At 39.6% G+C, this 72,089-nt stretch overlaps 1 long non-coding RNA gene across 1 annotated transcript; it reads left to right on the top strand.

The window, feature by feature from the left end:
- Positions 1 to 60,806: 60,806 nt before the first annotated feature.
- LOC117068255 lies at positions 60,807 to 66,043 on the top strand. Its single transcript, XR_004431049.1, has 4 exons — positions 60,807 to 60,886; positions 61,593 to 61,668; positions 62,241 to 62,309; positions 65,704 to 66,043. It is a non-coding gene; the product is annotated as an uncharacterized LOC117068255 (long non-coding RNA).
- Positions 66,044 to 72,089: the final 6,046 nt, after the last annotated feature.

Here is a 72,089-nt window from a genome sequence, read left to right as displayed (position 1 = left end):
TCTATGATTTGATATAAAATTAATCATTGTTGCAAATATTTCACTTTCCTGCTCTTTCTCCACCCCCTTATTTATTTATTTATTTATTTATTTAAATAAACTAAGGCAGTCCTATGACAGGCCATGCTAATATCTTTTATTCCAAACAGAATGGGCTAGGAGTCAGTGATTTCATGCATGTTGAGCTAAAAGTGTTTGCTTTTCCCTGATGTCTCCCTTCTCACCCCTCCTGACTCTGAGCTCTCAGGATCCTTTCCTCAGCTCTTAAGAATGCTAGGCAGGCTAGCTGTCATCCTCAATCAAATAACATGATCAGTAAACACTATAAAATTATACCTTTCTGCTTTGCAGTAGTGGAGAAGGTACTAATGATGCAATGAAAAGGCTAATTAAAAACTCATAAATCTCATAGTCTTTTGAGTTTGGCTAAAAAGAAAGGGTAGATTCCACAGCCTGCTTACTAAGAACTCAATGGTCCTTATTAGGAAGTAGCTCTCACTGTCTGCTTTTCTTTACTGAGACTTGTAAGGTTGTTGAAAGAACCTCCACATGGCTCAGCTTTGAACAGGGCCATGCTTACTAGGTTTCTCAGTTTTCAGTCTTGTATTTGCTATAACTCACTGTCAGCTGTCAGAGCCAGTTGTCTATGAGTATGATGCTAATGATGTTGGAGACTTCACCCCAGGCATGTGTGTAGGATTCCATACAAGAAGACAGTTTATTCTCTAACCTAAGACTGCACTGCTCATGTTGGCCTAATTTCCTTGAATATAAAGAGGTTCAGGAGAGAGAGCAGACGGCTGGCTTGATGGACCCTGAAACCTCTGCGGGGAAGAAAGAAGACCCATGCCCTGGGAAACATGGGTCAGTTACCTCATCTTAGTTTATAAAGGTAGCCCACAGCAGTAGATGAAGGGAAATAGGGAGATGGTGTGTTCTTCAAGGGATGGCTGAGGGAGACATGTAGGTTTAGGGCAAGCCATAGGATTGAATAATAGAGATGACTGGGGATAATAGGACCCCAAACCTGAGTATGAATAGTAGTATCTTCACTTCCTGGCTATTGTTTCGGGAGGGCAATTACTAACTTTATCTGGTCTGAAGTCCCACCTGACCAATATATAGATCTTAAAGCACCATCTGAGGACTTCTAGACTCTGTGGGCCCTACGCATATGACTGTTGGTGAGTGATAAAAATGTAGGAAGTCAGTAAATCTGACTGTAGAGGCCCCATTGACTTCATAGAAACGATGATTAGCAACCAGCAGAGTGAATGTGGAAGATTGCAAAAATGGTCCAAATTCTTCACCCTTCCTGTTTGTTCTCCTGTCTCTTGAATCTGAGCTGGCCTTACGAGGTGCTTTGGCCAATGATGTCTAGTGAAAGTGACAGTGTGACATGTCTGAGCCAAGGATACAAGAAGCCTTGAACACTTCCACTTGTTCTCTGGGACTCCCGTGACCATCATGTAAACTTCCTGCAGGAAGATGAATCATGGAGCATAGCCATCCCAGTTAAGTCCATCATAGACTACCCAGGCACCAGTAGGTCTATCCTGCAATGGGGCAGATACGTGAGCAAGCCCTGTGAATATCAGTTCAGCCCATCCAAGAGCAGAGGAACCCATATATTTGTGAATGAAATAAATTCTTGCTTTTTCTTTCAACATTTCTTAATAAGAAATTTCAAACATACAGAAAAATTAAAAGAATTGTCGAGTGAACAACCATATACCTAATATTTTACTGTTTTTTTTTAAAATCACATATCCATCCATCCACCACCCATCCTTCTATTCATCCATCAATCCATTTCCTTTTTTCATGGTGATTATTGTTTTAAGCTACTAAATTTGGGGATGATTTGTTATGCAAGAATTATTTTTGGTAGTAGGTAACTGACACCAAGCACCAAGAATGTAATATAAAAGAAAGTTTACTTCGGGAAATAAGTGAAGATTCCAAGAATGAAGTGGCTGATTTGGGCTTCTTTGCACAAAGGTGTTTTCTTACTAAAGGATCAGATCTATTCTTCTGGGGAGAAGAATTTTGACCAGAAGTTGTGAAATGACTCAGGGTTTATCTGCAAGCAGAGGATCCTTACAAGACTATATTACTTCCCCATGCTTTGTGACTCCCCAGCAGGTAGGACTGATCATGACTTTTTGACTGGAAGAGTAGATACTTAGAAAGCAGCTGTCCATGGGGATGAGGGGAAGAAATGTCCCTTACGTATGAACTCACTTCCATGGCTTCTAAGTGCTTCACACAGGTATATGCTCATTTTTACATCAGTCTCATGAGGAAAGTGTCTTATAGATTTGGAAATCAAATCTCAGAGAGGTTTTTCATCTGCCCAACGGCAGTTTAAGGTCGATCTAAGACTCAAACCCAGACTTGTACATTTTACGTTTCAATGCTCTTTCCATACTAGCTCAACTCTCCTTTTTCATTGTTATACACACACACACACACACACACACACACACACACACAGAAGTATGGCAAGTGAAATTCGGAATAAGAAGAAAAAAGAGAAAAGAGGCATTGGGGATACATGACATGTGATCAATTTATTCTAAACTTGTTCCTATCAAGAAATATTTATCTCAGCTCTTTCCAACTATCTGGCACTGTGGTAGGTTTGTTGACTGGCACGAGTTGTGGAAACCAGCCTTTGTCCTGAGAAACTTGCTGTCTAAGTTGATGTGAAAAGACACAGGGCAAATGACTCTGGTATTGGCATCACAGACTCACAGCTCACCTCCGATTTCAGCCCACATGAGGGGGACAGTTCCATGAACTAAAGGCTCAACTCCAAATGTCAGCTTCTCATTTCAAGGGTATGCTATGTGGCTTTCTCTTTTCTGTCCCAGGGCTTTCTGCCAAACCATGGGAACTTGAGCTCGTTTGGCTTATAAGTGCCACTCAGAAGACCTGTGCAATCAATACCCCTAGAAGTGATGCTCAACCAGTGAGGGATGAGATCCGGTGAGTAGATGCTCCAGCTGCCTACCTTTTACTCCGACAATTCTGGCAGATATTTGCCTGCTTCTTAGTGTACCTCATAGAACTGAGCCTTGGTGTCTACAGTAGCAACCTTGATAATGTTTCTTGTGTTAGCTTTTCCTCCCTCCCTATCTCATTCTCTCTGTTCTCTGACTCCTGGTTCCAAGGCCTTTTCCCCAAAAAGCCAAGTAAGTACACATCTTGTTTCAGGTTCTGCTTTCCCACAGCTAAGACAAAAAAGACAAAACATATACTTACAGATAAAATCATGAATAATATGGTAATATAATATTATGAGACAGTATGACATGAAAGACAGATACATATGTATACACACCATATATAACAGATAATACAGGGATTTAAGAAACAAGAAAACGCTAAAAACATTGGGGTCGCTGGAGTCAAGACTTTAAGTGAGAATACGATTTCAATACATTGTTAAATGGAATTCTGGGCATGGGAATCTGTGGGAGGGAATTTTTCTGGGATTCTTACAAACCTCTTTTTTTTTATGCTTTACTAAATGTCAGCCATTAACAGTGCTGAAGTATCTAGCGGAAACTTTAATTACCGAGTGCCCACCAAGAAATAATGACTTGTTGACTGCTAATGCTATGTGAAACCCAAGTTGTTTTCATGTTTTTCTATCTTTGATTGTGGCATAATCTTATTAGGGTTGACCCCTTATACTTTAGGGCTGATCATATAGCTCCATTCCCTGGTAGGATATTTATGAGCACATTCAATGCCAAAATTACTAAATTATATAAAGTCCTATGGACAAGTGGGATGGGAAAGCCAGGGCTGGGTTGTGATCGAACTTGTCACTCAAAGAAAAGTGCAAATGCCATGTGGTTTTAGAATCAAAACCAGATGGCAAACAGTATTTGGTGGGTCTTGATTCTTCTCCAGTTGTCTGATGCTCAGAAGTCTGAAGAAAAGTGGGGATATTTTTGCCACAGTGAAATTCTGGCATTTGTAGCCAGTTGCCTTGATTTCCATCATGAAGGGCTCATTTTGAAGCATGACTCACAGAGGAGGCCATAAGGAAAAGCTCGAATGAGAGGGTGGTCCCCTTGGGTCAGCGATTAGGCTAGAGAAAGGGCAGGGTGGGGCGATTTGGGCTGCAGCTTCCTATATGGTGCTGTATCTTGTTTTAAGCAGACAGCCTTATTTTGTAGGACTAATTTCTCTCTTGCTCTTCATCAGCTCAGTGCTTGAAAGGCAAGGAAGTCACAGAGGAAAAGAAAGAGGAAATTCAAAAGGGAAAGAAAATATCTGCATATCACAGACAGCATAAACAAAACGTAAACCTTTAATAATAGGCACCCATAGGCAGATGAAAGCAGATGAAGTGAAATCTACTCCACCACCTCCCAAGTTACCACATCTGCACAACTATCTGTTGAAAACACTTTAAAAGCTCCAAACATTAACTATTTTGTTCTTTTCAAAGTTTATAACCTTTTCGCTTTTTGCTCAGCTGTGTTCTAATGACTTTTTTTTTCTGTTAAAGAGCATTGGTTTATGAGAACAGGATGTTTGTATTAAATATTATATCGTCAAGGCTTCCTTTGGCTGAAGGTCCCAGCTTGGCTTCAATTTTGATTGAAATAGACAAACCTATGCTCCTACAGAACTACAGAGAGTACAAAGAGTTTGTCAAATCTTGATAGTGGAACCCGGCATTGGGCCAAGAACAGAATAATTGGTTAAAGTCTGCACAGTTCTTTGAAGATGCAAAGTACTGTGTAATTCTAAGTAGTATTGAAAGTTGAGCCAGCTCTTGAGGGCCTGATTCTAGGGGACAGCAGACTATATACCTCCCCGATGGTCTTTTGAGGAGTAAAGTTATTGTCTTGTATAGATGAACTGGACTCTTCATGGGAGCCATCTGGGTTCTAGAAGTTGGCCTCCAGCTCTGGGGTATCTACTCTCACTCCGTCTTCTTGAAGGCTGAATTACACGCTCAGTGTCATCTTTCGCTTTCAGGGCTCTGCAGTGTCCTGGAAGGTACCCTATATTTCACATGGAAACATGTACCTCTTACATTGGGTGTAAGAGGTACAACTCTGAGAAAACAGTCAAATATTGTACATCTTAGGACTTTCCACCTAGTCTCTGATAAAACAAACTTTAAACCAACAAAGATCAAAAAAAGACAAAGAAAAGCATTACATAATGGTAAAAGGATCAATGCAACAAGAAGAGCTAACTATCCTAAATGTATATGCACCCAATACAGGAGCACCCAGATTCATAAAGCAAGTTCTTAGAGACCTACAAAGAGACTTAGACTCTCACACAATAAGAGTGGTACACTTTAAGACAACACTGTCAATATTAGACAGATCAGTGAGACAGATAATTAGCGAGGATATTCAGGACTTGAACTCAACTCTGGACCAAGTGGACCTAGTAGACATCTACAGAACTCTCCACCCCAAATCAACAGAATATACATTCTTCTCATTACCACATCGCACTTACTGTAAAATTGACCACATAATCAGAAGTAAAACACTCCTCAGCAAATGCAAAGGAGCAGAAATTGTAACAGTCTCTCAGACCACAGTGCAATCAAATTAGAATTCAAGATTAAGAAACTCACTCAAAACTGCACAACTACATGGAAACTGAACAACTTGCTCCTGAATGACTACTGGTTAAATAATGAAACTAAGGCAGAAATAAATAAGTTCTTTGAAACCCATGAGAACAAATATACAACATACCAGAATCTCTGGGACACAGGTAAAGCAGTGTTTAGAGGGAAATTTATGGCACTAAGTGCCCACACGAGAAAGTGGGAAAGATCTAAAATTACACCCTAACATCACAATTAAAAGAACTAGAGAAGCAAGAGCAAACAAATTCAAAAGCTAGCAGAAGACACGAAATAACTAATATCAGAGCAGAACTGAAGGAGATAGAGACACGAAAAACCCTTCAAAAATCAATAAATCCAGGAGCTGGTATTTTGAAAAGATTAACAAAATAGATAGACTGCTAGCCAGACTAATAAAGAAGAAAAGAGAGAAGAATAAAATAGACACAATAAAAAGTGATAAAGGGGATATCACCACTGATGCCACAGAAATACAAACTACCATAAAAGAATAGGATAAACACCGGTATGCAAATAAACTAGAAAACCTAGAAGAAGTGAATAAATTCTTGGATACATACACCCTCCCAAGACTAAAACAGGAAGAAGATGAATTCCTGAATAGACCAATAGCAAGTTCTGAAACAGAGACAGTAATTAATAGCCTACAAACCAAGAAAAAAAAAAGCCCAGGACCAGATAGCTTCACAGCTGAATTCTACCAAAGGTACAAAAAGGAGCTGGTTCCATTCCTCTGAAACTATTCCAAACAACAGAAATGAGGCACTCCTCCCTAACTCATTTTATGAGGTCAGCATCATCCTGATACCAAAACTTGGCAAAGACACAACACAAAAAGAAAATTTCTTTTTCCAATATTCCTGATGAACATCTATGTGAAAATTCTCAATAAAATACTGGCAAAACGAATCCAGCAGCACATCAAAAAGCTTATCCACCACGATCAAGTTAGGCTCATCCCTGAAATGCAAGGCTAGTTCAACATACATAAATCAAGAAACATAATCCATTACATAAACAGAACCAGTGACAAAAACCACATGATTATCTCAACAGATGCAGAAAAGGCCTTCGATAAAATTCAACACCCCCTCATACTAAAAACACTCAATAAACTAGGTACTGATGGAACATCTCTCAAAATAATTAGAGCTATTTATGACAAACCCATAGCCATTATCATATGGAATAGGCAAAAACTGGAAGCATTCCCTTTGAAAACCGCCACAAGACAAGGATGCCCTCTCTCACCACTCCTAAGTCCTGGAGAGGGCAATCAGGGAAGAGAAAGAAATAAAGAGTATTCAAATAGGAAGAGAGGAAGTCAAATTGTCTCTGTTTGCAGATGACATGATTGTATATTTAGAAAACCCCATCATCTCAGCCCAAAAACTCCTTAAGCAGATAAGCAGCTTAAGCAAATAAGCTTAGGATACAAAATCAATGTGCAAAAATCACAAGCTTTCCTATACACCAATAATAGACAGAGAGCCAAATCATGAGTGAACTCCCATTCACAATTGCTACAAAGAGGATAAAATACCTAGGAATACAACTTACAAGGGATGTGAAGGACCTCTTTAAGGAGAACTACAAACCACTGCTCAAGGAAATAAGAGAGGACACAAATAAATGGAAAAACCTTCCATGCTTATGGATAGGAAGAATCAATATCATGAAAATGACCATACTGCCCAAAGTAATTTATAGATGCAATGCAATTCCCATCAAGCTACCATTGACTTTCTTCACAGAATTAGAAAAACGACTTTAAATTTCATATGGAATCAAAAAAGAGCCCATGTATCCAAGACAATCCTAAGCAAAAAGAACAAAGCTGGAAGCATCACGCTGCCTAACTTGAAACTATACTACAAGACTCCAGTAACCAAAACAGCATGGTACTGGTACCAAAACAGATATATAGACCAATGGAACAGAACAGAGGCCTCAGAAATAACACCACACATCTACAACCATCTGATCTTTGATGAACCTGACAAAAACAAGCAATGGGGAAAGGATTCCCTATTTAATAAATGGTGTTGGGAGCACCAGCTAGTCATATGCATAAAACTGAAACTGGACTCCTTCCTTACACCTTATACAAAAATTAACTTGAGATAAATTAAAGACTTAAGCATAAGATCTAAAAACCATAAAAACCCTAGAAGAAAGCCTAGGCAATACCGTTCAGGACACAGGCATGGGCAGAGACTTCATCACTAAAACACCAAAAGCAATTGCAACAAAAGCCAGAATTGACAAATGGGATCTAATTAAACTAAAGAGCTTCTGCACAGCAAAAGAAACTATCATCAGAGTGAACAGACAACCTACAGAATGGGAGAAAATTTTTGCAATCTATCCATCTGACAAAGGGCTAATATCCAGGATGTACAAGGAATTTAAATTCATGAGAAAAAAAAAACCCAACCCCATCAAAAAATGGGCAAAGGATGTGAACAGACACTTCTCAAAAGAAGACATTTATGCAGTCAACAAACATGTGAAAAAAAGCTTATCATCACTGGTCATTAGAGAGATGCAAATTTCTCTACCACAATGAGATACAATCTCATGCCAGTTAGAATGGCAATCATTAAAAAGTCAGGAAACAACAGATGCTGGAGAGGATGTGGAGAAATAGGAATGCTTTTACACTGTTTGTGGGAGTGTAAATTAGTTCAACCATTGTGGAAGAGAGTGTGGCAATTCCTCAAGGATCTAGAACTAGAAATACCATTTGACCCAGCAATTCCATTACTGGGTATATATCCAAAGGATTATGAATCATTCTACTATAAAGACACATGTACACATATGTTTATTGCAGCACTGTTCACAATAGCAAAGACTTGGAACAAACCCAAATGCCCATCAATGATAGACTAGATAAAGAAAATGTGGCACATATACACCATGGAATACTACACAGCCATAAAAAAGGATGAGTCCGTGTCTTTTGCAGGGACATGGATGACGCTGGAAATCATCTTTCTCAGCAAACTAACACAGGAACAGAAAACCAAGCACGGCATGTTCTCACTCGTAAGTGGGAGTTGAACAACAAGAAACATGGACACGGGGAGGGGAACATCACACACCAGGGCCTTCCAAGGGGTGGGGGTCAAGGTGAGGTATAGAATTAGGAGAAATACCTAATGTAGATGATGAATTGATGGGTGCAGCAAACCATCATGGCGCATGTATACCTATTTAGCAAACATCCACATTCTGCACATGTATCCCAGAACTTAAAATACACACACACACACACACACACACATAAAAAAGAACCAAAACTAAGTAGATGCTCAGCTTGTGGCTTCTCTAAGTGATTTTATTTCTTCTCTCTTTTCACCTGTGTTGTGGAGGCAGAGGCAGGCATGGAGGTTGGGAGCTGGGTTAGTGCTGGCTAATGGGATGCTGGCAGAAGGAGCATCTTCTCCAGGGAGAAAGACAAGGCACACTGCAGCCAAGAATATTGGCAAATGGATGGATTAGGCAGAGACCCTCCTCAGGGGACTCTGAGGCAGGCATTGTTAATAGAGCTTTTATTTCTGCAAATGATTATAATTGTCACATGGGAAATTTACAGTTAAGAGTTTGGACCACCAGTCTCAAGCATCTGACTTTCCACCTGTTACTCCAACTGCCCTCTAGAGCCACCTACTCACTTTCTCTATCCTCTGGGTCTCCTGTCTCAGTGTCTGGTTCTTAGTACTGCGACCATTTCCTCTGAGTGTTGTAGAACTTTGCTCCTTAATTCAGCTAAAACCCGGCTTCTTGTCACATGACCAGGAAAATTTAGGCATTCAGACACTTTGAAGGGTGAGTAGAGCGGGGCTTTATTGGGCGAAAAGGAAAAAAAGAAAAATAAAATTCAGCAAAGTCAGATGCAGTTCCTGCTAACCCACCCCCACCTCCCAGATTGATTCCGGGGTCACCACAGGAGCTGAAGAGCGCAAGCTCCGCTCCTTGGTAAGGTGCAAATTCTCCGTGGCTCCACCCAATTCCCCCGGTGCGCATGTCGGGCTCCAGTCCGCTGTTGGCATGCCCAGGCAAGCCCTGGGCAGATTCTCTCATCTGCACAAAAGCGTCTCATATAAACACTTGTGGAGCTAGTGGGAAATTCTCTGGAGACCCCTATTTATCTGCCTAGGCATTTGGCTGTCTCATGAGTACTGCCTAGACTTTCAGCTATGTCTAAGTATCTCACAGAAGTGGAGTATACACTCCTAAGGGTATATACTGTATTTTTGAAGTGTTATACACACGTCTGTAACTCTTTTGTAGTGTATGTATGTGTATGTATCAATTTGTCTTTGTGTATTTATTTCTACTCCTGCACGAGAAGTGGGATTATTACAAAGCTCAGTATGGGTACCTCAGGGGAACACTCATCCCAAACCCTCTCTGTCATACATCCTTCAGCAACAGGATCTTGTGGGGTCTGCTGCCTTGAGCCATGCCTAGAAACTAGATCTTAACAGTGGAATTGGTGTTTAGTGTCTTAGAACTAAAGGAGACCTTTCAGAAAGAAGTGTCAAGGAATAGCCGTATCTTGGCATGAGGCTACCCAAACTTTGATCCCAAATCTGGAAGATGTGGTTGGGAGAGTTCAATGTGGTAGAGGACCCTGGTATCTAATTCCCTGGCTGCTGCCATCCACAGTCAGTGAGTGGCAAGAGAAGGCTATCCTGTGTCTATCAACAGATTCCGAAATTAGTTCCTTTTCACCTCTTGGCTCTCTCTTTGCCACAAAATCCACACATTAAATAAGGCCAGTCTTTGTAAGTGTTGTGATAAACTTTCCTGACATTGACAAACAATGCACATAATTTAGGCCTTGACAATGAAATATTTGATTTGTTAATCTTTAGGATGTAGTGTGTCTTTTTCTTCTCTGAAGATAACTTTTGCTTTTTTCCCTCTTTTGGTCTGGATAAATTTCCACTCCTAGATTCAAGGGATTTTTTCTGGCCGCCCGAGAAGTCAATTATCTCTGTAGTCTAAATCTTCAATCTCTTCATTAACCACAATTTCCTTCTTTTGTGACTTTGCCCAGATCTCCTCTCTTCCAGCTTTTTTTCCACTTCTCCTCAGTCAGCATGGGCCAGGATTCTTTCTCAGTACTCAATAAGACTATCCATTCCTTTTGGAGATAGTATCAGTTTATGCCAAAATCTAGTCAAATCCGTGAGTGCCTTTGCATACAATGGTGATTGGTTTACCCCAAAAGAATCAGGTAGCTAATCTCTAGAGTTCCAAATTCTAGTTCTCTGGATTTAGAAATAAACTCAATATTATGAAATCAAATATATTGGAAGGTGAACAGAGAGGAGACGGAAAACCAGATACATAATTTTATGTAACTGAAGAAATACCTAAATGTCTTCCACCATTGCAGTGCACCTCCTTGGAGGTAACATAAGTGAAATCTTCCATAACATCTGTTTTGAACTTTGCATCTTTTGCATGTTGCTCTACCTTTCTTGATTCTAGCGAGGATGGTAAGTGGAAGTACGAAAAGCCGTGAGAGAGGCTGTGCTTGTGATATTGCCAGCCTTACTGGAAACAGGAAATACCAGAAATCTTATAATAAATGTGGAGACTTCCAGCCTAATTTCACAGTCTCAGAAGTTTGAATAGAGGTTAGACTAGGCTGCAAATCTTGGGCGTACATTTCAACAAAGCTTCCGGTCACATGGTGACCCACTCTGTGTCAGAGGAGTTGCCTGTGAAATTCAGTCTTGGTTAACTAAATTCTGAGATAGCAAAATCCCAATGCTCTTCAACTTTTTGAGGAGACCACAAATAGAAGGTGAGATTTGGCAAAGTTGGACAATAAGATGGAGACAGTATCACCTTGATAATTCTTCAAAGCCAATTAGAAAACCTTTTGCTGTGGCTTAGATAAAGCTCTATTACAAAAGGGGGAAGAATTTGGACAATTACTACTCACAGTAGCAGTACTGGCATTATCTGAGAGTTTCATGGAAATGCAGGGTCTTAGGTCCCATGTCACACCTGCTGAATCAGAGTCTGTGTTTTCATAAAATATTCTAGTGATTTGCATGCACAGTGAAGTATAAAAAATGCTAACCTGGAAGACTCCTCATGGTTCTTTGAAAGTTCAGTAATTTCTACTTGGCATGTGAATGAATAGTTTCTGTAGGTAAACAGCTATGCAATACTAGCTATCTAGTGTAGATAGTATAGTTTCTACCCTGCCTTCTATACCTTCCATAATCTGAAGAATACCATAACCCTTTCCTTCAATTAATTCTCCCGAATTATCTTACAGTGTAAGGGTTTGAATGTGTGTGTATATATATATTTCTCCTGCTACTGTGTAGCAAATTATAATAAATCTAGCAGCTTAAAACAAAATACATTTATTATCTCACAGTTTCCATGGACTAGAAGTCTGGATATGAGTTAGCTAGGGCCACTGGTCAGGGTCTCATCAGGCTGAAATGAAGGTGTCAGCGGGGGCTTCTCTCTCGTGTGAAACTTAAGGTCCTTTTCCAAGCTCATTGGTTGCTGGCAAAATTTATTTCCTTGTGGCTGAATGACTGAAGTCTGCTTTCTTGCTAGCTATTGACTGTAGCTTACTCTCAGCTCCTGGATGCTGCACTTAGGTGTGTGCTACATGGCCCCTTCCTCTCACACCATGGCTCTTCACTTCTGCGAGGCCCTGCAAAAGCATCTGGTGCTTGTCTCTTCTGTGAGTTCACCTGATTAGGCTCAGCCCATCCAAGCTAATCTCCCTTTTGATTGACTCAAAGTCGACTGATAAAAACCTTAATTCTATCTTCAAAGTCCCTTTTGTTATATAATGTAACATAATTATGGGAGAGATGTCCCATGATATCCCCAGGTTTTTGGTGACACTGAAGGGGAAGGAATTATATAGGGCATGTGCAGCAGGAAGTATTAGAGGCAATGATAGAATGCTGTCTGCCATTATAAATACACATACACACATGCTCAGACTCACACATGTATAGATTACATATAATGTATGTATATGTAAATGACAGAATTATAGATTAAAAACTCTTTGAAATAAACTAGTGTTCCCCAAACTATAGTGCTTCACTTAACATCTTCATTATTTTTACAAAACCTTGAAAAAAGACATATCATTGTTCACATATATTTTCTTTAAGTTGATTACTTTTTAAACTTCAAAATATGCTAAGAAGAAAACTTTAGTGGCATTAACATAAATTGACAACCATTATCATTCATTATGAAACAGGTGGTAACACAAAATATAAATTCAAGAGAAATGAAGCATTATCAAATTAAATCTATCCACCATTGCCTGAACTTGAAGTCTGTGCCCAATTATTGCTTTTCTTTGTCAAAATGGGAATGCAGCAAGTGTTTAAAGAGGGATTAAGATGTCCTAAGTCTAAATCAAGTCTTTCTTCTGAAATTCATTGTTGAGATAAGTGAAAACAGAATCACTTTCTCACCTTGTGATTCAATGTTCTTGATGCTGGGTAATTGCCACCTAACTAAGGTGAATCCTACACCTTGGTATTTCCTTGGTTTCTTGAAGATCTTTATTAAGAATAATATCGGGCCTGGCGCGGTGGCTCAAGCCTGTAGTCCCAGCACTTTGGGAGGCCGAGATGGGCGGATCACGAGGTCAGGAGATCGAGACCATCCTGGCTAATACGGTGAAACCTTGTCTCTACTAAAAAATACAAAAAACTAGCCGGGCGAGGTGGCGAGCGCCTGTAGTCCCAGCTACTTGGGAGGCTGAGGCAGGAGAATGGCGTAAACCCGGGAGGCGGAGCTTGCAGTGAGCTGAGATCCGGCCACTGCACTCCAGCCTGGGCGACAGAGCGAGACTCCGTCTCAAAAAAAAAAAAAAATAATAATAATAATAATAATATCTTTTGCCCCTAGTGGAATAGTGTGTAAAACTTGTGTATTATTTTATCTCATTAGGCCTTTGTTGCCTCCTATATAAAATATTCTTGCTAGTATGTCAAATATTCTGACAATACCAGAAACAACTTCTGAGAGTTCTTCTAGCTCCAGAATCTATAATCATATCCAATTAGTGATATTAGATTAATGCATGGGATTATTTATTAGATTGGCTGGCTAGCTACCTAGAAAGGAGTAGATTTCACCAAAGGATGAGGATGTAGAAAGATGAAAAGTGGAACTGTAAACTGTGTCCGTCTGAAATACGGGCTGTGGCTCAAGGAAGACAAGCCTGTGTAGGGCCATGTGGGGTCTGTGGCCAGTCATGGAGGCAATAAGTGGATTGGCCATGGACTAAAAAGAGATAACCATCGAAAAGTTTAGGAGGCATCAGAGAAGAACCATTTACTTCACTTCCACATTAGGCAGAACCTGACATTTCAGAGCACACTGGGTATCTTCTATCTGCCCCTTTGGGCCCATTGCTACTATTATCTGCCTTGCTCTGATCTGGTAAATCTCCTCTGACTTCCAGTTGGTCAAGGGGAGGTGGGATGAGGAGATGGAGGTACTGGAGGAAATGGTGGGGCACTTATTCTCTCGCTTCCTCTCTGCCCCTAATCATGGATTGGCTGTTCCTGCCGTGGAATGCCATAGCTCTTTTTGGCCAGCCCTCCCCTATAGCTACCATTCAGCATTCCAGTAACTGCCCCCAACTCTTCCCCTTCACTGTTCAGGTTTTAAAAACAGGCTCCCTCTCTTGCCATTTTCTGTTGGTTTTCAGAACCCTTCCCAACCAGTATAAATAGTCCCTTCCCTAAACTCAGTTTGTGTGTGCCATCATTTCCCTGCAGGATCCACTACACAGTCCTCAGCAGATTTAAATCATGGATGCTTTAGAATACTGCAAGTCTGTAAGTAAAGGAGATGCTCTTCTGCAATGGCTCACTTTTCTACCTTTGATTGCGAAGTGAGATGTGCAACACACTCTAGGAGCACCCCTCATCCAGCAACTTAATCTGAGTCCTTGCTTCATTCTGCAGATCTGAACTGTATATGAAAAGGTAATTGGAAGTAATCATTTATTATTGATTTTTAACTTAAAAACTGTCTTCTAAAAGTGTAAGAAAGATTTACTCTGCTAAAATATAGTTAAGACTAATTTATAGTTTTAATCTCAAAATGGCAGAAATGCTTTCGAACTCAGAATAGAGTGCAATGACTCCTTCCCTTTGTATTATACAGACTTGACTTTAAAGGAGACACTTAGGTCCATTGTAACTTCTCAGTTTTGTCGATCAAAAGGATCAAAGTCATGGGGATAAGCCTGAGACAGGACACTGAGTGTTTCATAAAGGAAAGAGAAATGAGGCTGAATGCCAATTATCCTAGAATTCAATGGTTTCAATTTCAAACAGGGTAGGAATCAAAAGTTCTTTCAAAAAATTGAACAATTATTATATTCTGACAAAAGATTAGGTAGGATGAACCTGAATTTGAAGATAAAAAGACATAGGTATTTCTTTAAGGGGAATAACACTAAGCTTGTCCTGTATTATTCTGGCAAGTCTTCACAATGAAGGAAGAGCTCACGCTGTTTTTTGGTGACTCAACTTTCTTCAACTAGATTAGGCTTAGAGACTGTCAAGAGTGATATTTCAACCAGAAAATCCAATGACAGTTATTCTTTATGTATGTGACTGGGTGAAATAGTGTTACCAAATGATCATAAGCTCTTTTGTATATAAATATGAAACAGTTTAGGCTTGTAACTATAGCTTCTCTTTGAAGGATTTGTCTTCTTAATAAGAACAATAATCATTTTTCATTATTGAGGATAAAAGTTGAATAAATATGGCTAAGAACCCCTGCTGTGGGAAATGGCTGCAGGTGATTCATAGACAACTCAATAAATAACATATTGTGCAATAGTTTCCCCTTTCAATGATCTCTCAGGACTTCAGATTATATTAAGGAGTCAGTTTTAGTTTGTTGATACCACATTTCCTTGATTCTAGGATGCATATAATTTTACATGATACCATCACTGGAATTGGAGTGAGTCTAACAATTTGACATATCCCAAAATGTTGCCAGTCATATGTCAGTAAGATGCGATTGGATTGTCATTGTGTGCCTGAACTTCATTTTGGTTACTCTTCATACTGTTGTTACTTTTATGTCTAAATAGGTCTAGAAGAGTCCTTTTAATAAGCACTACCTATAGTTTCTACGTGAGAACAGAGAATTATGTCATAGTTTAATGGACAGCAGTTTCTTTTCTTCTTTGTGTAACATCATATAATAGTGCGTCTTACCTTCCATGGCATCGTAGAGTCTGTGAAATGCGCACTTTGAGGCCTGGTGACCGACAGAATGGTCTTGCCAAGCTGAGGAGCAGGCTGAACTGAAGTCATTCATTGGCAATCAGGGTAGAGCCAAGGAGACTTCTTCAGGACAGGGAGAGCAACTGCATCAAACCATAAGTTAGAGGACCATGTGACTTTGGTCAAACCGATCAACTTCTCTAAGCCTCAGTGACACTTTACTAAATGGAAATAACAATGATATCTACCATGGTAAGTTGTAAAAATTAGATAAGAATATGTTTATAAACATGTTTTTAAGCAATTATGCCTAGAAACACTTTATAAAATGATTGTTCATAAGAATATATGGGAATTTGTCCTACGGAAGGAGGACGGTTAGATTATTACATATCCACATAATGGATGTTAACACAGTGCATAAACACAAAATTTGAAAGGACATTTATGATTCAGGGAGATGTACAAGAAGAAATATTAACCTTCGAAAGGAGGTTACAAAAACAAATATATTAAAAAACAAGACAATTTATTTCTTTAAATTTTTTGCTCATCACTATATGAGGAAAAACAAGTAATTTTAATGTGTTTTGTAAGTTGTATGTGTAAAATATCACTACTAAAATACAAACAATAATAAGTTCATTTTCTCTTACAATATATAAAGCAAGTTCCCCTTCATTTTCCCATTTCATTTCCTCATTGAAACTCTTAAGTGCCAGGTGTGCTACCAGGAAACGACATCAAACTTAGAGAGTGGCTGAATGCTCACAATAGCTGCTGTCAGCTGTGTCTTCATCCATGGCAATGTGTGAGTTAATGTCCAGGTCTGCGGTGAAGGGAGTGGGGTACCTGCAGGACCAGGTGTCAGAATACTTTGTGTCTCTTTCTGGCCCTGGCCCTGTGGTGCTCTGTCACCTGCCACCTTGGGTTTAGACAAGCCAGTCTTAGTCTGAGGCTAATCTGGCTGGAAAAGGAAGTGAAAACATCATAGGCTTTTTGAAAGTGAATCTGACACTATTCAACTTATGAATCTAGAAACTTTGTCCCCCAGTTAAAAATCTTGACTTGTTCTTTAACTCCTCCTTCTGCTTCATCTTTCACATCCATCTACTGGGCTCTCATAATGGTGTTTTTTCCCCATTGCTTTTGTCTGTATTTTCTTCTCCATTGCTACGGTCTATGGACAAATCATCAACTCATTCACAGAAATTGACGATTCATCTTGCTCTCTTCAGACTGCAGAAGAGTTTCACCACTTTTGAATTCCATTCTCACCAATTTGTTTGCTTCTCCCATGTGATTTTTTTTTCTATTACTCTAACTAGCATTTTTGAGGCTTCCATCATATTGATCCATTGCCTGACTCATCCCAATCACATGAGAACCCCACCACCACCACTGCCTCCTTGGCAGTCCCAGTTGTTACCCTATGCATTTCCTTCCTCTGGCCCCTCTCATTTAGGATGTCTTCTCTATCTCCCACAAATTCTTCAAATTCATATCATACTCATTCTCTAAGATGTACAACAAACATTAAAATCTCCAACCTCTCCCAGTGCCTATAACACTGAACGAACAGTTGGCTCTCCGTTAGCTCCTGCCTTTTAATCGATAATATTATTTCCGCTAATTTAGTTTTACCAGAAACAAGTCATTTTTCTCCTCTGGACCCAATATCCCTTATTTGTTATAAATGGATGATAACACTTCATGTTTCAGCTTTCACACAGTGGTGTGTTGAGAATCAAATGCTAAAATGCGAGAGAAATCCCTTAGCACAGTTAAAGCACCCAATGTCATTTCACTTGGTGTTGGCTCAGAGAAGCACAACATCATATGTAGAAGACTTTGCCAGGGTCTCGAGCAGGTCCCCTTGTGTCATTATTAATGGTTCCGTGTGCTCATTCCCAGGTTCTTTGTGCTTTGATTTTTGCATCTTGTTCTTTTTAGAGTCTTGCTCCCACAGATGACTAGAAGTTTATGTCTCCTCATTGCAGGCCTTATCTGATAACTGATGGGTAAAGGAGTATGAAAGCTCAGCTCCTGTTCCCAAAGAAGGACACACTCTGAGGTGTGATTTATGTCCCTGAACTCACCAAGGATTTGGCTGAGGCTGGGATATCACCTGACATAATATCCTTGCTTGGTGTGTCTTATCCCCTGCCTGTTTCTCCCACTTGCTTGTCAGTTTTTTTTTTTTTTTGGACTTTCTTCTTTTTTAAATTTTTATTTCTCAATTTATTCATTTGTTTATTTTTTAATATAATTTCAACTTTTGTTTTAGACTTAGGGTGCATAGGTACAGGTTTGTTACATGGGCATATTGCATGATCTTGAGATTTGGGGTGTGAATGTTCCCGACACCCAGGCAGTGAGCATAGTACTCAACAGGTACTTATTCAGCCCTTACCTTCCTTCCACCCTCCCCCTTCAATCTATTGTCCTTAGTGTTATTGTTCCCATTGTTAGGTCCATGTGTACCAAATGCTTGGGGAACTTTCTTAATAGATCACTTATGCCTTCTCTTCAAATCTTTCCTGGAGAACTCAGCCTGAGACATTAGTCTTCAAAGCTTGTTCAGAGATATGATTTCCACAGAACAAGACTTTCATTGACTCATTTCTCCCATATAAATATATCTATATACTCTCAATGAGGATGGTATAAGGTGTAAGACACATCCTTCAAAATTTAAGCCACTGAGCCCCAAGCCAGATACCACATACTCTCACTGAGAATACACGGATAGACTTACATGAGAGTGCTGTCCTAAGCACTGAGATGCAAAGGGATGGTGTAAGTTCCCCACTTTATGCACATAAAAACACATGATTAAAAAGTAACAGAACCAGGATTTGAATTGAGTATCTTGTTCTAAATCCATTGTTCTTTTCTCTGCTTTCTGTCTGTGGATGTAAAATGCTCTTATATGCCTTCCTGCAGAGTTTTGAAGGTATATGTCATTTGTTGATTACAAGAATCTTCCAGTTATATCAAAGTAAAATAATATGAGCTTTTATATCTCATAAGCAAAGCTACATAAAAAAAGTCTTGTATACATTTAGTTTGTTTTTCAGCCCATTTGGTTTCCTGGGAAAAACATGGTACATGGTGAGTTTGATCAGTCAATACTGCACGTGATTCCTGAGTTGATTTTGCAATTAGACAAAAGTTTAAGAAGAGCCAGGTTTAGTCTCATAGCAGCCAGAGGTCCCATTCTTCTGATAACTGAGGTCTTAGATAATGGCAAAAAGCCATCTATGGGCTTTTTGATAAACCCTTCACATCAAAGCTGATATCTCAGAAAGGGTCAGGCCAAAGGTATAAGACACATCCTTCAAAATTTAAACCACTGATGCCCAAGCCAGAAATTACATCTGCTGATATTTTGAAGTCCAAGGGAAGGGTGGAGCTGCAGATAGAGAATTAAGAAATTTATTACTTCTTCAAGAGGGCAGGCAGATAGATTGGCAACTTGTGGGGGACTCTGAGTGCCTTGTCGACAACAGAATCCAGGTTTTTAGTTTCTTGATACCATAGTCAGAAAGTGGTTTAATGTCTGGGAAGTATAGGAAGAGCATGGAGGAAGCATTAAGACCTCCACATTGATCTTAAAACACTCATGCTCAATGTAATTTATATTTGTACTGACCAGTTTAGCACTCCTCTGGGATGGATCACTTAATTAGAAAGAATAAAAAAAGCTGTTGTTTGATGTATGTGTCTTAATTATTTCCAAGTGGCAGAATTGATTCCCCCCGTTATGAATCTGCCTCCATTTGTGAGACTAATGAAGCCCCATTAAAGGAAATGGAAGGTCAGAGGTCGCCCTTTCTTTACATTTAATGTCCTCAAGCTGGTAGATTATTTATGAGGGTTATTATGCTTTGGATAATGTTCCCAGTTTTTCAGAAGAGTTACGTTGCTATGTAACCATGAGATACCACACAACTCCTCAATGCACTTGCACTCCAGATGTCAAGTAGAAAGTAGACTGGGAATATGATTAATCGCCATGGGTATTGGCAGTAATCAATATGACTTCCATAATCTCAGATATAGGGAATTGGCCACTGTGGGCCAGCTTGTTCTACCCAAAGTTGTAGATAGTGCTTGGTATTCTAAAGAGAAAGACAATGCTTTTTCATCAAGAGAGTTCATAGACTGCATTCTAAGATGATTTTTCTTTTGGATTTCAATCAAAATTTCAAGCAAAAAATATATATTCCCCTGGAAAATGAGAATATAGGGCATAACTGTGAGAAGGGTGATAAGTTTGTGTTCCTAAAATAGACTTCTTGGATTCAAATACCAACTTATTTACTTATAATTTGTGTAGGACAGTCACTTAACATCTCCATGTTTCAGTTTCCTCCTCTGTAAACTGAGCATAAGAAAAAATGTTGAGAAATAAATGAGCAATTTTATGCAGAACTGCTTTGAATAATTTCTGGCATACATTAAGCACTTAATAAGTGTTATTATCATGAAGATTTATAATTTCTCATGGGTTAGTTTCTTCATTTCCACCCCATTTCTGCCCCAGAGCTTAACTTTTCGGCTCATCCAGTGGGTTGGCTCTTTAGTGGATTTTCTGTTTACTTGACTCTGGTTTGTCCCAGATTTCCTTCAAGTCCACACTCTGCTGGCTTCTCTCTCTGTGCCCATTGCCTCTTCTGGGGTTGATTTCTCACAAGCCAGTTCTCATCAGGACAGGAAATGGAAAGTCACTGTGCATGTTTTTGTGTAAGGGCCCATGGTAGGGTAGTGGTCAGATCACAGATTCTGGAGCCAGATGAATCAGGTACAGGTTTTAAAATGTATAATGGGGGCTTCCTAGATATATAACAAGTGTCAAATTATTTCCCCAGTCTGAGCCTCAAATCCTCACATATAAAATGGATATAATTCATAAAGTGGTTGTGAGAATTAAATGTAACAAAGTGCTTGGCATACTTCCTGGCTAAGGGATGTCTTTAATACATGTTAGCTCTTCTATTTACATGTACATACACACAAAACACACGGTCACCAGCCAATACCAAGGTCCCCACAATATGAAGAGATTGTTACTTTTTAGGAACTTACTGATAGATCATTTAAATAGAAATCTGCCATCTAGTTTCCGATCAACACTGTTTCAAGTTGTCATTATCAGCTTTTAAATGAGGAATCTCAGGAATTTCACTGAATTATGCAAATGCAAAGTGATAAATTTTACCACTGCCAAAGTGCTAGGGGTTCAGACAGCTCTATTCTTCTTTTCAGAAAACCCATGGGTGTACTCTCATTTGTTTAGGTGGTCAGTGAAATGGTATTCCTCATGGCCAATGAAGGGCCTGACACACTCCTCTGACAGATGGCAAGTGCTGGACCCTCATGAATTTGTTATTGCCATAATTGAAATCACATTTGAGCCTTGTTCTTCACCACTGGAGAGAAATGGGGGGTTTTACTTGCAAAATGTGGAGCTGGGGAAATCCTTCAGAAGGTGAAGGATGTGTTGAGGACAAGACTAGAACCCCCTGTCATGTGGTTAATGCCCCAGTTCAGGGATGACCCTTGATCAGGCTTGGTTGGATTCCTCACAGCTGCAAGAGATGGGGTGGAAGAGAAACAAGGAAGCCCAGTTGCCTCAGCTTTGATTCTTTACAAAATCTGAACCTGTGTGGAGGGCTACCATTGACCTGTATCCTATATCACAGGACCCAAGGCACGTTTTCCCCATCTCTTGAGTTCCTGGTGGCCCAGGCTTTGAGGGGCACAACAGCACATACTTTGTTAATCACTGGGTAGTTCCCGTGGTGGACTGTGGGGGATTGTGATGGAATCACTTTGGATGGTCACTGGCTTTTTACCTAAAGTGTCCTGAGATGGGCAGAATGATTTGTGGTGACCATGGTTCAACCCCACATGACAAATTTCCACCCAGATGGCATTATTTTTAAATAATAATAGCTTCAGTTTATCATGTGCTTAATCTGTAGCACGGCCAGCATTTTAAATTTATTATCACACTTTATCTTCACAGAAATCCGGAGAGGCAGCTGCTACCATCATTTTAATTTTACAGGTGAGAAATTAAAGCCCAGAGAGAGGATGTTTCACATAATCTGCATAGCTCGAAAAGAGGAGAGCCATCCCTCGAGTGACTTATACCTAGAGTGGCCGTATAGTTCATTGCCTGAGCTGTGACATTTTTCAGAGTGAAAAGGGACATTATTAATTATGACACCAGGGCCATCCACACAAACTGGGACACAAGCTGTTACCAACCACCAAACTTTGTTAACCCTCTAACAGAGCTTTTTCTTTTTCTTCCTTCCTTCCTTTCTTCTTCTTTTTGAAACAAATCAATCCAGGGAAGTGATTAAAAGTGGGTCTTCCAGGCATCTTTTGATGGGTTGGTAGATGAACATTCTGGGACAGAGAAGTCTTTGAACACTCCTTAAAGGCATGCATATTTGCTGATTCCCTGCCCTACTTTGTCTCAGTGTCCAACCCAGGGTTCAATTAAATGCCCCTTCCCTTCCCTTCCCTTCCCTTCCCTTCCCTCCCTCTCTTTCTCTCTTTGCCTCTTTCTTTCTCTCTCTCTTTTTTCCTTTCTTCCTTTCTTTCTTCTCTTCCTCTCCTCCTTCTCTTTATTCTCCTCCTTCCTCTGCTTTTACTGTGCCCTGTATTCACCAGTGTTATACTTTTATTTTGACTCTCAAGGAACCTTCTCAAAATCAACATTGTGCTTCAACATACTAGGCAAGATGAGAGGCTTCACTTTGTACTGAATGCCAGTTAGATATTTTTGTCACCAATAATGTTGGGATAACATAAGTCAGATAAATCTCTAAAGTCTTCACAAGCAGGACTACTGTGAATTTAATTCTCAGGGAAGGAGACATGGGGAGAATCATCTGAATTTAGAATTACTTAGTAGAAAGTTTTGGGATATGAAGGCAAAGAAAATTGGAACATAAAATATTCTGATCATCTTCTTCACAAGACATATTCCAGAACACAGGAAGATAGGATCAATCCAGTTGTGCCAAATATTGATAAGCGGTGGCTCTTAGTTAAATATTCATGAGAAGGATGTTGGCTTTTGTCCAGGGGCACAATAGGTGCTTTGTTTGGGGTAGGTGATGCCATTCACACTTTCTCAGAATAAACACAGATGACTCCAAATTGGATCATCTGGGACTTGGATATTAATAGTCTTTGCAAACTTTTGTTTGGTTGGGCAGTGCTCTTAAGGGAAAATTTAGTTGGCCTTTTTTAAAGGGCTTGTTTCTGCAAGGGGGACCATCAGAGGGACCTTTGGAGTGTGGGGGCAACTGTCTCATAGCTTGCCAGAACATTTGCCTCTGAGCCAAACAAATGAGGGGTTCCTGGCTGACTCTATGTTGGTGGAATGGTCTATTTTGAATAATGTTTTAATTAGTAGGTTGTAACCAGGACTGGCCTTAGGGAAGCCCAAATCTTTTGCTGCCTTCATTTGTAAAGCCAGAGCTCGTAACCTGATTGCCAAAGTAAGAATGAAGCTCATGATTATGTGTCATGAAGCAAGTAACTGTGGAAAATTGGAGCTTCATCTCTCTGGGTGACCCTGTGAGGCAGGGTAGAACATGTATCTCAGAGTTATTCTGCCCATGAGGCAAGAACTGTGGTGTTAACTCCTGACATTCATTGGGGAGGAGGTGTTCCTTTTGGTATTGGACATCCATTTTTTTGTGTATTTCCAGCTTACAATGTAAATGGGCGGAGTGGGCTCCAGCAGCCAGAGACAGAGTCTCCAGGCAAAGAATCTCAGGAGCTGACTGGCTCTATTACCAGTCATGGAAATGGTAAGTGTAGATGGGATCTGAATAGAGCAAGGATGACATCTGTGACACAGTCCTTTGCAATGGGGTCGATGGCAGGTGAAGTAGACAGGAGGAAGAGGGTGGGATGAATGAGGGAGAGTTTGTAAGAACTCGGGTCTAGCCTATACCCAAGACCTCACAAAGTCTCTGAAAGTTATTCCCTTGGAGTTGTGTCCCACAGTCTCTAACCTAGAGTTGTTCAATATAAATTAGGATCAGTAATGTAAAGTAACTTAAAGCCCTAAAGTTGAGTTTCTTGGTAGTCAGTGAAATCTCTGAATGCAATTGTTGGTGTGTGAATTCCTATGTTTATTTTTATAGTCCTTTTTATTCATTGAAGTACAAAGACAAGAAGAGTTAAGAACTACAGTTTTAGAACTTACAGATCAAATTCAAGTGCATTTGTTTTGTTTTAGCTTTTTGAATATTTAAAACTCCTCATTTCAGTCATTTTTTGTCATTTTAATGAATTATTTGTGTTCTCCATTTTCTTCCAATTTCTACATAGCGATTTCAACTGAATAAATTTTAAGTATTCTGGATCTGACATACAGAAACAATGCACAGATTTTCAAAATGTTGGGTTTTGTTTGTTTCTCTTTATATCAGTGGGATTTTCTCATCTAAATATCTGGAAATAAATTGACTTCTGTTATCATCTTATACATTTATAATATCTATAACCATATAGTTCTTAAATGGCATATAGTTATTGGGTGTAAATGATCAATTAACGCATGTTGCCTTTTTGGGTTAATTGTTAGGGATATGTGTGTATGAATCCCACTCTCCCAACTTTGTTTTTCTACTGAGTTTTAATGAGGCCAGGTGCAGTGGCTCACGCCTGTAATCCCCGCACTTTGGGAGGCCGAGGCAGGCAGATCACGAGGTCAAGAGATCAAGACCATCTGGCCAGCATGGTGAAACCCCATCTCTACTAAAAATACAAGAATTAGCTGCGTGTGATGTCACGAGTTTGTAGCCCGAGCTGCTTGGGAGGCTGAGGCAGGAGAATCGCTTGAACCCAGGAGGCGGAGGTTGCAGTGAGCAGAGATCACGCCACTGCACTCCAGCCTGGGTGACAGAGCATGACTCCATCTCAAAAGATAAATCAATGATATCAATATAATTTTTATTTCCGTATATTTACATAATCTCTCCCTCGTCTCCCCCCCCCACACACACACACATGCTTTGAACATGAGTTTTTCATAGAAATTAAGAACATACAATCAGCTTTTTGCTCATCATATTTCACATTTGGCATTTTAGAGAGTAAAGTGCATCTTCAGATCTCTGGATCTGAGTTGCTAATAGGAGGGTTGTGATGGGGAGGGTAAAGGGGACTTTGGTAGCATCTCACATAGTAACAATGGCAGCTAGTCTTAAAATAGCTGAAGAAGTTAGAAGGTAGAATATTCTGCATCCGAAAGTTCCAGAGAGTAGTAGGGCTTTACCCCAAACCCAAACCTCTTTTAAGACAGATGTGAGATTTTTGTTCCGTTGGACAGAGTAGCCAAGTTGGCATTGGTTTCATTGATAAGGTAAGTCAAGTTTATCTTTTCAAGAAGAGATAAATTCTCATCCACGGAAGAGTTAAATACTAGAATTTTTCTCACAAATTCATGCTGCATCATTTTATTTCTTTGTGAAGTATTCACTGAGCACCTAATATGCTCCAAGTACCTAACATTCTAGGTGCCAGCTCTCAATAGCTATTCCTACCCTCTTAATTTACCTGAAGGCAAAGGCCTTGAAGCTCTGTTTCCTGCACTTCTCTGTTCTTTGCCTACAGGTGGGCAGGCATGTATACACTTGTTAATCATTTGCCTGGGCCTTGAACTCTTGGGAGAAGCATTCTAAGCATGGAAAGAATTCTACCAAGAATTGCCTATCGATCAACTACCCTTTAGAATTTTTGAAAGGCCAGCTTTATTTGCCCATGTAATCCTCCAAGGAACACAGATATTCTAATCTAAAGCATGAAAAACAGTAATTCATTGTTGTACTGAAGCAAGGTATAAACCATGGGAAATGATGGTGTCAAAGAATTAGGACTCCTAGGGATTTGGAGTCAAGCCCTACCTCAATCATTTCCTAGCTACGGAGCAAGTTCCATAATCAGAGTTGGACCACTGGGGTCTCTGCACTGTACCCTGTGCTCTAATAGGCCATGCCTGTTAGATCTGTATTTCTCCCTATTCATCTTGCTCCTCATGGGGCAAGAAGTCCACAAAGCTAGGGAACATACCCACCTAAAACCCACATTCTCCTTTTTAGAATATGCTTGGAGTAACCTTGACCAGGATCCACTGCTAAAACTGCCCTTAGTCCTTCTTAGGGCCCGCAGGGGACTCTTCTCTCAGTTTGTCCTCCTGAGGGTGAATTGCACTACTGGCATATGCACTTTTTAGCCTGAGGAGTGGCGAAGGGGCAGCTGTTTACTGGGTGGTAATGTGTAGAGGAATCTTGGGTAGGTATCCTGCATTAGACAATAGATACAAAGCAATTTGACAGTTCGTGTTCAGCAAACATTTGCTGTAAGTTTGATCACTGGTAAAATATAAGTCAACATCCATAATGTCTAAATTGTTTATTTCTACATCTGATAAAAAGAGAGGAAAAGGTTAGCATGAGATTGAGCCATGGAGACTGGGGGCATTTATTGTGTTCTAAGAGACAGACCTCCTGCATAGACATAGAAGGGACATGGTTACTCAGGTTTTCCAATTTATTTTATTTAAAATTTTTCCATCCCCAGTGTGTAGAAGAGAGGCATACCTTTAGACAAAGACAGAACATAAATTGTGTGAAGGAGAAGAAAAAAATATCAAATGCACTCTGAAAGCATACAGGGAAAGATGATAAGAAAATATTTGATATAGTATGCCCTTCAGAGATAGCTTATCAAAGTCTGGGTCAGCTTCATTGGTTTCACAGAATAGTCTTGTTATGGGGACATTTTCCAGGGGCAACCAGTCCTGTGACAGTTGTTTGTGGAGTTTCAAGTTCAAGAGAGATTACTGTCTCCAAAGCATCATTTTAAAAGACATTTTTAAATGGCAGGGGGTAGGTAATTTAATCTATACATTGTTGTAAAAATGGGCACATGGGCTTTGGGTTGCTATAGCAATCAGGCAGCTCAAGCAACAGGAACCAGGTGAAGTTTTGCTGCATACATGATGTGAGTGACAAAGGATGAGGTGGAGAAGGAAGAGGAAATCTCATCAAGTGTATAGTCAGTAGCAAATGCTTTCAAAGTGAAAATGCTCAGTGGTAAGTGACTTCAAAAGCTACAAGGTGGAGTCCGGACCAATAAAAGCATCCACTTTAAGGCATTGGCTGCTGAAAATTTTTAGAATCAGTAATGAAGTGTTGTCTTATGTTGGGTTCCCTAGATGCAGAGTTTGAGACAACAATTTAGTGCACATGATTTATTGAAGTCCTCCAAGGAGAAAGAGAGTGAGGGAAGCAGGATGGGTCAGGAAAGATGTTGAGCAGATGCATAGGCTTAGCTGGAGTTGAGTTTCAGCTTCATCTTATGGGGAGCTCTACAGTTGATCTTACCTTGAGGTCAGAAAACGGTTTGTATTTATTTATTAAATTCACTGTCAGTTAATTATTGGATATCTCTTCATAGTCGCCATCAGGAGCAGGAAAGTGTAACCTTTCAGGCAAAATGGCCCTGGTTTGGCCAAAGGCAATTATCCAAATAAGGGGGCAACTGTAAAATACCCACAACAGCTGGAGAATGGGTAGAGTAGCCTGTTAAACAAAACTGGAGTGGGGAGCCCAGAACGCCCATTCATTACAAGCATTGTGATATGTGATTATATGTGTGTGCAGGTATGTGTATATGCATATATTTAACTTCTAGCCTTAGGATTATGCTTACATAATCATGTTTCTGTGAATCACAAATATGGGTTTCAAATATGATTACATCTATTACATGTGGATAATATTTAGTCCACTTGTGAGTATTAAAAAGACTTATGGCATAGCTGAAGTCTTTCCAGAGTGCTGAATTCCTACTCTGTATAAAACTATGTACTCTGGGACAACATTCAACCCCAATTGTGTAAACCCTAGTACCTAATCCATGGGATTTGGCTTTACCTTCATGCTAGGGAGTGAGTTGAGAACGAGGATTGTCTTTAGGGTAGAGAAGTGGGAGGTTTGCATCGAACATTCGAAGATCCACTGCAGAAGAGTCCTCCACTGACTTTATTAGATTTATAAGGAAAAAGAGGGAAAATTCTTCCTCTGGCTTTTCTTTTGGTGAAATGGGCTAAGGATGCAGGCAGCTCGAATCCACTTCCCCTCCCCTTGATGTGAGTTTCAGGAGTTTAGCTCCCAAGGGTATGTAATGTTGAGACAAAGTCAACATGGGAGCTAGCCCATATTTCTGGTTTGCCATGATTTCAGTTTCCATTGCTCAAGTAATGAGGTTGTTCCCTGATTTCAGCAAACTATCTATATTCTTGCAGCTTGTCAACTACTGCTACATTTTATATCAGCCCAAAGCAAATTAGCCACAGCATTTCCAATTAACATGACCAGCATTGTGCTGCATATAAACAAAACCAGTAAAATATACACCTTGCGTCTTCGAGTAGAAATGAGGATAGCTTGCCTCCCCAGCTGTGTCGTATGCACACCTAACACAAGGAGTGAATTGTGGAGATTTTTAAAGGAGATAATGACAGTTGTATCCAGCAGGTTGCATTCTACTTAAGATCCAATAGTAAATACAGGAAAAAAAAAAATAGGCACCAGTTTTCTATTCTTTAGAATTTTCAGAGAACTTTTTTATTGGTCACCTGGGCAAAAAAATAAGATAAAATAAACATGTGAGCAATATTGTAGAAAACTATTATAAGCTATTTCAGTGGTATTAAACAGTTCTCTATCACATGTATGCCTAAAAAACAGGTCAACAGGAGACATGGAGGCCACAGAACTAGAAAAAGCAGTGTAAATTTTACAGTGCAGTTACATTAACATCCTAACTGACTTCCTTCATTGTGGGGTTCATAATTGACTGAAGTTTTTAAAACCTTTTTACTACTTAAAAAAGAGCTTAAGCTTTTGATTTTTCTATGTGTTCTATTATTTCTATTCTTGTTCAGAGTATGGGTTTGGAGGGGTGTTTTTGAAAATTGGTTCAATTTCTAAGGATCAAAGACCTAAGTAAGGTATGACTCTCTGTCCCTGCCTCCATCCCAGAATGGCCGCTTTACCATCATGCAATCGGAAGTTGTAACTGCTTTGCTGACAGCACTGCAGAACCCATACCACTCAAGTATCCTAGAACAGAGAAGTAGGGAAGACGTCTGGGCAGGGTTAATAGTCTTTCAGAACTGTCTCTGACTTGAATAAGCTGAGTGACTTTCTCTGGCTAAAGAATAATAGAAAGTATGATTCAAGCAGAGACTTGAAATGTGTTTCAGCATTGGGGCTGGGTCTTTCTTACTGCTCTTTGCACCTTGAGACCACAAAGTGAAGGAGCCTGAGCTTGTCTGCTAGAGGATGAGACACTTGGCCCAATCGCCAAACATGTGAGTGAAGTTATCTCAAATAAACCAATCACCAGTTGACCACAGGCACAGGCACCTGAGAGCCCAGCACGTCATTCAGGCTTTCCCAGACCTGATCTGCCCAGATGACCCACAGAATAATAAGCAAAATAAATGGTTGTTGTTTTAAGCCAGTAAGATTTGGGTTGGTCTAAAGAAAACTGATGTAGCTTTGAAAACACAGTGGCCCATATTATTTTTAAAGTCATCTTATGTTCACAAAATTTTAATTATCCTTGCGTTACTGTGAAAGGTAGATTAATTTTAGTCCAACTTTTTAGTCCAACAAGTGGGTGGCTTTAGAATTCCTCATTTGCAGGTAGTTTATTCTTAGGACTAAGCAGGCCTAGCACCCCATTAGAGGCGAAAACTCTTAAGAAGTACTGGGATATCCTCTATTTACCCTTTTGTGCTCAACCAAATTTCTACTCCTCCATTCCCTCTACCCCAAGGGCATCTTAGCAGAGAAAGAAACTTCCTGACCAGTACTTTTCATACTCCACCTGTAGAATAGGGGCCACATGAAGGGTTTGTGTCAGACTCTGTTTGCTCATCAATGCCTGTCATAGAACTTACACTGGGCTGGGCTCAGCTGCTTAGTGATGTGACCTTACCAATAATGAGGGTCATTGCAAAGCAAGGACCTGACAAGTAGAGCTGGGCTGTAGCCTGAGATTTGGTCCTGGTACAAAGGAAACAAATTACTTAATAAATGACTGCAAGTCCTTGATTCACCAAATGTGGGCCTTTACCTGCCTAACACGAGTGTTGACTTGTTAGCTAACACATTCCACCTGGAATAGTCAGCAGGGAAACCCCAAGCTGGCCTGGCTCTGACTACAAGCATTCCTGGCACATCAACTGCCGAATAATGGAGTGAAACTTGCAAACAGAGGAGATATTTTGATTCTTAAGCCACTAGTTCCGGATGTTTACTTCTGAGATTTCTTTGCAGATGCAAAGGAGTTGCAGAGTATAAAGAATATGAAGAAGAGAGTCAAGAAACCTGACTTCTTGCCAGAGCTCTGCCAACCATTTAATGTGTGAATGTGGCCAAGGCACCATCCTTTTGGGAGCCTCCATTTTGTCACTGGTAAAATGAGGAAGGTGAATATATCTTCTCTTGGGCCCTTTGAGGTCTATGTGTATGTCTTATTCAAGTGCATAAATACTCTAAGAGAGAAAGGATCTTTGCATCTTAGAGAAGCGTATAAACTCTAATATGCATGAAGAATCAACTGGGAATCTTACAATGAACATTCTATTCAGGAAGTCTGGATGGGGTCTGAGAATCTGAATTCTGTTAAGCTCCCTGGTGATGCTGATGCTGCCAGCCTATGGACCTCACTTTGAGTAGCAAGACCCTACCGGATGCTCTTCTTATGTTAACCTCTCTCAGTTCTGTGTAGAGCAGGAATGTTTATTGTCAGGCGAACAGGAGCAGAAGACTTGAAAAGCGCAAATCATTTAAATTTGTTGTTTTTGAGTGCTCATAGCATGAGGAACCAAGAGATAATTTCTCTTGTGGTTTTGTAAATGTTTAAGGCTAAATTTGTTTCTGGAGTCCCTTCTGGTCTTGTTGAGTGCTTCCTGTGGAGACTTTCCATTTCTGCTGCTGTGATTTGGAGTGAACTTCTAGAGATGAAGGCTTTAAAAACGTCTTTGATGTGTCTTATATAGAACCACATATTTCACAGATGAAATTTATTGCAGGATGACCAAAATAATGATCAAATGCAGAACAGCTAGAAACTTGTGTAGCAGTTGTGAAACATCCCGGATAATTAGAAAACTTTAAAATAAATCATCAGTGTTTGGTGATTAAAAGATAAATATTTAAAAAAAGACTATCGTTGTTATGAAAGTGTACCTCAAACTTTAATTATTATGGCCTAGGTTGGGATTTTAGATAGTAAGCCAGTCTGTTGTCTTTTCTTTTTCTTCTTCTAGTTGGGGAAGGCAGGTGGTGGTGGTAAAATGATCTGGGAAGCTACTCAAGCATTCTGCTTTAAAATCATCCCTGGACAGTTTTTGATCTCTGGTATAGCACCAGGGGTTAGAGGGATAAAGGAAGACAATTCTTTTACATCTTTCTTGACGAAAAAGCAAATGTGGGAAGATGTAATTTGGTTTTATTTACCAAGGGAAATGCCAACAATTTTTACTGTTTTCTAAACACCTAGGAGTGGTAATTTCCCCCACCCTCCTTGGCAGAGTCTACACAGGAGTTGCAAATTTCACTGTTTTCAGGGGCTAGGCCAGTAAAATAACTGAGTGAAAAGGCTGGAACAAGACTAACAAATGGTGGAGACTATTCTCAGATGGAAAATTTGTATTCCACCCTAACAGCATAGCCTTTATGAATTTCCCATTCCTTTCTGATGATGTAGAAAATCTCTTATTTTTTTTTAAATGTTTAAACTTAGTTTATGAAGAACAATGCACAGGCCCAACGAAACATGCCTGTAGATTAGATTTGTTTCAGAGAAGGATGACCATGATTAGAAGATTCCTGGTTTTAGTTACAGATCTAGTTTTTGGTCTAGAGATTCAGTACCTTGACCCACAATATGAAAATCCTGACATTGTTGACTCAGATCATGATGAAATGTTTTGCAATTTGAAGAACTGAGATCAATATATTTATGTTCATCACATCTCATATGACAAGAGATCTTCCAGAGTCTGAAAGAGATGCTCTGTTTAAAATATATTAATGAAAATTAAATATTGAAAAAATGGTACTCAAACATTTCAGGAAAATTTGTGTGTCCTCAGAAATAATTTTTTAAATCATAAATATATTTTCTGACCTTCTTATCTATGAACACTTAAATAGTTCCAAAAAGTTCAAAGAAAAAAAGGTAACTGAATATGAGATGTACATAAGTTGAACCAAATTGCTTTTTGTGTAGCACTATATAGGACACTTAAACATATTTTGTTATTAGCTATTTTCTCCTTAGCATCTTCAAGGTTGTGAGTATAGTTTTCCTATTCTAGAGATGAATTAAGTTTGATCAGCTTCTCTTTGAAATATTGAACTTTTCCTGGCTTCTATGCATGGCGCCTGTGGCCTTTTAGGCTGCTTCTCTTTCCTAAACAAGAACATCCCCTAAGAAAGTTCCTAAAATTTGTTCCTTTGTATACACTTCCTTCTTCACAAAACTCATTCTTTTTCCCATAGTTTTGACTAGAACCATAGGAGTCCAATTCTCAGAATGTGTGCTTTATCCTTAATCTTACAGCAATGCCTTGCCCTTTTCCCCATTCCCACAGCCTTATCCCTAGTGGAGAACACCTATCACCTTGCCTTTGGTTGTTTTCCACTGTGGCATACCTCACTGAACACCACGAACTCTTCATAGTTTCAATTATCAGGCATTACTCTTAGCCATCAGCCAATGTCAATGAATATGGCAAATGATTTCTTTGTTGTTTATCCCTCCTTCTGTTAAAGTCTTTAATTATTTCCCAAGGACAAATAGTATTTATTTTAATGGTTTAAAATACATCTGGATGTTTTGGCAGTTCCAGGAGGTGAGCTCCAAATGAATGTGTGTTTATAACTTCAGGTCTGTCTTTTCCACGACTTGAAAAATAATTAAGAATATTGTGAAAATAAAGGTAATTAAACACTTAATTTTGTATGTTGATGACAGGATGTAAATAGCTCTGCTGGTCACACATTTCCGTAGGTTATTAGGTACCTTACATATGCTAATTCCATGTACTTTTCCATGTCCAGGAATCTATTGTCTCCATCACTGCCTTATAATAGTGGAAATATGCCTATAGTTTGTTTTACCTTCAGACTCTTCTCCACTTGAATACAATCTTCAACAGGTGTATTAGCTATAGTGTAATTGGCGCATTGCATATCAACTCAAAAATACTTTCATTGATTCCTTATTTCCTATGGTTAAAGAAATCTAGAAGCTGAGGTTCTTCATAAATTCATCTGAATGACTTTGGAAATGTTATCTTCCATAAGATAAGACAAATGTTATCTCCAACTTCTCTAAACACATGGTGAATCTAGTTAACCTGATCCATTTTTTGTCTAGAAAACTTACATGGGCATTCTCATTACCTCTCCTCTCCCAGGGTGTTGTTCTCACCCAGGAGCTTCATGCTCTACTTCTTTCCCTTATATATAAATGTGTGTGATTGTGGATGGTTAAGATATCTGATCAGTTTGCAAATTGCAGACATGATGTCTCATTCCTAAATATTTCACTGAATAAAAGGACTTTCTCTTACATAACCATAGTATTATGCAATAATGAAAATAATAATCTTAAGACTGATGAACTTTAAAAGTTACACTGCAGATTTTATTGCAATTTCCCCAATTGTCCCACTCATTTCCCTTATAACAAAAGAGTAAGAAATCTTGTCCAGGATCCAACCCAGGTCACTTGATGCATTTAGTTGGCATATTGCTTATGTCTTGTTTAATCTGGAAAGATTCCTCAGTTTTTCTTGCCTTGCACATCTTGACATTTTTAGAGAGTACATGCCAGGCATTTTGTAGAATGTCATTCAATTTGGATTAGTCTGTGCTACTTCGTGATTATATTCAAGTTATACATCTTTTTTGGCAAGCATATCACAGAAGTGATGTTAAATTCATCTCAGGGTGTCATATCAGGAGACATTTTATTTCCATTTGACCCATTAGTGGTGATATTATCTTTGGTCATTTGCTTAAGTAGTGATTGCTGGGCTTCTCCATTGTAAAGGTACTATTTTCCTCTTTGTAGTTAAATATCTCATAGGAGATATGTTGAGAGTAGATAAATATCTCCCCTCACTTGTTTTTGAAATAATTTTAGACTTAACAGAAAAGTTGCGAAAGTCATACCAAGTTTCAATATACCTTGTATCTAGCTTCCCCTACGTTAGCAGTTCATAAAAACAAAGTGCGATGATCAAAATGAGAAAATTAACATTGGTATAATACTTTTAACAAAACTACAGACCTTACTGCAATTTCATCACTTTTCTCCCTAATACTTTTTTCTATTCCAGGATCCCACATTGCTTTTTTTATGGTTGTGTCTTCTTAGTCTCCTCCAACCTATGACTGTTCTCCCTGTCATTTCTTGTCTTTCATGATGATGAAACCTTTAATGAGTGCGGGTTATTTGTTGTGTAGACTTTCTCTCAATTAGGGTTTGTATTCTGTATTCTCTTGATTAGATTGAGGTTATGCATTTGCAGCAGGAATGCCACAGAAGTGGCATTGTGCTCTCAGTGTGTGATACTGGGGAAATATCATGTTCATGTAGCTTATTGCTGGTGATGTTAACCTTGCTCATTTTGCTGAGTAGTGTCTGCTGGGTTTCTCCATTATAAAGTCCCTATTTTCTCCTTTTGGAACTGATCAATATCTTAGGGGAGATACTTTGAGATTATGCAAATATATTATTTCTCCTGAAACTTTCACCATCGATTATAGCATTTATTGATGAATTTTACCTGCAACAATTATTACTGTGGTCTTTGCTTAATGGTGATTTTGCCTGATAATACTGTTTCTCAAAAAATTTTCACTCATTATTTTTAGCATCCATTGATGATTCTTGATTATAACAGTTATTACTATGGTGATGGTCAAATGGTGATTGACTAGATCTCCAATCTTGTCTCTTAATAATGAACATGAATTTCTCAGGAGCGTAAACTAGAGTTGGTAAATTCCTATTGCCAGCTATGAACCCATAGATTCTATTTTATGTAGTCCCAATGCTAGACTCTAATTACTAGATGAAACCAGGGTTGCTTTGGGAGAAACTATGAACTCAGAGGAATTATTAAGACAATTCTATGGGGCTCTACCATATCTTTATAATTTAGGAGGTGGTTTTAACTTTAATTGGCTGCTAGATATAATAGTAGCAATCACTGACATTTGTTTAGCACCCTATAATTTTGCAAAGACTTCCTTAAAACACTTTGAAATATATTAATTGTTGTGTCCACAGGCTAGGTTTGGTTTACTGCCACTTACAAATATCTTTGTATAGACCTCTTTTTTGCTCTGTTTTCTAAATCTTTTTTTTTTTTTGGTGGGAGGATTGTTGGAGTAAGTAACACTAGCTGGCTATAACAAACACTACCAATACCCTAGTCTCAGTAGCTTAAAACAATGAAAGTTTTTTTTGTTGTTGTTGTTCATGGAAAGTATAATGTAAATGTTCCCTACCAGGGGAGATCTTTGGCATGGTCATTCAAAGACCCAGGCTTATTATATTGTGGTTCCCCTGCTCCTTGGACCTTGCCAGACTCTCCACATTTGGATGGCAGAAGAGTAAAGAAGGAATTTGAAGAACTGCTTGGGAGATTCTTATGGCCAGGCTGGAAATGGCAAATAGTGACTGTGCTTCTGTTCCATTGGCTAGACTCAGTCACATGGCTATTCTTACTGCAAGGGAGGCTGGGAAATATAGTTTATCTGTATGCCCAGGAGGTAGAGGAAATGGTTTTGTTGAAATATAGCAGTTTCTGTCAGTTTTGATTTTAAGAGGTTATCATATGGCACATGAAGCCAAATGCTTGGCTCAGAGGAGACTAATTAATGTGCTGTGTTGACTGCATCAGGTGTAGGGGGGACATTTGTGAGGCTGAGCCTCAGCCTAATTTATAGAAAGAAGGCTTCCTGACTAACTCTAGCTTTGCAATAACCTTTCTAATTTGCCAATAGCCCTTCTCCCTTTGATCAAACTATCTCTAAGAATTTTCCACTCTAATGAATGACTAAATCAAACTATTCCTTTACCTAAGCAGAGTACCCACATCTTCAAGAAAGAGTCATTAGACACCTTTCAATCCCGAGCTCATATAAAATAATCTGGAAGAGCCGAGGAAATTAGCAGCATATCTAAGATGGACTTGCAGAACCAATATAAAGAATATATAGAGGGCTTTTGGAAGCGAAGCCTCTCTCTTGCCCCATTTCTACCAGGACAAAATGCCCAAGTCAAAGCACTTTGTATCCCACCATGTGATGGGTACAAAATGAAGTTTTAAAGCGATAATTTTTAAAGGCTTATTGCAAAGAGGCATGAATTATTCCTCTTTAGCCAGAAGAGGAGTACACTCTGAATGTGTGTCTTCTTCAAGTCTACCCCCACCATCCACATAACGAAGATACACTGATCACCTGTATCACATATTGAAAGATTCCCAAACCCTTGGCAGTTTGTGCAATGAACATTTTCACTGGTCATTAGAGATCCTCATTAAAGAAGCCTATTGAAGAGAGGGTGGAAGCATCCTGCCAGTCTGAAAGGGGTTATTAAAAAAATCCTGGTTACTCTTGATGCTTCATTTTGACGGCGTGAGGTTCTTAACTGGATATTGCATAAGATTGTACCATGATAGCAGCTTAAGAAATTAATAAATCTGGCTCAGGATAGAGAGTTTTTTAATCAGACAAGAGTCATTCCAAATTCTGTATTGCTGGTAGAATTAGCTGTCTGTGAATCAGAAGAATGTTAAGGTAATATGACAGGGGAAATACTTTCAGTGAACATGATTCTCTATGATTGATCCTGGCTGCAAAATTTTCTGCCAACAGAAATCGATGTCTGTGTTGGAGCTATTACCCTCACTTTGCTGCACTGCCACTCCCATGCTGTGGCCAGGCAGAGAAATACTTGAACACCGTGTTCGTGGACATCAATTTATCTTTCAAGACATCACAACATTATTGTGTTATTGAAAAGAAGAAAGTGGAGTCTATTCCCTTCTTGCCTAATCTACCTCCAGTCCTGTAACTGGTGTGAAACCTGAGTTTTACAGTTGGAGGGAAACTGCCACACGACCTCCCCACTTCCACGGAGTCATGCCATCAAACTGCCCTTTCTCATTATTATTATTTATTGTTCCTTGAACTCAGCAAGCAAAAGTGGCTCATACAATAACTCTGGCAGTGCCAAAACAAACAGACACAGTACTGCCCTAAGTTGCTGGGGTTTACAGATGCAAATGATATTGTACAAAAGAGAAATGTAGAACAAATGCAGAATGGAGGAGGTGTATTTCCCGTGTCCCCTTTCTTTTGCTATTTACTCCACACTCTTTGACTCAATGAAGAAAACATGCATGAAATATATACCTTCATGTCTGGATAATTTAAAAGCATTGAGAAGATTTAGACGTTTCAGTAATTCTCACAAAAATGCTTAAAGAATTCTACAGATTTAGAATTTTAGTTCTTGCCAGAAAACTAATTCAACTTAATTTTGTGGATGGTTCTTGAAAAAAACACTATTAAATGCTATTGTTAAATACTATTAATTACTATTTTTAAATACTATTAAGTATGGGAAGAAAATGCAGAAGGAATGAGCAGGGCATTTGAGGAGAACTGAAATCACTTAATATTTCACCAGAACATTCCTTTTTAACATGTTATTAAACGTTTTAACTTGAAATCGTTTATTTTATTATGTGTAAACCTTGGGTTGGAAGCATCCCCTGAAATTAGTTGAAAAGGTAAAGACAATTTATGCATAGAAGGAGTTAGGTCTTGCTAGAGACTCAAATGATTATCACATTAGTAAATAAATGAATAAATTAATTACTACTTGATTTCTTTGCCATTAAATCTCTTTTCCCATCTTTCTTTCTGTGTTCCTCCCTTCAAAAATAGTTGTCAACTACTATACCTTCTTCTCCCACCCATTTAAAAAATATTTTGTTAACCTTTGCCCATTTGGTGGACTGGACATTTGCTGTTGCTTTCTGTCCAGAATCTCTTCTCTCTTCTCTTAAAAATATTGTTTCTTGAAGACTTTTCTTCCTTCACAATCAGGTCATGTGATTTGATTACAGGTGACCTGCTCCCATGTTTCAGGGTGGCTATGTCGTGGCTCAGGCTCACTAGATGAACATGTGACCCACACCTGTCCAATTACAGTGAATCTCAGTACTTTTGCTGGCAGTGTAGGAAGATGGAAGAAAGTCAAGGATGAAGGTGATATAAGAGGTCTTATCTGTCCACTGGCATTGCTAAAAGGAGAAATGGGTCTGGGGCTGTGGTGTATCATCTTGTCACCTTGAGTTGTGGTGCTGAGGTTGTTTTTGAAAGGAGTTCACCAAGAAAGTCCATGATTCCGAGATGTTCTGAAAACATCATCTGAGTTTCTGGAGGTACTGGTGTCTGAAACAAGATATTGGCTATTGAGACAATAAAAGTCCCCCCACTGCATGCCACTTTTTTTTAATGCCTGTTGAATTGGGCCTGCTGTTTATTTGCCAGAAGAGTTTAGACAAATGCATCTCCCTCAAACGCACACCCACATCTGTATTTTAGAGAAGAGCATAAATTAGAAATATAGCAGTGTTTTCTAGTATATCTTTCTTTGTTTTTACTATCAACTACTAATTTTCTTGGTGTCTTCCTTGGTATTTTCATATAAAGTAAATGCTGCATAAATTACCCAATTAATCGTTATTTTTTTTCTGCGAATAGAAAACGCCTGTTATACTTTAGGTTATTAATTTATAATTGTTAGAGCCAGGGGTTAAATTATGCATCAGTGAAGTCCCTCCCTCATTACCATGCTTTGGCTGAATCCTGTCTCCAGAGAGAGGAAATGTTTCTGTCACTCTCCCTCTTCCTGAGGAAGCATGTCTCCAGCCTTGCAAAGTCATCAAGACTGAAAAAATCACCACCAGGCTGTGATAACAGAACAGATCCCTCCCATGCTGCAAATTATGCTGTCTCCCTGCTGAAGCCACTCACCTCTGTACTGTCCTCATCACTGAGTGATTGGCTTTTCCTGAAACAAACACACACAGCATGTGCTATACATGTAGACAATCAGGAAAACCTCAGAAAAAAAGGAAAGAGAAAAGGGAGGTGTGTTTTATGTTCTACTAGTAATAACATGATAGCTTTTATTACTTCTAACTTTATTTCTTCTTGGTTTGACTCACTTTCGGGAGGTGATGTAGTGTGCAGGCCCTGTGTTTTTATCTTGAATCCTGGCCCTTCTGTTTACCAAGGGTACTATCTTGGGCAAATAATTAACTTTTTATGCTGTATTTCCCTATTTGCTGAAAAAGTATTAATACATACCTCATGGTGATGTCAGAATTAAATGAGATAATATAACTACAGCACTTAAGGCAGTGTCTTGAACACGGCAAGTACTCGATTAAAGTCAGCTGATGTTTAGTGGCTGGACAGTTTCTCTCTTTCCTCCTCCCACCAACCACTCTTCCTTCTCCCAACCCAGGCTAGATTTATTCCTTTCTTTGCTAACTATAACAGGTAGCTCCCTCCAAAGTATAATTTGAGATGCCTCAGAAAGATGTCTCTTGTACTAAAATATTTATCCTTTTGTCCTTGTTGAAATTTTCTTTTTAACTACATTCTGGAATTAATGGTGAAGACCCCTAGTAAAATGCAAAAGTATCAGTCATTATGTACTTTGAATTTAGCAACTGATTCCTAGACATCGGATTCTGGGGATATGAGGCACAGGAAGAATCTGTCAAAGAAGACAGGCTGAAACTAAGTGGTGTGTTTTGTCTTTGATTTCAGAGTTTTAGGAGAGATGAGAATGAGATGCTAAGAGAAGGAGGTAACCTACCTGGCCAACCACACTGCCAGATGCAACTGTTGAATAGTAGGTGATGAATGTTAGAATGAGAGCTCCATCACATCTTTGTGGAATGCTGTGTTGGGCAGTCCAAGGTTGACGCCCAAGTTGGCTGAAATAAAGCTCCTCTAGGTATCAGTTAGGAGTCATTCAGGAGAACAGAAACTGATCTAATCTGAAACCAGAAATATTTAAAACAGAGAGTTGAACACATAGTTGCTGGAACATCTGCAACGCCAAATAGAAGCTGCAAAAGAAACGCGAAGATTTGCAAAAGCAGGATGCCATTATCTTTCCTGAGGTTAGATGCACAAAGAAGGAGGTAGTGTCTCTGAAGCTGGGAGCTAAGCCCATCTAGCAAAAGCAGGAGCCTTACCAGCCTCTCTGACAGGAACCAGAGCCATGGAGAAGGCACAGTTGCTACCTGAGACATTGCCTATGACAGAGAAGGATGGGGGATATGCCCTGGACTCTCTTTTCTTTCTGCTTTTTAACCTCCTGCCAGCATCTCTCACTGGGTGAACCTGGGTGGAAGTCAGCTGGTACAGGAGCCTGGAAAATAGAGGCTGCAGACCCCACCTCCATGGTGTGCAGAGCAGATTAGGAGATGGGGCCAAGAAGGTCATGAGAACAATGAAGTGATGGTCACAGTGCGGAGAGGAAGAAGGAAAACTATTACGGTCAACTAAGTAGGTGACACTGAAGAATCTGAGCTATCAAAGGTCCTCTTTATGTTTGGCATGCATGTTGAGGATTTTAGCTTGGTTTTTAGTCTGGACCTAGATGTAGACTATTAATACACCTCAGTTCCTCGGTTTTTCTCAAGGGTAGTCATGGAGTCCTGCATTAGAAACAGTTGTGCTGGTAGTTCAGCATGCTGATTCCTGGGCATCACATCAGGTCTCCCGAATGCATTTTCCTTATTATGGGGTCCAGTGGTTTGCTTATTTCTATGTTACCGAGATTTGTGTTTATAATTTTTTTTTCTATTTAAAATTGGGACAATCACTCTCTGAACAAGCTTTGCTTCTTTTCTCTCTTTAAATGATGGAAGATCCTGTTCTTATGAAGTTCTAGTCTATTGGCCTGTTTAATATCTGCCCAAAGGTTCTGCCCAGGACTTAGACTACTGATGAGAAATGTCTCTTTTCCAAAGATTGATGGTTTAACTCAGGAGAAGGGCAACACATTCTCAAGCATTTTAACAGATCTCCCATCCCAGGAACAGAGTTGCACAATTCAAAAAGTTAGAAATAGAAACCAGAGGAATTCCTTGGTGCAAGAGGTCAGTGAGATAGACTTCCCAGCTGGACTGCATAGCATGCTGCTCATGGCCTTGGGAAGCCATTTCGGGCATTTGAAGCCAATTGCTTTGCATTTCCTTCAATGCTGTTGTAAACGATTTTATTTTTGTAGCTATAACTGGTGGTGTAATGAGCATAGGCCTGAGTCATAGATGCTTGGATTTAGTATTCCTTTGGTGCATAAGGTAAGGTCTACATCGTCTCTGACGCTGTTTCTCATCTTTAAAATGAGCATAGTTGCTTTGCTTCCCTTGTAGAGTAGTTGGAGAAATCACCTATATTAATTGAATAATAATTTATTTATTGAGTTCACCTATGTACTAGGTCTCATATTAGAAATATAAAGACGGCATTCTTGTCTTTGACATGATTTGCAACTTCTTAAAGAGAATCTATATGTGAAAGCGGCCTACACTTTGCCATGCTCTGTTGAGTTGAAAATTATTACTTAAAATACTATAATAAAGTCAGATGGGCTTTTCCTAATGGCTACACTTGCAGTTGAGGTGGGTAAATATTAGTTTTCTACTTAGGGGATCTGAGAGAAGATGCAGAATGTCAACATGTTTAACCCGAGGACCTCCAGAAGGCAGTCAACTACGCTAAGCTTGCTATTGGCAGGCAAAAGGCCTCACTAAGGAGAGGAAAAAGAAAGAGTAAGTAAGAGGAAGAGGATTAAAAGATGCGAAAATGAAAAAGACTGGAATGAAATGTAATGAGAAGTAGTGTATAGCTACCAATGTCCACTGAAGTTACTGTTGAAGGCACCTCCTGCCAAATAATCTCGTCCCTGTAAAGGCCTTTATGAAGTGTTTACAATCAGAAATTATAAAAATGTGAGCAAAAATCTGTTTTTAAAACACCTCCCAAACTTGCCTTTATTGTTCTGGAATTTGTTTCTTCTTACTTATAAATTATTGCTTACATGTATTGTTTTTGTTTTGTTGTGTTTTTCTTCTGATGGAATGGTAAGCTCTCTTTTATTTTTTCGACTTGGGATGACATGTTGTACTATTCGTTAAACACTTCTAATATTTTACCTGATGCTTTATTTATTTTGTCATAGTTATTTTCAAGTTTTAACAGCATCAGAATTACCTGGGCAGCTTGTTAAAATACATATGACTGAGCCCCACCTCCAGAGCTTCCGATTCTGTTTCTAGTCTGTGGGATGTGGTCCAATAACCTCCTATTTGAACAAATGCTGATACTGCTGGTTCAGGAGGAACCACTTCTTTAACATTTCAATAATATTGTTGAGTATTTCCTCCCTTGGGCCTCTATTTTCCTGTGTTGGGTTGTCTCTCTTCTTACAGAATATAGTTATTACAGAACATTTTAATAGAATCTAATATGGTAAATCCGTGGAATTTTGTGCATTTCTTATGTAGGAAGTTTATATTCCAAAATATTTGTGGGACCCTTTCAATGAATGGTTCTGTTCTCATGTAGGCCATGGCCTAGGTAAACAGAGAGGAAATGCTTCCATGTTCCCAACTTCTGAGTTCTAAAATAGAAACATGAGAGTGTGGCTTGGACAGGTACACTAAATTTATCACATCAGTATTGTAAAGAATCTCTGGTGCTCAAGAGTAATCCCAACAGTGTGAATATGATTTCTGTTTTGGCTTATATGAGAGGCCCTGGCAAGAGAAGGAGAAGTGGATCATTGGTTGCTGGTTTTGCACTAAGTTATGCCACTCTTCAGCTGTGTAACTTTTTGGCAAAACCTAGGATTTTGTTACCTCAATTGTGAAATGGGAAAAATGACCATTTCTGAGACACATGGAGTTGCTGGGAGGTTCAAGGCTGCTAAATATGTAAATTATGATGGATTCATTGGTTGCTTCTCATTAGGTTCAGGTTTGTCTTCTTTTCCTGCTGTGTTGCTCTGGACTGAGATGTTGCTGTCTCCACTTTGGAGGTAGTGACAGATGCTGTGCAATGTAGAATGGAAAATCTCCTTCCCTGGGGATCTTTACAAGGTAAGGTATTATCATGTCATAGGGACATCTCCCTTTATCCTTTGAAGCTGTATTAAGGCTGTTGGTTTCATGAGTTTGGTTGACATGCATGACGGGTGAACTGTCAAAATCTCCATCAAGGGCAGAAGTCTCTTGATTTTGGTACAGAAGCAGATATAGGTAAAAGAAGTATAATTACATTTTTTCTATTTCTTTGTAGGATCTTTGTCAGTAGCTTACTAGATGAACTTGAAGTTACCAAAGGAGAATTATAGCAGATTATACTGAATCAGATACATTCTGGTAGTAGTACACAATTTTAAAAATATAAAATTTGTATTAAAATGTAACTCAGAGAAAAGACACACACAGCCTAAGTATATAGCTTGATGAATTTTCAAAACTCAACGCGCTCATGCAACCAACACTCAGACCAAGAAACAGTATCATCACCGGGACCCCACCCCCCAGTATGCTGTCCTCCAGTCACTACTCCCCCTTTCCCCCATAGGTAACCACTGTTCTGACTTCTAGTACCATAAACTAATTTTGCCTATGTTTTTAATCTGACATAAATTAAATGGCATAGACTGTTATCTTCGGTGTCTGGCTTCATGCATTTAGCATGTTTGTAAAGTACATTCATGTCATTTTGTGTGGGTTGCAATCCATTCATTGTAATAGCTTGATAGTAATTCATTGTATCCATAAACCACATTTATTTACCCATTAGAGTGTCATGGCCATTTTTGTTATACTTAGTTTTGGTTATTAGAAATAGTGCTGCTGTGAGCATTTCTGCACAAGTCTGTGGTGAATATATCCATACATTTTGTTGGAGTGTAACTGCTGAATTTTAAGTTGTACATACATTTTTATCTTTACGGGATGCTGCCAAACGGCTTTCCAAAGTGGTCGTACCATTTACGTGCCAAGCAGCTGTAAATCAGAGTTTCAGTTTCCTCCACATTCTTGTCCAAACTTAATATTGACTGGGGTTTTATTGTAGCCATTTTGGTGGGTAAGGCAAACCAAAAATACCATTAAAATCAGCACAGAAGTCCCCTTGCCCCAGTACTGATGTTTCATTTTATATTAAGGAAACTGTTCTCTTATGGGAGTAATCACCACAGGATGGATAGTTTAGTCCATATCTATAAAGGACTTAAAACAATTTAAAATGACTCACAGGGCAGCTGCATCAGGGTAAAGATTAAACATTTCACTACAGGAAGCAGTCTAGGTTTGTCATTGCTCCACATCATAAAGTTCTTTTTCAGGGCAGACTCAACCTGGAAATTCTTCTTCATCCACTAAGTTCAGAGAGTATCACTCTCTTCCACTGCCATAATGAAGAATGTGCATATGCATTTGAGAGAGAGAAAGAACCAGAGACTACAGAGGTCACAAAACAGTCTATAACCTTGTAGTATCTGACATTTCCTGATACTTAGTGCTAGTAGATCAAAATTTACTGTGGGTACTGAAAAAGCAAAATCCCCAAATTACGGCACTGATTGTTTACAAGGAGCAATAGCAAGAACCCTGGATGCTCAATCAGTGGTGTGTGTGTGTTTGTGTGAGTATATGTATATATGTAAAGAATTTACCTTAAGAATTAAAAGTAGCTATTTCTCTGTAATTAGTATTAAGAACTGGATACAAGAAATTGATCACTCTAGTGGGACAGGTGTGGGAGAAACAGAACGAACAAATTAAAAAATAATGAAGAAAATGGTACTCAGGTTGTCCCAGGACAAGGATATTTGTCTTAGGTATGACTGACTAAAGCTTTCAAGAATTCTCCACGGACATAAGTTACAATTAATGCTATTTTTATCATGTTATATTACAATCAGTTTCCAATTTCCAGAATCCTCATGTGTCTTTTAGGTACTAAAGGAAAAACAACTGAATGTCACTGTCACTGTATCAGCTGTCTATTGCTACAATTATGCTGTGTAACATTCACAAAACCTCAGTCACACACAGAAATGAGCATTTACAGTTAGGTTACGAGTTTGTGGGGCTCGGCTGATCTCTGCTGGACTTGGCAGATTTTGGCTGGGCTTATGTGTCTGTGGTCATATTTGGCTTAGGTAAGTCACTCTGATGCTCTTGGCTGGATTGCTCATATATCTGGAGGTTGGCTCATCTAGGATGGCCATAGCTGACATAATTGGGAGCAACTTGGCACCACCCTAAAACTCAGTGGCATACAACAGTAAGCATTTATTTACTTCATAAAGCTGTGGGTCAGTTGGGTGGTTCTTCTGATCTTGACTGGTGTATTAATCATCTATTGCTGCATAGCAAATTACACAAACTTAGTGCCTTAAAACAATACACATTTATATCTCACACTTTCTGTGGGTTAGGAATCTGGGTAACAGTTAGCTGGGTTTTGTGCTTCTCTGTCTTAGCAGGCTCCAATCAGTACTGACTAGGCTGTGCTTTTATCTGGAGTTTCAACTGGGGAAAGGTCTGCTTCAAACTCACTCTGGTTGTTGGCAGAATTCAGTTTCCTACAGCTGTAGACCTGAGGCTCTAAGTTCCTAAAACCTTCCACATTGTTTTTCCTTCTGCCACATGGGCCTCTCCACATTTCACATGTGGCTTCTTCTTTCTTTGAGGCTAGCTGGAGCATAAGAACCACTCTAGTGAGATGGTCTTGTATAAATAATCTAACCACTTGAGTGACATCCTATCACCTTTGCCATATTCTGGTGGTTAGAAACAAGTCACAGGTCTCACCCACATTCAAGAGGAGGAAATGGCACAAACTGATGAACACCGGGAAGTAGGAATCACTGGGAGTCACCTTTGGGTCTATCTGCTTCAGCTGGGCTTGCTTGAGATCAGTTAACTGACTGCACATGTCGGAAAGCATGTTCACATGCAAACATAGAGATGGCAAGAGTGAGAGGAGAAAGGAAAAAGTGATTTTTCAGCTCTCTGCTTGCATCCCATCTGATAACATCCCATTTGCCAAACTACCTCACATGGTTCAGAGACAGAGTGGGCAAACACTGCAAGGTTACACAGTAAAGGTTGTGGATACAGGAAAAGTGAGGAATTCAGGCCGTGAACACTTCAACTGCCTAATCCAAAAATTCAGCCTACCTAAATCTCATCCCCCTCTTCCTCTGGCAAGCATTTCTGGAAGAACCAAGGGTTCCATTTGGTGTCTCACACGTGGTCACAATCCTGGGTGTTTCCCCTGCTGTGGCATCCGTTCCAGGCTCTCTGCTGCCTGCAAACTCCCATATAGATAGGAACTTTCCTGAGCTCCCTCTGCTACCTTTCATGAAAACATTAATGTCTGGCAGATGTGCTTTTGCCAGGACTTTAGAAGCTAAATACCCTTTCTGTTTCCTACTGGAAGAGTGGAGAATATTGATCTTACCCACTATATCCTACTTCTCATCTCATAGAATAATGTATGAAATCATTATCTGCTCATCAACTCCTCTTTTTTCATGGGTGAGGCCAAACTCATAGTATCCTCCCCACTCACCCACCGTGTATTCCAATACCTATAGAACTAACCAACCTGTGTTCTCTCCTGATTTAAAGAATGCTCCAGCACTTACTACAGGTCAGTGCCTCTCAGTGCTAAATGCACATTAGAGTCACCCAGGGAGCTTTAAAAAATTCCTATGCCTGAGATGAATCCAAGAACAATCTCTGGGAATCAATTCCAGACACTGACATTTTAAAAACTTCTCCCAGACAGTTCTGATGCACAGCCAAGATGGAGAACTCCTGTGATACACAGACATGTAGACTAGGGTGTCTTAAGTAACAACTGCACTTAGGATTTTGGAACTTCAAGTGGGTAAAAAAATTCATTTGTATTTGACTATAGTAAAAGCATTGTCCTCTTCAAGATATTTTTCAGTGAGAAGCCTTTAGATATAGATGAGGCACATTTGCTTTGAGATATCTTCTTATCCAACACCATGGCACCACACAGAGAGAACTCAAATCCTATAGGGACTTATTCACTTGCCCAAGATCATACAACTAATTAAGGCACAACTAGGACTGGGTTCCAAATCTGTCATCTTTTTCCATCTTTAACATCAATCTATTTTCAAAACATGGATTCAAAATAAAAATTTTAGTCATAAAAAGTTAAGTTCTATAATTTTCCCAATATACATGAAGCAGCAGTTCTTGTTGTTGACCAAGCTTAGAAGCAGGTCCTTCAGAAATTAATGGAAAATTCCAGAAAAACAAATGGAATGAAGTTTTCTGAGGTCAAACTCCAAAAAGGCTATCTAGTGCCCTCGGCCCCAAAGCTTTCTGATCATTCTGATGACTAAGCATTAAGTTTTTAAAAATACTTTTTTAAAATAGACTTTTATAAAAAGTTTTAGAATTACAGGAAAATTTAAAATACAGTACAAAGAGTTCCCGTATACCTCTTCACCCAGTTTCCTCCTCTATTGCAATATTACATTAGTGTGGTATATTTGTTACAATCAGTGAACCATATTGATACATTCTTATTAATTGAAATGCATAGCTTCTTCACATTGCCTTAGGTTTTACCTAATGTTATTTTCCTCTTTTTGAAAAAAATAATTTCAACTCTTATTTTGAATTCAGGAGTACATGTACAGGTTTGTTACCTGGATATATTGTGTGATGCTGAGGTTTGGGATATGACTCATTGTTACCCAGGCACTCAGCGTGATACTCCGGAGTTAGTTTTTCAACCCTTTCTTCCAGCCTGCCTCCCTTCTTTAGTAGTCCCTAGTGTCTACTGTTGCCATCTTTATGTCCACAAGTACCCCATATTTAACTCCCCCTTATAAATGAGAATATATGGTATTTGGTTTTCTGTTTCCGTGTTTATTTGCTTAGGGTAATAGCCTCCAGCTGCATACATATTGCTGCAAAGGACATGATTTTCTTTTTTATGGCTGTGTAGTATTCCATGGTGTACATGTATCACATTTTCTTTAACCAGTGCACTCTTGATGGGTCCCTGGATTGATTCCATGTCTTTGCTATGGTGAATAGTGCAAAGCATCAGGTTTTGAAGGGTATACTGGAATGCCTCTGTGTACTATTTATTATTGAAAAAGTTGGTTGTTTTAATTCTAATTTAGATACACAGCAGTTTGGAGGACATAAAGAAATACATAGTATTATTTGAAGTCTTCATGTATATTTAATGTTTTTAAAGAAAGCTTCTTTAAAGTTGTTAATTCTTGAGGAAAGGAAAAATTCAGGTATGTACAAAATACATATAGCTCCTTGTGCTATGTTACATGTGGGAAAGTAAATTTTAAAACTGTGGATCACAAGCTGTAGTTAGCAATCTAGAGTGATGTACTAGCCGCATCTTTTATTTTTGGGGTTCTGATGCTTTGACATTTGGGGCCTTGCTGATCCTGGGGTCACTACCCTTCCAAGGGTTTGTCAGTTCCAAGGGACAGTGAACAACTCACCTGCTGCACGTCTTTCAAATGCAAACCGATCAATTCAGAGCCCCCATCCCACCTACCTCCTTTGTCTGGCTCTCACACTCCAGGCCACTATCCCAGGGTCAGGGACCAAACAATTAGGGATAACTCTTCTACCCCAAATTCTGCAGGAATTATTCAATCCTAAGCCTGTGTACCCTTCCTGGCAGTTCCTTCCCATGGGAACCACAGTGAAGGCTCTCGTCCACATTTCTCCCATTTCCCTCTGCCTTCTGAGTCACCCAGATCTTTCCCATGTGGCCCTGCCCATGGTGTGGGGTGGCCCCTTCTCTTGGAAACTGTGCAGAATACACTGTCTTTTCAGTGGCAGTGGTCTCCTGATCTGTTGGCCCCACCTTACCAAAGCAACAATAAAACCTGTATTAAAACAAGTGAGATATAAGAGTTTGCATTTCTGACATGTTCCTAAGTGATGCTGATGCTGCTCATCTTGGGGACACACTTTGAGTACCACTTTCCTAAAACACTTGAAAACAGCCGTGTTCATGTCTGTTAGTGGGGAAGGAGGAGGAGGGACAGAATCTGATGGAGGTGTCCTCTGGGAACCTACAGAAAATAGAGATTTTTGTCAAAGCTGTTTCATCCACTTAGTCATTACACTGTTGTGCTTATAAAATAACTTTACCACCTGTTTGAGTCCTCCTCTGAAAGCCTTGTTATTCTTCCATCCTAATACTAGGGTCTTTGTTGAATTACTTGTGAGAGAATTCAACAATACAGAAAGGTGGTTAAGAATATTGGTTTTAAGGTTGGCTGTGGTTCTGTCAATGAGTTGCATGACCTTGGGAAATTGTCAATGAGTTGCATGACCTTGGGAAATTCATCTCATATCTCTAGGCCTCAGTTTCCCCTTTTGTAACTTGGCAATAACAGGAATACCTATCTTAATCTATTTATGCTGCTCTAACCAAAATATCTTAAATGGGGTGGTTTACAAACACAAATTTATTTCTCACAGTTTTGGAGGCTGGGAAGTCCAAGATCAAGGTGCCAGCAGATTCTATGTGTGGCAAGGGTTCACTTTCTCATAGCCAGCACCTGCTTGCTGTGTCTTCACATGGTGGAAGGGATGAGTTAGCTCTCTCAGGTTTCTTTCATAAGGCCACTGATCTCATTCATGAGGACTCAGCCCTCATGACCTCATCACCTCCCAAAGGTTCTACCTTGGGAGCTGGAATTTCAGCATATGAATTTTGAGGAGGATGCAAAACATTCAGTCCATTGCACTACCTCATAGGGTTAATGTTAGGATTAATTGAGCTAAATGCCAAGAAAATACTTAGGAAGGCCCATGGCACATAATTCGATTTTGAAATGTTAGCTATTGTTATTGAAGTTATTTTGGGTATAAAATGCAGGATTACAATCAATTTCATTGTCTTGCCATTTATAGGATATAATTTTATGCCTGGAGTTTTGAATTGAGAACAATGGTATACAATTAAAGGAATCTAAAAATAAGATCCGACTACATTTGTTATTCTACAAAACAGAAAACCAAAATCCATGGATGAAAGTCTCTGACATTGTTCTCTAAGTGATGAAACTGCAAGACCCTGGGATAGGATCTTATTTCAGGATTTTATGTCAGAAGAAAGTTGTTGTTTTCCAGGATACGCCTCAGTTTCAGTCCTGCTGTTGGCAAGCCCAATGATGCAATGTTGCACGGTGTTATTTCTCCCAGGGTGGCTACATGATCAGAGTATGGCTGCACAAAAACGGCTCATCCAGTCCAATGTGTCTTTTGTGTACCTCACTTTTGAGGCATACCGATTTCCATGTTGGACAAGTTTTACTTGTACGCACTTGGAGGTAGTCCATCAGGAGGAAGGAAAAATCACTATTTCTTCTTTTGTGCCCATCACTGACATTAGCGACAGATATGCTTGGTTATGGTATCCTATTTATTTGTGAGGACCAAAGCGGTAGGAAAAAGATATTTAAATTTCCAGATACCCAGCTGTGTCAAGATTAAATTTAGTCAGTTTTGCATTTATGTTGCATTTTTCACAATAAAATATAAGGGACATCTGATTTTCGCATGAGCTAAAAGAATTGACACTATTTAGCTCAGGGGAGAAAGATAATACATTTCAGTGCTGAAGAAAGGAAGCTGAAGAGTGTCTGAATAAAGGGGATTGAGTGTGCTGAACAAGCCATAATAGGATAACTGAGAATGGTGTGGAGGAGATTTTTACACTGAATGGGGGTTAGGGATGTGGGTATAACCAATGTCTCTCAAAGTTGAAGGCAGTGTTTTAAAAATTGTGGCTGATAACACTAATATGGGTAACAACTAGTGGTTTTTAGAAAAACAAATAGGATAGAACAAGAAACATCAGAGTACATTACAATTTGTAAAGGTAAGTGTGTGTGTGTTTGTGTGTGTGTAATCTGTAAAATACAATCCATTTTCTTCAGTGGGTCATGGCTATAAAAGAGTTTGAAAAATATAGCCTTAGCTATTTCTTGAAATGATTTATTTGGGATGCTGACCCAGAGCAGAGCTAAATAACATTGAATCCCAATTGTGAGATGCCTTTTTGATTCCTTTTCCATCTCTTTCCTTTCTTCTGATTAGACAGACAATCTCCATTTGCTGCTAATGTGTCTCCATTGCCTCTCTAACTCTTATGAGTCTCCCTTTTAAAAGGAGAGAGCAGGTTCAGCCTTGGAGTCTAGGGCAGGAAGGGTTTCTGATTATTTTCTGTTATGTTCTATTGGAGCTTCTCATATACTTCAGTTTCCAAATTTCTATTTCCACTTTGACCTACGAAGATTTACTGTTTTCTTTTTCATTGACTTGATTTAAGCAAAAAGAAATTGATGGGAAGGAATATTAAAGAGTACAGCTATGGCAAACAATCCTGGAGGTGGTCTGGAACTGGCAGGGGAGGGGAGCTGTTGGGGCAGGAGTGGGCTCAAGTGTTTTTGGGTGCATCACCTTCCTATAATTCTGGGCAGTCTGATGGCCTTGCCCTTGACAAGTACAACTGGAGGCCTCTTCTTGGAGTAGATCGGACTGATTGCCAAGGGCCTTTTCAGACTTCCTAGGTGTCGCAGGTGACAACTGCATTTTCTTTACAAAAATTAAGAAGACACAGGTGAATATATCCCAGGAAGTCCCCAGTGCTGGCCTCTTAATGCTGATATCCAGCTAATGCACTGACATTTTTTACCAGAGACAATGATTGGGCCTTGGAACTATTCATTTTTTTCTTAGATTGGCCACACCATGCTGATTGTATATACATATATATATACACACATATATATACATATATACGTATATATATACATATATATATATATATGTTTTCTTATGGTTAAGTATTACTTCAGCAGGAATAGACCACCAACTAGATGGGAAAATCAAATGGGGTAATAATACAGATCCTGCTGGGGACAGATAACTAGCTCACATGCCCAGGTTCAGTGGCCACCCTGAGATCTGGCTACACGGCCTTGCCAGGTCTCTACAGAAAGTTATTTAGGGCCTTTGTGTGCAGGGGAACCTGAGAAAACTGAGTGTGGTCTGAAGCCTGAAGTGTGACAGGCCCTGCTTTCCTTTGTCTGATGGAAGAGCCTAAAAATAATACAGAGGCAACAAGTGTTAACTCAGGCATTAGTTGTCTTTCCTGGAACAGATAACGTCCCTTTTAACGCCAAGAGTAAGTAGCCCAGAAGAGTAAATTGAGCATTGCCTTTCTCCTGTCTGAGACTTTTCTGTGTCAACCCAGGGCTAATTTTCTCTTTCCTCCAATTGACTTGGCACAATCATTGCTGTGATTCCCTCCCTTGACCTCCAGAGTGAGACCGGGAGAGGTGCCAACATGCCCATCTGTGTGCTTAACGAACTTGCTACTTCATCATAGAGCCACAGTGGCTACTCGGTCCCTTCCCCTGTGGTCATGGGTAGAGTAGGAGCCGTGTTGGTCTCTTGTGTTTGAAGACTTAGCTTCCACCCCAAGCTGTGGTGTTTTCTTTCCCCAATATCTCTCCTTGAGCAACATAATTTGGGACGCAATGCTTTGATCCTGATGGAAGACAACTCTGTGAAAGCAGGTTGCAGATTTTGAGGGAAAGGCTCAAATTGCCCTGGGCATGGCTTTGTATGCACTTGCTTGCCAATTTGAGTAGGGAGGAAGTGCAGCCAGAATGAATTGCCTGGGCGATTTATGCCTTTGGCAAGTTGTTCAAGGGCTTGAGAGAAAGAGGAGAGGAGACCAAAGGCTCCCATTACAACTTAAAAATAACCAGCCTTGGGCTCCTCCTCTTCCTGCTCCAGCCTCCTCTGCTCACAGGGAGAGCTTTGAAAGGGATTCCCCTCCCCCTGTCTGGTCTCCCCTCTCCCCTCCCTCCCTCCTTCCACTCCATCCATGACGCCAGTTCATTTGAATGGCAAGATTTTTCTGAGCTGGGATAAGCGAGATACAGGAAATCACTATTGAAAGACTCTTTTATTCTTGGTGTCATCATCACCTTAGTATGAGGGACAACCAGAGGGCCCAGTGATGAAAGAGGAGGCCTGGACCAGCGAGGATGTCCAAGGACCCAGAGGTAATAGAGATGAAACTGATTATCCACAGAGGTCAGCAGTCACAGCTGAGGTGGTGAACCTCACTTTCCAGGGTCACATCAATGGGACTTCACATCAACCCAGAAACTTCAGAGAGTTTTAGACACTTTGTCATGTTGCTAATGACAGTCATGATGGGTGGGTGTGTGGGGGGTGTGAAAACTACAGCACTCTTCCCCATTCTCCCCATAAATTCTTGATGCTTTGTTCACCTATGCAAGCCAGAATTATGTGGCGACCAAATAAGATTTTTTAGACTGAATATTAAGCAAGATCTCCCCTAATTTTGAGTTGATTGCACTCTGCGATTGCTGAGCTCAAACCTGAAGTGATTCTCTTTATACCAAGGCTTGTTCAAGATTTGACTTCCAAAATGGATAGGGAAGGCTCCTTTCCTACCTACTGGGCTGCTCCAAATATTTGTGTTGCTGTGGATGGAGTAATTGTCCTTTTCTGTTACTGAAACATCTATGCCACATATATTTAGATGAGTGGTTCTTAAGGTGTGCTATCCAGACCAGCAACATCCGTATCAGTGTTCACCTGGAAACCTATCTGAAATATAATGTCTAAGGTTCCTGCCCACAACTTTTATTTATTCATTTATTTTTTGAGATGGAGTCACTCTGTCACCAAGACTAGAGTGCAGTGGCTCTATCTCAGCTTACTGCAACTTCCACCTCCTGGGTTCAAGTGATTCTCATGCCTCAGCCTCCCGAATAGCTGGGATTACAGAAGTGCGCCACCACACGTGGCTAATTTTTGTATTTTTAGTAGAGATGGGGTTTCGTCATGTTGACCAGGCTGGTCTCTAACTCCTGACCTCAGGTGATCTGCCCACCTTAGCCTCCCAAAGCACTGGGATTACAGGCATGAGCCACCACACCTGGCTCAACCCACAACTTTTGAATCAGAAACTCTGGAGGTGGGCACCAGGAATCTGTATTTTTATTTTTAAATTTTTTTATGGAATCTGTATTTTAACAAATCCTCCAGGTGATTCTGATGCAGGCTGAAGACTGAGAACTTCTGACTTAGATAACTCAGAAAACAGACTGTGTTTCCTTATCGTAGACTTGACGGTAAAACTATAGAAACTCAAGAAATAGCTTCTATCAGGCGGCAGAAAATACTTATTCTGGAGCTTGAAACTTTTATGAAATGTCGCTAATACAGAACTGAGATGGACTTGAATACAATTATGACCAACCACATGGAACTGTGCTCATTGTCACAGGATTACTTTAGAATGAATGTATGTGTGTATACTGCATCTTACTCCCTTCAGTAACATTCATTTACAAATTGGAGAAACATTTCTGACTAGGTAAAAGAACTGGTCTCAGGAGATTAGAAAGTAGCAATTTAGAATTTAGCAATTAAGAAAAATTTCTTAAGAACCTTCTAAGAAGAAAAGTGATCATTTTATGGGACCCGAAAACAGGATAATTTTCTGAGACCAGAAAACACTTGCTGTAAGTCACGTTTTAGATGGCATCATTTTGTGCTTTTATGTTCTGCAATAAATGACAGTTAAGGTACTAGAGCACATTGGGATGAGAAAAATTCTCTTTCTACCTTGCAAGGTTTCTCATAACCTTGAAAAAACAAGCGTTTTTCCCCCTTGCTCGGGCACCATTCCCCAGTGTTGCGTGGCTGCTCTTAGAAAGAAATAGGGTGGATCTGAATGAAAAAAGAGGGGCCAGATTCTAAGTGAAGAGGTAAATTTAAGAGACATGTCTTTTTGGAAACATGAGATCTAGGGCACTTATGAATTTTTTGAAATAAATCTTTTGGTAACATAATCAATGTTTTGTGTGTTTTCTTAAAAAATTTGCATAATGGACTCTCCCCAGGGGACAGTCCCAGTGTCTCTGAACAGCGATGGTAGTCCTGCATGCTTGGTCATGTGTGGCTTATTAACCTCAAATTTCAAACCCAGAGCCAGAAGTGGCAAACTATGGAAGGCACCACGTGGCAGAAAGCAAGACCCCAGAATAAAATGGGCCATAGCTTTGTACACCAAATGCTGCTCCCACGTGGGGCATCTTTGTGAAAGTAGTCATGTATTTCCAGAGCCAACACCTGCTAACCTTTTCAGAGACTAATAGAAAATGATTTGGTGGGTCTTGGAAATCTCATTCTTCCCTCCCATCTCTCCTATCTCAAACAGTTTAATTTCACTAGAAGTACATGTTTTCATGTGGTTTTCAATCACTGTGAAGGAAATAAAAATTATTTTTGAACTTTTTTGAAACATAAATAATGATCATTTATATCCATTATTCTCAGTGTTAGAAAGGCATAAAATATTTTAGTTGGCAATATATATTTCTTTCTTAATAGAATTATGCTGAGGCTAGGAGCTCTTTTGAAACCTGTTTATTTTCCATATTATTTATTTTGCCAGCTAAACTTTCTTAAGAGCAAAGGTTGTTACACTTGGGTTTCCTGTGTTGAGAATTCAATAGGGCTGAATAAATTTGCTGTCTCCTGATTTGCCAGTTCATATCTAGAACTTGACCTTTTTTTATCTTCCATGTTACTAAAGCAGATTTACTAATATAATCTGGAATTTGTACTTTCAGGCCTGAAAGAAACCTTAGCTCTAACATTGTAGAACCTTGTGATTTTACAGGTGGAAACTAAAGTGTAGAGATGTTCACAGAAGTCAGACAGGGACTCATGGGAAAAATTACAGAAGCAGACATGGGACCCCAAATCTCTATCTTGCTCTATTCCCATTACAGCCAATGCTATAATCAGCATTTGACAATCTAGTAGCAAATAAAGTAATGTGCCATTTCCACTTTCTGGTTCATTTATTGAAGTTTTTCTGCCTACGACTATCAATGCATAAATTATGGAAGGGAGTCCATAAGACTCCAAAACCCAAGAACACAAGTTCATCATTTTTTTGGATTTGTGGATTATTTATTTGACAGTGGCTGGCCTTGAGAAAAATCCTTAGCTGAAAAGGCATTTTTACATTCCTGAGAAAATAACTTTTCCTTTGGTCTAGCATTATTTATCTTTCCTTTTTTATAATAAATTTTATTATGTTTACTTTGAAACCTACTTTTACAAGGAGAGAGAATATTCTTTTAATCCCCCACAATCCACTTCAGATTCAATAATTACTGAGGGCTTGCAACGCTTGCTTAATCTATTCCTTTTCCTCTCTCTTTTTTTCCTGAATTATTTAAAAGCAAATTCCAAGTATATTTTTTATTTCACCCCTACATTCCACATTACACATCTCTAAAGAGTTATGGATGTTTTCCTGCATAAACCTAATGCTATTATCAAACCTAAAAATTACAATTACAAGGTCATCCAACATCCACTCGGTCTTACGGTGTCTCCTCATTGCTTCAACAAACATTTTTAGAGTTGCCTTTTCTCCATTGTTAATATGCATGGCTATAGGTTCAGGGTTGTGTCAAACAGTGCAAACTTAAAAAGGAAAGAAAGAAAGAAGATGAAGAAGTACACTTATTTAGCGAGAAGGGTTTTCCCAAATTCTCACAGCTCTAATCTGGATACCATTCAGTGTGACAGGCTTCTCACTGGGTTCCCACAGCTGGTTAGTGTTTTGAATTCCAGCCCCATGAACTCATCTCAGGCTACATGGGCTAATGCTCAGCGGCCAACCTAGAGCTCATATCTCTGATGACAGAGGACTGGAGCCAGCATGGGCACTGTCTGCTGCTTTCTAAACGCACTGTCATCTGTGTTATTCTTCCATCTTTGCTAAGAGTGAGTGACTCTAATGCCTCTTGGATGCATTTAAGCCATTACAGAAGCAAAATTAACACCATTCAAGCATATTTTGTTGAAAGACCAATAAAATAACCTGCCGTGTTGTGGTTGAGCCCCATAATCCTCAGTCACACCTCTTCGAATTCACATTTCTGTCTCGAAGTTGAGCTTTAAGAAACACATATGAAGATAAAATGGAGAGAGAAAGTACAAATACATGTTCCATAATGAGATATGCAGTTAGTATGGGTTCTGAATTTTGATTATTATGACTTGCCTACCTAGCTCTTAACAGACAACAGTTTCTTAGAGCAAAGGCAATCTTCTGCTTGTGGTAATGGAAACATTTGTTCTATAAGAACAAATTTGCTCTATGACTAAATCAGAGCTCCTCTATTGGAAAACATTGTAGGCCCCTTGTGAGATGCCTGAGGGATGGTATTTTAGGGGCTCCACTTGACCTTGCCAAACATTTACAAGGCTAGATAGCATTTATTGAAAGATGCCTGAAATTAGAATTTAAAAAATTTCTAATGTAAATATTTTCTCTTCTCTACATTTGCATTTATTTATAACAATGTGAGTGAGAATAGGTTCTGAGAAGGGATGAGAGAAGAAAGTATGTATGCTGAACATTTTTTTTTTTTTTTTGAGACAGGGTCTTAATCTGGTTGTCCAAGCTGGAGTGCAGAGGTGCAATCTTGCCTCACTACAGCCTTGACCTTCTAGTCTCAGGTGGTCCTACCACCTCAGCCTCCTGAGTAGCAGGATTACAGGCACGTGCCACCATGCCCCGCTAACTTTTTGTATTTTTAGTAGAGATGGGGTTTTCTATTTTGCCCAGGCTGGTCTTGAACTCCTGGACTCAAGCAATCCACCCGCCTCGGCCTCTCAGAGTGCTGGGATTACGGGCGTGAGCCACCGTGCCCGGCCTACGCTGAACGTTTTGGACACGGGAGGTGCATATATTGGAAGAGTAGGTATAAAACACTTGGTACCTATTTTACTAGAGCTTTATATGAGGAGTATGGGCCCTAAATGTACAAACAAACTCATGAGAAATATTATCGCTCATCTTGGAAAGCTGCTGCAAGAACAATCCTAGACAGTATCTATTGGCAGATACTTAAAGGGTGTCTGTGGTAGAAGCTACTTTACAAATGGTTTGACATCTGACCAAAAAACTGAATGAGCCAGAGAGCAAAGCATGAGTAGGTTCCAGGAAAAGTCCTCAAGGAGGGCGTAAACTGGGCCTAGCAGAGTTAGGTGAAGGTGACATTTGTGACTGGAGCTTGTATGTCGCAGCCAGGTCGTGAGGGCCTTGTAGATCATAGCACAGAGCTTGATCTCAGGCCTGGATAGCATGTGTACAGCAGGTATATAAATATTTCAACATAGTAGGAATTCTCAGACTTTAGTGGGTACTGGAATCACTTGGAGAACTTGTTACAGCTCAGATTGCTGGCCCTACCCCAAAGGTTTCTAACTGAGCAAGCCAGGGTAGGGCCTCAGATTGTACATTTCTAACATGTTCCTGGGAGGATGCCTGTGCTGCTAGCCCAGGGAACTGTACTTTGAGAACTATTGCTCTAAGGAGCAGCTCGAGGTGGGTGTGGCCTTTGTCCATCCTTTACCATTACCCCAGAGAAGAGAATTCCAGGTAGAGCAGTTTCAGTGGCAGGTGTTCCAATGTGATTGCCACTTACCTGTCTTTCCTCAGATGTCTTGCTTTCCTTTTTCCTTTCTTTAAAATGAACCTGAACCTCTGTTTGACATATACTCCCCAAAAAGTAGAAAGAGAAATTCTAAAGGCTATCAAATCACTTCACCATGTCACTCCCTTCAGGTTCACAGATGCCTTATCCTTTGGGGCCGTAGGCAATGGCAGCTGCAGCACAGGCTGCAAACAAGAGCTGCTCTCAACATTTTTAGCTGGAAGAGGGCCTGTCTTTCCCTGCACCCCCATCCTCCTCTTAATCTGGGACTTTCTGAAAATGCACTTTATCTTCCCAGACATTTATACAAGAGTAAAATGAGTTAACAGAGGCCAGTAGCATCGCTGAGCTCCAACCAGGAAGCATTCAGACGTTAGGAAACACGGGTGAGCAAATGTTTACTGACCATGTAATTAATATGATACCTTGCCCTGTCTATTGGTCCTTAGTACCACATTTCCTGTTCAAGGCAGTGGAAAGTGAAAATATTAGTTGCTGTTTGACCAAAGGAACAAGTGTCTTCCAAACGAGCACATGATCTATTAGCAGTCCTGCCGGTTCTTCCCATGGGAACAGGCATTTTACTTTGTTTTACAGCTAATTTCTTTCTTACAGCAGGTTCCCAGACACATCAAATGCCTTGCATTTGAGGCTAAAGTCAAGATTTATAGTCCAGGCCCATGTAATTCAATGTCAAACAATTCTGATAACATAAGGGCTGGAAGTCAACCATTTTCTCATGAGTCCTTATAAAAAAAAAGTCATTTTAGCCAAATTGAGTTTGAAGGGTGGGTGTGTCTCTGTGAGCTAGTGGATGCTACCTACCCATGTACTCCTGCAAAGAAGCTGGCTACTTTCTTTTGCTACTATAGAAATGAAATATGAAAATGGACTAAGTGATTCCTGATTGATATTATTTTTGGCTAACCCAGTGGTGGATTTTGTTGCTTTTTTCTCTGTGGACTTCAGAGGGAGAAAAGAAGCCCAAACACTTTCTCCTTTGATGGCGCATTGTATCTTCCCTTTCCATCCTCTATTCCTTTTCCCTGACCTTTTATTGGCTCATCATCTCTCTGTGACTCACACATCACGAGGCTTCATTTTCCTACGGAAAAACCACCTCTTGTGCCAAGAGTACGTCGGAAAGGAGGGCTTTTCCTTTGGTTTTTGTCTGTAGGTTCATGGGTTTGCAGACTCTTGAAGATGACAGATCTTGGGGGTCACTTAAAACAATACTCTACTTTACAGCTGAAGAGCAATATGGTTGAAGTGGTCCCTTTTAGAATGACACAGCCAGCTAAAAGAAAGAATGAGGCTCTGGTGATCTCTCGCTCCACATATGATATCCTGTGTTTTTAACCAGTTGTGGTATAGGGAGACAGAGGCAAAGTCTTGCTTCCTAACCTAGATACTTTCTAGGTTGTGATATAATTAGCTACTTCTTGACATAGGAAGCTTATTCTTCACATCCTTCTACAGAGATGATTTTCTACCAAGAATTACTCAAAACTCTTGGGGAGAGAGTTGATGGAGCTCATAATCTGTAGGGGAAAAGAGAACCTGCCTTGGGGAATTTTGAAGATGAGTAGAAAGTGAAGGAGGAGCTCAGAATTGCTTTAGGACACCATGGAAGTGGTGGAGGTGGGGTCCTTCACCTTCCACATAGGTGTTTGTTCTCTTCTCAAAATGCCCAGATGTGGGGATTAAACAGGAAGCAAACTTGACAAACTATAAGAAATCCTAAGACATGGATTTAATTCTTACAGATTTAGATTTTTTCCCCTTTGGAATAAAACAAGCCAAAATGCAATAAATATGTACATGCTGTGAAGAAATTTGGATCCTAGAGGTCTTGCAGTTTAGAGTAGAACAAAGGGAAAGCAGAACTCAGGCCCTGGGGAAGCCATGTGGCCAATCATCCCATTGTGACGGACACAATGGCAGCCTTGAAACTAATGATGATGAAAACAGAGCTTGGAGTAGGGGAGGGGAGGTCAGTTGCCTCTCAGTCATGTGGACCTAGCCTGAAGTAGTAGCCATAGATGTCATTGGCAAGACAGAAGATTCAGTCTCTAAAAAAAACCGTGTGAGCATCTTTTCCACATTGTTTGTGTTGGCATAAAGCAGTACTGCTCCAAGTGTGGTCCAAGGACCAGTGGCATCAGTATCGCTTGGAGACTTGTTAGGAATGTAGATTCTCAGGGCTAACTTCAGACCTACTGAATCAGAATCTCTTGGGGCTGGAGCCCAGAAATCTGTCTAAAGAAGCTCTCATTATTTCTTGCTTATCCTAAAGTTTGAGAATCATTGGCAAAAAGATCTTGTATTATAGATGCGTGAACGCAAGCTCGTAAAGTGGGTGTGCATTTGTTGAAACTATATAGGAGGTCTTGTTGCTTGAGTGTTAAATTCTGTTATTTTTTTCCTTAGATACTTGGCTATGAAGATAGCTGAAATAATGGAGGGGGAATTTACTTTTCTCCTTTGTTGAGTTGGGAATTGATTGTAGGAATTGTCAGTTAATTCTAGGTAATTGGATTAAATCCAGAAGTCATATGTATGTTTCTTAGCATAAAAGACTGACTGTTGAGGTTTTACACCATCTCTGGACTCAGAAAGTACAATGAGAGAGAGGAAGTTTGAATGTTTCCCCATTTTGTAGATGACTTATGGCCTCCTATAGAGAAAAGAGCACCTGCTTTTTCTGCTCCTGAATCAGCTCCTGATTTCAAAACTTGTCTCTGACACATAAAAATTGCATTTTCCTGGATAAGCCATGTATCCTTTTTCAGATTCCATGTCTTCATGTCTTCATCTATAAAAGTGGAAGGATAATGGCAAATGCTGTGTGAGGATTAATAACATCAGGTGAGATGGTGTAAACAAAATATCTAAAACCAAGCTCAGCCTGCGGTAATTCTCACATAATGAGATATTATGATTATGGTGATGATTGCTATGATGAAAATGATATTGATTCTGTTACACAATCCTGATTAAGGTCAGAAGGTACCAGTCTTTCCCTTGATCATGTCTTTTAGAGGTATTAAGGTAAATGGGATTGAAGTATAACAAATTCAGCAAAGGATACAGATCCTAAGTGTGCAGTACCATGACTTTCACAAAGTGAGAGCAAACTTGTGGTTAAGAAACAGAATGTGGCCAGCTCCAAAGTTCGCAAGCTCAGATTACCGGAGCCGGTATTCTGACTCCTAGCACCTAAGACTAGTTACAAATCATAATGTATGTGCTCTTTTGTGTCTGGCTTCTTTTGCTGTGTGTGTGTGTATGCATGCGCATGCATGCGTGCACATATGTAATTCATCCATTTTGTAGCATTTTAATGTAGATTAGTCATTCTCATTGCTGGATGGTCCATTTTATTACAGGAATACACCACAGATTGTCTATTCCATTCCACAATGTTTTATCCATTGTAGGTGTTTGGGTTGTTCCCAGGTCTGGCTATTATGATTAATGCTCCATGGACATTTTTGAATATGTCTTTGGTGAGCAAGTGTGCATATATCTGCTAGTTATGTATCTAAGAGTAAAATGGTTGGGTCACAGGATAGGCACGTGCTCAGTTTTAATCAATACTGCCAGTTTTCCAGAGTGGTTGCAGAGATTTACAGTCTCATCAGCAGAGGATGAAGCCTCTATTTGCTTTTATTTCTAACCAATACTTGGCATAGTCTGCTTGTTCTGGTGGCATACGTGGGATTTCATTGGAGTTTGAATTTGCATTTTCATGAACAGTAAAGTTGAGCACCTTTTGACTTTGCCATTTAATTTATCTTCTTTTGAGAAGTGCACATTCCTATTTTTTGTCCATTTTTTGAGAACTGTGTTATCTTTTTCTTATTGATTTGTAAGCATTTTTTTATGTATGCTGAAAATCCATCTTTTGCCAAATATATTAATTTTAAATTCCTTCTCCGACTCCATGACTTTTTTTCATCTTGGTAAAATTATCATGGCTTTTCTTAGAGTTGCCAGAAAAGTACAGGACTATCCATTACATTTGAATTTTAGCTAAACAAAAAATGGTTTTTAGTATGACTATACCTCAAATATTGTATGAGACATCTTTTGGTAAAAATAATTTATTTTATGTGAAGTTCAAATGTAACTGGGAGTTCTGTATTTTTATTTGCCAAATCTGGTAAACCTATCCATAAGGTTTCTTTTCCCCCCTCTTTGAGGACACAAACCTTTTCAAGAGTGGCAATACCAAGCCCTGAGGGAGAATGGGGACACTTACTTAACCAATTAGAACCTCTAAGTTTTGAAGCCCCATCTAACATACACTAAAGGATTTTGAATCTTGCTCTAATAATGTCTTAAACTATATCTTCTAGTTAAACTATTTCCAAAGAGTTATTACTGGACAAATAGTCTTACAGGTGTGACTTTCTTCAATTTTGACTTTTTTTTTTTCTGAACCATGAGTTTCAGTGTTCAGTGGACAGTGTAGGTTGAAATGGAAAGTGATTTAGTGCCCAGCTGTCACCTCTGTTTGTTTCCCTCAGACTTCTAAACTGTTTCCTCAAAGTCAAGTTTTTAATTTCTTCTTCTTTCAACTCACTAATTCGTGTCCACTGAGGGAGTGAGTATCTTGAAAGTACAGTAAAAACAGCTGTTGCTGTGGCTGCTGTCCATGATGTAGATGTAGATGACATAGATGTAGAAGACAAGGATGATGTAGATGTAGAAAATGTAGATGATGTAGGTGATGTAGATGTGGAAGATATAGGTGATGTAGATATAGATAATGTAAATGTAGGCAATGTAGATGTTGTAGATATAGATAATATAGGTGATGTTGATATAGATAATGTAGATGTAGATAATTAGATGTAGATGATGTAGGTATAGATGCTATAGATGATGTAGATATAGATAATGTAGATGATGTAGGTATAGATTATATAGATGATACAGATATAGATGATGTAGATGTAGATAATGTAGAAAATATAGATGTTGTAGATGTAGATGTGATGATGCAGAGGATTTAGATGATCAGTAGTGATGATTCTGAGGAAGATGAATAGCTGTCTGAAGTGTGAAGGTCTAAGGAGACTAAAATAGGGGAATTAAGAAAGAGGAAAGAAATAGAAGATGGTTCCATTCAATAAACATTATTTGAGCAAAATATTTCAATTCTCTGCCAAGATTAAAAATAATCAGAGAATAAAATAAAATTTAAGTTTAAAGTGAGGAAATGAAACAGAATTGTCAGAAACTGAAAAGTATTTCACAGGTCAAATGGCAAAGGTGAAAATATCAAAGTCATGTAACAGGAGGAAAAAAGATACAAATCCAGCTGAAAGCAGTATCAGTCATCAGAAAATGTTTTGGAAAAAAACAAAAAACTGAACTGAACCTGGGGTTCTGTCTCAATTTTTGTATAACTGTTAAGACACTGGATCTTTAGTTAGCACCCATACCTATTTATTTTTTCCAGGTCTCATTTTCCCAAATGTGAAAGGAAGGTATTGGTCCTCACAATTCAAAATGTGGTTCCTGGAAAAGTAGCATTGGCAGTATCAAAGAGTTTGTTACAAGTGCAGAATCCAGGGCCTATTTCCAGATCTGTGGAATCAGAATCTCTAGGGACAGGGCCTAGAAGTCTGTATTTTCACAAGCCCTCCAGGTGATTATGCAGCGTTCAGATGTTGGGGAAGAATTGGCCTACTCTAGTGCTTTTCAAATTTTAACGTGCATCCGAATCAGTGGGACGTTTTTACACTGAGGTGCAAAAGACAAAACTATTTTTGTATCTATTCTATTTGAGTTTGTGTTTATGATTTTAAGACAAGGCTATTCTAGAACAAATCTATATAGAAATTGGCTTTCTGATTATTGTCTCCCCTATGGCAGAGTGAGTGTAGTATTTTTTCCCCCAAATCATGAAGTTTGTGTTAGTACATGTGCCAGATACAACCACTCTGAAGGAGTTGTTAACAGATACACACACACACGCACACACACACAGAGACATACACAGACACACACACACAGAGTTTCTGAGTGAAAGCAAGGAAGAACAGATTTCTGAGCCAGTAGAGGCCACAAATGTCTTGGCCCAAGTGTAGCTCCCAGGCCTGAGGAATCCCAGACGATACCACAGTTAAATAAGGCAAACCCCAGGCCCTTAGAGTTCAGGCTACGGGAAGTGGCAAGAAGCTCCTGGCAGGCAACCCCCAGGCCTGAAGGTTGACTTGCGAATTTAAGCGCACAAACTGTCCAGAAAATTGTCAGGGTGGGGGAAGGCTGGTCTCTGTTCTGCTTGTGTTTATGTATTAAAATTAGGGGATATATTGTACAGGGCAAAATAAAAGGGTTAGCTTGATGTTGGGTGAGAAAGATCTGTATTCCAGGCCTTGTAATGGAGGGAGAGACATGAATGGAGAAAAGAACATGGAGCAGTAGTTCATTTTGTCAATATTAATGATGATGATGAGGATGATATGTATATTTCAAGCACTTTAAGTGACAGTCACTTTTTCAAAACATCACGTATATTACTTAGTCCTTATGGTAGTCCTTATAGTAGACTTGAGAGCTGGGCTTTATTATTAAATCAATTTTAGAAGACCACAAGTGAGTTAAGTAATTTACACAAAGTCATACACTGATGAAATGCTGAAAGCATGTAACAAGCCAGAGACTCTAACCCTAAAGCCAGCATACTCTATATTTCTTGATGTCTATTGGATCAAATATGGGTTGGAGTTTTGTAACTTAGTGTGGGGTAGTAGAAAGAGTCTGAAAATTCGAAACAGAAATATTCTCTCCTAACTTTACCACTGATTAGATGGATGTGGTAGGTTGAATGTAAAAATGGCACCAAATCTTACTTTTTTGTAACCCATTCCTTGTAATGTGACTTTGCAGCAACTCTCAGAAAGAAGAGTCTATGTCCCTGTCCCCAGAATCTGGCTTGACTTTGCGACTTGCTTTCACCGATCAAATGCAGAATAAGTGAAGTCTGGTCCTCAGGGGCTTTTGTACGCCTCTGCTGACTCTCCTGGGGTGCGAATAACACCATGAATCCTAGTTAAGACTAACTTACATGGCCTGGTCACCTCCATTGTCCAAGCCAATAGGTACCCAGCCATCACACCTAGAGTGAGGCCATTCCAGTCTCCTGCTGATCTGCCATGGATGAGCATGGCCTAGATCAACTGAGCTTGACTCATATGAGCAAGACTGCCTGGATAACCTGCAATCTTGTAAGTAATAATTTTGGTTGTTGTTTTAGGGGAGTAAGTTTGGGGTAGTTTGTTATATAGTAAGGGATAGCTGATACATTGCATGATTCAAGGAAAAACCAGTTAAGCTGTACAGAATTCTGATAGAACAGCACAGGTGAGACCACCCTCCAAACATTTCATAATTCCTCTGTTCTTGTCTTCGTAGGGTGTGATACCCTATTCAGCTTTATCAAGAACTTGGAGCCCACTTTCTTATTATTATTATGGATGTTTGTTCAGTGAATACAAGAATTAATTGTCAGGGCCCAGCATAACCTGGGACCCATCATGTGAACATGTTGGCAGCCCGCCATAATGGATCTTGTCCCTGCCACTTACCTTGGCCTCCCATTCATGGTGGGGCTTCCTTCCACCTCTCCTGCCTTGTAAAGAGTATCCGGTAACACAGCCGTGTCTGCATGTGGTTTCCCTCTGTGAAGCTTTAATTAGTGGTGTCTTGAATCTTGATTGCTTCAGGAGTGGTCAATGAGTTTGACTTTCCAAAATAGATACCCAGAGGGTGTGAAACATGCTTACTCATTAGATTCAAGAAAAGCAAAGAAGTCTTTATGTAGAAGCCTGGAAGATAGTGCATTTTTGGAAACTCACTATCACTTTTTTAGGCAGGTAAATGATTGGATGATAATACATAGGGTGCTTTCTACTGAGGATAAACCTTCTCTAGCCATTACTAATGTTAATTTAAATTCTGGGTGTTAACTATGAGGTAGGTTCCTTTAATTGCTATGTGAGAGGCTACGGTTTGCTCTGTCTCCTAGAAAGGGAAGAAAAAGGATCCCGGTTGTGTTGGTAACTGCCTCACTGAAGCTCTTGAGTGTGCCACATGTGTGTGGTTTAGCTGGCGACCGTGGTGTCTGTATGTATGTGGTCATAGATTTGTTATAACCTCCTGTCTGCCAAGGCAAGACCACCAGTTCCATTTTAATTCTAAGTTAACCTCAGGCTGGAGCCAATCCATGCTGCTTGAACATAAACGCTGACACTCGATCCACTCATCCTCTTGGCCTCACAATTTGTTGTTTTTCTTTTTCTTTCTTTTTTTTTTTTTTTTCCAAGGGAGTTTGAACATTTGTTAGCAATCCAAAACCAACACTTCGTGTACAGGACATAGTGATTACATAATTCTTTATAGGTTCTTATACTTTCACTGTATTGCAAATCTTGCCGCTCTGTTATAAAACATCTCAAATTAAAGAGCAATTTGTAAATGACATACTTGGAGCTAGGACGTTAAGTTTTACTGTGGTAGTCATTTTGATTCTTTTGAGAGATACAGAATCAATACTTTAAGTGGAATGCTCTCTTTTCAAAGAACGGTTTGAGACAGGCTGCCGTTCACTGTGTTTTTGAAATGGGTGAGACAGACCTCCATGTCCACATCCTGGCAGTGCAAATGTAGGTGACAAGATGGTATTAAGTGAGAAAAATTGAATTAACTTTTCTTTAAAAATTTAATTTTTGATGAAAGGAAAAGAGGAAATTAGGCTGTTAAGCTTTCCAAACCTGGTAGCTAATTGGTTTCATGCCCATGGATATGAGAGGATTGTCATCTTTAATTTCTAAATCTGAATTTAAATCTCCTAATTCTTAGGCAGCCCAAGCATTTGTGAACTTAACAAGAATTGGGAAATTTTTACCCTAACAATGGTTTGTGGCAAGCTCACATGGTGGCCTATGTCCATTGGTTCAATTACAAAAGTTACTTGATTTAAATCTATTTCTATATTTGGAGTTGTAGTTGTTCTCCAAGACTGCCTGCCATCTTTCCAGAAATTTTGTTCAGTGACTTGTTTGCAGAAGTAACCAGTTAGACACTTTGTGAAACTGCCAAGGGTGTCTCTCTTAGTTACTAACCAAGTTTCACAAACACTATATTGTCATGAGTTAAAAATAATTTCTTTTGAGCTGATTGAAGAAGAATGCTAACTGCTGAAAATATTGGGAGTGTTATGGGTGACACTAAGATAAATGCTGATGTTTTCATCCAATCACATCCAAATCCTTACTTGTTGAGATCTAAATCTAGTCCCTGCAGGAATCCTCTGAAACGGGAGATAGGTGAGATGTCAAAGGCATAATGGAAGAAATACTAGCATTGAACTCATCAGATGATCTGGGTAAGAGCTCCAATTCCATCAACATGCTTCCAGCATTCAAGCAGTTGGGAATATTATTTAACTCTGTCTAAGCCTCTGTGTCCTCATCTGTAAAATAGGGATAATAAATATCCATTTGATTAATGGACTGTGGTAAGGATTATATGGATAATCTATGCCCAGTGTTTCATGTGGCACCCTTGCTTGCCACCCTCCCTCCTGTTTTCACATCCTCTGTTGCAGAATACAGTCCACACTTCCCAACATGGCATGCTGGGCCTTCCATGGTCTGCCCTTAGCCTACCTTCCAGCTAGGTCTCTCACCAAGCTCTCTACTGCACAGGCTCTAATCCCTGGCAATGCTGTACACCACCATGTCTCACATTCCCTTTGCTAGAAATGCCCCATCCATTTCCATTCACAAGGCAATTTCCACTCCTCCTTTAAGAATCATCTCAAGCATCACTTTCTCTTAGAAGCTTTTTCTCTACTGATGCATCTCTCCTCCATCTCCTCCAGCCTTTATACTGCTAGCCAAATGTCCCTGCTTTTGCCTTAACACTCATCTACTGCATAGGAACCTACTACTACTGCTGCTAGCATTATTCCTCTGACTAATTTACCTCCACATCTTTCTACTTTGCTCACTTCTTGTGATTCCCAGGCTCATTAGGTTCTTTCATTCAATCAGAATAACAAAATGATTATGTTTGTTTACATTCAAGTTGGGCCAAGAAGACATATGCATATAGAAATCTTTGAACTTTGCTGATAAGAGGAAGCCTAGAATTCCAAGCCAACTCCTTCATTGAATAGATGAGGAAAATAAAGCCAAGAGAAAATGACAGGTTTGACAATGTCAAAATAACCAGACCCAGATTGTCTGACTTCCAGCTCAGTGGCCTTCCAGAAGAGCAGGAGACATTGTGTCACAGGACACAATGTCAGAAATCAGCACCCATTTTCCTTCTGTGGTTAACAGTTCTTTGGTTTTCTTTCGGGAAGTCATGCTTGCTCAACAATAAGTCCTCCTGGTCCCCCAGAGGGTTACTTCCCCAGCCTTAAGGGTGGACTCACAACCCAGGCCAGCTGAATTAGCATGTCTGATACCCTCGACTACAGCCAATGGGTTTGTCAAAGGCCTGAAATTCAGCTTGGCTTAGTGAGACTCAATTCCAGAACTTTTGCTTGAATTGTGGTGAAGACTCTGTGTGATCATTAGCCATAAAGATGATGTGAACTTTGATCTGTTGGGGGTCACCATGTGGAGGTGCTTAGTTGAGAGTGAAGTTAGCACAAGGAGAGGAGAGCCCAAGACAGAAGGAAATGGAGAGAGAGAGGGAGGAAAAGAATGAGGGCAGGGGAGGATGAGAGAGAGCATGAAATCCAGATTTGAGTCACTGGATCCAGCTGTACTTGAAGCCTGCAGGAAGCCCTGGAATTTTTAGACACATGAGCCAGTAATTCTCTGCTTAAATCAATTTGATTGGGTTTTTTATTACTTGTGACTGAAAGAATTCTGAATTATACTAACTCTCTTCCTTGTTGCACACTTCCAGAGAGATTCTTAATACCTCAATTCTAGAATTTTCAAGCTCAGCTACTCAAATGTCACTACCTCTCTGAGCCCTAGTTTCTTCAGATTTTAATTGAAAACAACTACTTTGTTTTTGGAAATTTAAAATAAGATACACTTGGTTAAATGCCAGCATAGACTAGGTGGTCAATTAGAGGTATTTACTATGATGATTATGAAGTTGATGTATTACACTTTGAGATTCAGATGCCATCGTGATTCTCTCTGTGTGTGGGAGTTGTTTTTAATTTAACATGTAGGATTAAAATTTTAAAGTCATTTTTCAGGAGTGTTATCAAGATATATCCATTAGAAGCATTGAACATTAATATATTTATGTAGTGCTGCCTACCTGTCAAGCACTCTTTTAAGCATTTTGTAAATATTAACTTATTTAATCCTTATAATGAATTGAGGAGGTAAGCTCTGGTATTGTTTCCATTTTATAGGGGACGGGGCCCAGCAAGCTATGTGTTAACAGACTTTTTAGATCAGGGGTCCCCCTCAACCCCCAGGCCAAGAACCAGTACCAGTCTGTGGCCTGTTAGGAACCAGGCTGCACAGCAAGAGGTGAGGGCAGGTGAGCATTACTGCCTGAGCTCTGCCTCCTGTCAGATCAGTGGTGGCATGGCATTAGATTCTCATGGGAGCAAGAACCATATTGTGAACTGCACACACAAGGGATCTAGGTTGTGTGCTCCTTATGAGCATCTAATGCCTGATGATCTGAGCTGGAACAATTTCATCCTGAAACCATCTCCCACTTCCCCCAACCTCGTCCATGAAAAAATTGTCTTCTCTGATACTGGCCCCTGGTGCCAAAAAGGTTGGGGGTGGCTGTTTCAGATTATTCTTACTCAGGATGAAGTTTGAAAACACCTGACCTAGCTCCTTAAATTTAAGCTATAATTCATAAATTGGGTTCTTAAGGTGCATTAGAATAATGCCGTGAACAGATGATTTTTGGATGACTCCTCTGTGCTAGCTACCATTGTGCTTGTAGGTGTTACCATGCAGAACAAAAGGTAAAGTATTCCTTGGGAAATAAACAGCCAAATAAAGACATAAATAAACACAAGATCCCAGCTATCACATTTGAAAATTTCCAGAAAGAAAAGAAGCGTGATACCAGAGCACATGACAAGAAGTGGGTAAGAGGTGGGGGTGGTGTCATCAAAGTCTTTCGTAAGTGAGTGATGACGTATAAGAAAAAGTTGATGGTTCTGGACTTTGGCTGCACATTGCAGTCTCCTGGGGAGGCCTAAAAACCTTTAGGCTACATCCCAGACCAATCAAACCAGAGAGTTGGGGTTGGGGCCTAGGAAACAGTATTTTTTTTTTTATTTTTATTTTTTTTGAAATGGAGTCTCACTCTGTCACCAGGCTGGAGTGCAGTGGTGCAGTCACGGCTCACTTCAACCTCTGCCTCCCAGGTTCAAGTGATTATCTTGCCTCAGCCTCCGCAGTAGCTGGGACTACAGGCGCCTGCTACACGTGCAGCTAATTTTTGTGTTTTTAGTATAGACAGAGTTTCACCATGTTGGCCAGGATGGTCTCGATCTCCTGACCTCTTGATCCGCCCTCCTTGGGTTCCCAAAGTGCTGGGATTATAGGCATGAGCCGCCATGCCTGGCCAATTGATTTTTAAGTCACCTCAGGTGATATCAGTTTGCAGCCCAGGTTTGAGACTCCCTGAACTTAAGGCTATAGAGGAGATATGTAGGCCTGATGGAAGAGTGTCATGCAAGAAGTTAGTGTCACAACAAAATGTTTGATAGCACAAGAAAGACCAAGAAGACATAAGATTTGGGTATGTATAATGCCCTTGTGTAATATAATGTATTTACTGTGTGAACGAACAAAACAGATTAGCTTTTAATACATGCTATTAAAAGATAAGCTACTAATACATGCATTTAGAGAAGAAGATATGTTAGGAAGATATTAGTGGAAAATAGGATATGAAGAGAGGTGAGTTCCTTCCTGTAGAGGAGTTTTCCACTTATGTAAAAAAACTAATCAACATTTATGGAGTGACTACTAAGTGCTCTCTAGCAGATGCTGTGAAGACAATCCTTTTGCTCTCTCAGTAGTCTCAGGTCTGCTGAGGTAATGCTTCTAGGAAAAATGGTTTTGATTTCAATGTAAAATTGCAACTTGGTTATGGTTATATGCCCACCTGGTCCTGCTGATATCTTATTTTTAATACTATTTAAGTAACTATATAACTAGTGGAAAAAATAATATTGTCTGAGACTAAAATGTGAAATATTGATTGCATTTTTGGTCCCTATTGATAACCTTCTCTGTATCTACACTCTTAGTAATTGAGAC

The sequence above is a fragment of the Trachypithecus francoisi genome, unplaced genomic scaffold, assembly GCF_009764315.1.
Source record: "Trachypithecus francoisi isolate TF-2019V2 unplaced genomic scaffold, Tfra_2.0 Lachesis_group21, whole genome shotgun sequence".
Lineage (NCBI taxonomy): Eukaryota > Metazoa > Chordata > Mammalia > Primates > Cercopithecidae > Trachypithecus > Trachypithecus francoisi.
Note: the sequence above shows the minus strand (reverse complement) of the source record. Positions and strands in the feature narration are given on the sequence as shown.